The sequence below is a fragment of the Cyphomyrmex costatus genome, unplaced genomic scaffold (genome assembly GCF_001594065.2).
Source record: "Cyphomyrmex costatus isolate MS0001 unplaced genomic scaffold, Ccosl1.0 scaffold1034, whole genome shotgun sequence".
Taxonomy (NCBI): domain Eukaryota; kingdom Metazoa; phylum Arthropoda; class Insecta; order Hymenoptera; family Formicidae; genus Cyphomyrmex; species Cyphomyrmex costatus.
The window spans coordinates 177,150-249,238 of NW_017274991.1; positions in this window are offsets into that span (position 1 = coordinate 177,150).

A 72,089-nucleotide genomic window follows, 5' to 3' on the forward strand; every position below is an offset into this window, starting at 1 on the left:
TTAGGTATGCATAATCCATCTTATTTTATCTTAAGCAGGTCCTGAAAAATATAACGAATCAAAGTGTATATTATCTAATCTCTTATCTTAAGGATTTCTATAGAGTAAATTTCAGTTTGAATATCCTATAGAAACGCCATTACGCGGAACAGTCAGGCGATTGGTAAATGTCTATCAAGAGGACTATGGAAATTGCCCGGTTCGCCCTGTCTGATATGTGGTCACGTGATAGGATGTTTCGGTGTCTGGTACCAGAGCGATCGGAGGAATTGATGTTCACGCGTGTTTCGGGCTCGACTTACATAGCCGGCAAGATGAATGTTCTTGCTGTTGTGTATAGGTAAGTATTCGTGGTATTCTGACACGAGTATCAAGATTCCCACACGCTCCTGGAAGGTGTTTTTATGCCGCGTCGGCACGTTGAGGGCGTAAATACGAGACGCCGATAACGAACACTGCCAATAATGCCAGGTTGTCGCGCGGTATTAAAGCGATCGTTAATTCTGATAATCCATTGGTACAAGAGAAAATTTTCTCCACGAAACTGACGAGTCTAACCCAGCTCGACATCTTCAAATTAAATGATATAATCAATAATAATGGTGCAGTTGCTATAACGTAGTATGAATCACAAATATAGCTCTTTATAATACAAATCGTAATATTAAAACAAAATTAAAAGAAAATTAGGAAAACTAAGATTAAATCCAAGTATCCACAATTACATGAAAAAAAAAAACAACGTTAAAGCATTTAAAAATTTGGCTAGATACTGAAATTAATTTTGTTGGATCGTCAAAATAATTACATAGAAATTTCAACCATGTTGAACAATGCTACAAAAAGTTTGATTCTAGCAAGTAGTAGTTTGAATGTGTTCTACATGATTATTTTAATAGTCCAATAAAATTATTTTCAGATCTGTATATCTTGTAACTAAATTTTTAAATATATATTTCAAAAGTTTAGATATGCATATAATGTGTCTGACTTAATATTTTTTTTTTTTTCAGATTTTAAAAGGTTATTATGCGTTTTAATTGTGGAATGTTCTAACTAATTCTCCACCTATTTATTATCTGCTTTACAACAAATGTCTCCAATAATTCATTAAGCAAAGATAAAATATGTGATGTCTTCTTCCAAGCTATATAGAAATTACAAAGCTCTTCGAATGTACAATCGGCCTTTCATTCGCTCCGGACATTGATCAAGCGCAATAATGTACGAGGACCGCGTAATAGTTCTCACAATGCCGGTGGACCATAATGCATCGCATTGTTAACTCTCGCAGAGGTCACCGTTGGTCCGTTTCAAATCCATGGTACTCTAGGGACGTTTACTTACTACGCAAACGAAAACGAACGTTTCCACAGAGATTACGGTACAACTTATGAATTTTAGAAAATCACTACTTAAAGCGCATTTGTGCCAAGGTGCTTTGCAAAGTGAACAATTTCATTCTTACGTCATACGCCGATGTGTTAAATTGACAAACTTCGAAGCGCTCCTTAAGTGCATTAAGTAATTAAATATAACACATTTTTGGAACTCACGTACTAATTAAACTATTTTATTAAACAAAACTAAAGGACAAGCTAATGAGGATATGGTGGAGAAAGCACGATGCAATCAATTTGAAACAAACAAACGTAAAATTGATACGTAAATTAAATGTTCGGTAATACATAAAATTCAAACATTTCGGCTTCACTTTGAAGTGATTATCAGCGATACGTGATCTTTCAAATAAATGATCACGTTTCCCAAAAAGTTAAACGATTAGTCACTCCTGGATTCAATGATCTAAAGTGGGAGATAACTGTTTGAAGGATGTGGTAATTTATTTGAAAGATCACGTGTCGCTGATGATGACTCCAAAGTAAATTGAAACGTTCAAAACTTTTATGTATTACTGAACATTTAATTTAATCTAAATTTTTTGACGTAGAATCTCATTCTACAGAATAAAAATTGAACGTCTTAAAAGGAATAACTCAATTTCTCATCTTTAATAATGAGATTTCATTCTTCAGAGTGAAATTTATTCTAAAAATTTTAGAAATGCATTGATTTCACGTTTATTAAATTGATTGCGCCATACTTTTTACGCTATACTTTCATATTGTTTAACTTTGTCACTTCGAAAAGAATATTAATTAATTTAATTTATTTTATTTTTTAGCTATAATTTTATCTTCTTAATCAAATCTTTATCATTAATATTTATATAATTTTGATAACACTACTGTTTACATTTGAATTAACTGAATAATGCACACGTACTACCAATCGTTATTCTCCCGTCTATACTCAAGTAGCTTTTTCATTACGACTGAAATTATTCTGATCCAATACCGATACGCTATTCCAGCAACGTTTGCATAAATATACGAAAAGTATTAACAACGATTTCTAGTTCTACCAAAATATTGCCAATAGCAATTTCCATTGCATATGTTACCTAACAATCATGTTCAACCCTGGGGCTAATATCGTGATAACTTGTTAAAAGTGCCTCAAAATTCGACCTAGCATATAAAAGTTTTTTATGAAATGTGAATACTTTTAGTAAATAAGATATAAATATTCCTAACGTTTGACATATAAATTACATACATATATATGTATATATATATGATCATAAAAGTGTTTAATTTTAAAAGATATTAAAATTTATTTTCTATTTCCGTTTTTTAAAGACATAAAGATGTTTAATTTTTTAAAGTATAATATTTGGAAACGTTCAAAGATGTTTAGTTTTGAAAAGTGTTTTAAATAGAAAAATCGCAAAAAGCTGTTTTACTTTGGAATATTTAGTTCCTAAACTTTTTTACATTTACATGACAACGCCAGAAACTGTTTTATTTTAAATTATTAATTCTTATAAAAATCAATTAATATATGATGGACATCGAATTTTCTTTACGAGACATATTTCAACATGACACTATCGTGTTATAATATACTAAAATACTTTTAGCATTGTAAGTATAATGTTTCATCATCATAAACGTTTAATATAGATAAGGAGTTTTGTTTTTCATGCGAAGGACGTGAAGAACTTTTTACCTCTTTGTCATAATAAAATATTTTTTTCATTTAGAAAGAAAAGATAAATATTCTTTTAGCGTTTTAAACAGTAAAAACATTATGGTGTTTAGCTTTAAAACTAAAATGTTTAAAGCTAAAATATCTTTTATTATTTTGAAAAATATATTTTAAATGTAACCATTTTAAACACCGCACAGTATATACTGCATATATTTTTATGTATGTATGTATATACATATGTAACGTGTAACTCGTTATACGTTTCTCATAAACATAAGCATTCTCTTCGATTGCTCGAAAGATATAATTACACATAACTTTCGAATTTCAGGCAAACAGTTTGCATGGAAAATGCAACGCAGAACGTAAATTCGCAATAACAGCACGAAAGACAGCGGTAACCTCTGCTGCATTATGGGTCCGAGTACTGTCAGTCGCACCTTCCGGCTGCACGCGATTCGACGACGTCTACAATTTCCGGCAGACGTCGCGCTCCTTGGCGCCAACGCCTCCGTTTCCCATCCCATGCTTCGCGACACGTCGTACGCAAACGGTTGTACGCAATTGTGCTGCAATAATCCGTAAAGCCGAATTGACAGGAGATACTGGCGGTCTAGTTAGCGTATTCTGGTAACGTTGAATAACAGGGAGGAAGAGGCAAGAAGAGGGGAGGGAGAGAGAGAGAAGAGAGCAGCGTAGAGAATGGATAAAGGAGAACGATATGCTTTAAGTCCGCCATAGTCATAAGCTGTTGTGCTTTGTCTGTTCAACCTAAAAGATGGCTACATCTGCGACAATCAAAAGTAAAATAGAAAATCATTTCATTTATATATACAATAAACGGCGTGATATAATTTCAAAATTAATTAATTAACAAAAAAAAGGACTTACAAAAGAGAAAATTCGACATCTTGATCTTATATATTGAAGAAAAGCATAAATAGGTATATAAACGAGATGTGACATAAAACGACGTGTATCGTTGTTTACAGCTGACTAATGCAGTCAGGAAATAAACGCATGATTAGTTACAGGCTCAAATCGACAGAAGACGACGTCTGCTAAGAGCAGACTCTGTCGACGTTGCAATGTACCAGTAACGATCGATGAATCATTAACGCACCGACACATGTCACGTGGTTGCAGAAACCTTTGTCCGTTGGTTAATTGAAAGTCATCATTAACTAATGGAGAAATCGATCAACATAAGATTGAAACAGTAAGCTTATGATAAGCATTCCGGCAATAATTTTGAGTAAATGATGTATCTAACAATATCATACACTTATGCATAATTTATCCATAATTTATCCATTACCTATATAATTGTTATCAGTAGTGGTTTTTTTTTTGTACAATAAAATAAATAGAAATTTACTTAAAACCAACAATATACGACTGACATACATTAATTTTAATTCCAAGTGCAACTATTAAATTAATACATATCTAATCTGTTAATTACGTATTAAAGGCACAAGTTTAGACTAATTCCTTGAATTTAATAACATTTGGTCATTTTTAACTTCTATGTGTATTTTGAAATTTATTATTTAACACAAAACATGTAATTAAATCAGTATTCATATTTAATTAATCCATTTCTGTTATAGTTAAATTGATTAGTTTCAAAATAAACAGATATCTATATTCGAATGCATACACTTAGTATTAATAAATCAAATGAATCAATTTTAATACATTTTTTAAATTAAATTGTTTACCTTTATTGTTGTAGTTAATGATATAGAAGTGATAACTTATAAAAATAATTAAAAATAATTCAAGTTATATATAGGTATAATTTATCATTACAATAGGATATATGCAATAAGTTGACGTATCATTGCATACAAACCGAAAGCACGTGATTATTATTTTTATTATTATCAATGAATTATTGATTATTTTAATAGATATATTTTATTTACTTACATTGTATATTAAGGAAATGCTTGCAATTTTCTCGCATCTTATGAAAAGTTAAGTGTTTCGGTGAAAAAAACGTACAGAAATTTTCAAAGATATAAGAGCAGAGACAAAACTATAAATTTATTTTTTGTTTTGTTTTTACAATATTTTATCAATATATTTCTAAATTACATAAAATTAAAAATTGTTAATTTTTCAATTTGTTTTACTTTGAAGCATAGTAACTTGATAAAATATTGTCAAACAAAAATTAATTAAAAAGTGTTTTAAATTTAACTTTCTAAGTTTCAAAAAGATCGATGCATGATTTTTTAAAAACTGTTTTTAAATATCTTTCTGACTTTTCGTGAGATACAAGAAAATCGCAAATATTTTTGAATTTATGAATACAATAATGCATATAATATTATGTGTGAAACACACGGTATTTCAAGCTTAATATTTCAAAATTTTATCATACCGGTAAAAATCTAAGCGGATAAATAAATGAGCAAATGGTAAGATTGCCCGTTGCACAATAGAAGACTTCAAAGGCGGGGAAACAATCAATTCTACAAATGCATCACATTCCCGTAAGAGAAAGTTCGTGTTTTTCGCGCGAAGCGAAAAGCACGGGCGCTGTTCTCGATGCGCGTTGCTACTTTTACTGCGATGCAACTTAAAAAGCACGTACGAAGGGAATCTAGCCCGTTTCGACGTGCTTGAATTACGAGACGTTGCTTGCTCCGAGTCTCACTCGAGTCGTTGAACTTGCCAGGAGTGGAAACTGAGATCGCAATAAGTCGATTGGCAATGTACATTATCAGCGTCAACTCATTATCAACTTGAATCCGTATCGATTCGTACCGTTCTGCATCTATTCCTATAAGGATCTCTTTCGAGAGACGACGATTGAGTTTTGCAATAAACGTGGACGACGCTCCTTGCTTCTAACGACACTTTATAAAAAGACGCTCAACTTATGTATACGAAAAGAATGATTTTGCTAAAGTATTTAAAAATTTAATTAGATCTGAATATAATTTTGTCTGGATTATCAAAATAATTATGTAAGATGCTTAATTTTGCTTAATTTAAAAAATTATTAATTGATGTGATAAAATTTTTTACAGATATGTATCTAATTAAATATTTAGGTATTTCATAGCATCGTTGTTCCGTGTCCTTTCCGTGCGCGCATTATACTTTTTGAAACACAAACTTTAATTATGAAATTGAACACCTAATCAATCCCACCAAATTTTATTTCGTTTTCATCGCTTTGATAAAACTTTTTTAAAAAAATATGATATTATGATAGCTAAAATTAGATTTACAACCGTGATCTTCTTGATGCAATAAATAATATAACGTCTTTGATATCCTCGTCGTCATACCTCGCGGGTAATAATATTAATTATCAAGTCACTTCACTTTATTCAACGTCTGAATGCGGACTGAGCATAATTGTTTTCCTCTGCTCTCGCGGATGAAACACGGGGAATGCGTGACGCCGCGACATTCCGCCGTTCCGTTTTCCCCTTTCCATCTCATTGCAGGAGAAGCAATCCTCTCGAAGAGGAGACGCTCCGGCGCCAGGCTCAAGGCAGATATAGTTATATACGGCCGTACGCGCGGGCGCTGGTTGTCCTTCCATAAACTCGCGGGATGCTGAGCAATCGCGTCGAAGACAAACGGCGAGGAATTTTAACCTCGCGATTACACTACATCTATCTCGTCGCTGTCCCGTGTTCCAGGCATAGGAATGTCTATAACTTGCAAAATGCAAACGCCGTCTCTTGAAAGAGATTCCGTTTGCACTGGCAAACACGGTCGTCATTGTAAACGACAGCATTCGAAGATAGAAGCATTATAGCGCGCTGTTATGTTTTTCATCGCGAAGAGAGCGATAATTTCATTTTCACAAATCCAATCATCGCTATTTAAATCGCGAGATTCGATGACGAATTGTCGTGTACACCTAATTATTCTAAATTCTAATTAATTTCTGCTCGAGTGAGTGCAGAAGATGTCAGATATAAAGGATCTACTATATACTACGAAATGACGATACAAACTGATTTTAACACGTGCCGCAGGATAAAAGATAATGAAATTCAATATCGAATTCATATATCAATGGTTTACGGTGATAAATAGAGAATTTTTCCAATAATGTCGTATTTATTTGCTTTTCAGCACAGCCTGACATCAAATCACATTATAGAATAGTAAAATAATACCGCCGGATTAGTGTAGATTTCGTGATAACCAATGCAACGTCCGATAAATTCGCTTTTACTTCTATCAATCAACCAAACTAATGCAAGTAATATAATCACAACAATTATATGTACATATATATATATATATATATGTTAATTTATATTATGTAGAAATACGTTTCATCAAGACCACACACACATACACACACAAGAAATTATTATCTGCTCTTATCAGCTTTTTATGTTACCAAGCACTTCTTATTATACATTACTTTCTAAATCTCGTGGAGTGAAATCTCACTCGAAGAGACTGAAAATTGAACCAGTCTTGAAAAAAGAGTAAAAATACTATCACTCTTGTTCAAGAGTAACAGATTTTCACTCTTTTTAGAGTGAGATTTACACACTCTTTCGGAATAAAATTTACTCCAAAGGAATGAAATCTCAATCCTTTTTTTGGAATAATATTAGGGTAGATAAAACTTCATTTCAAAAAAAGCATTGAGATTGAAATGTGAGATTCACTCCACAAAGGATGCTCCACCATATTTAAAGTCAAAATTGATGATAGATAGTACGATATAACTATTCTCTTGTATATAATACTTCTCAAAAGAAAGCTCGGGCAATTTATGCGCATCCGTGAATATATAGATATTCTGATCGTCATAATTCCAGGAACAAGATTTACCAAATTTTTTCAAGGAGCCAATCACGCTATTCAACCAATGTCGTAATAATTGTCGCGACCTACATCGTTGCCAAGGAAGCGGCCATCGCGTCGTGTCGCGACAGTGCACCAGGTCGGTGCGCAGTGCAAAAAAAAAAAAAGGACGGCGAGAATTATACCGCGTGATTAATGGAGCAGGTCACGATTTTCGTGGTGTATAATATGCACTATGCGGATTCTTCGGGGCACGGCGCCGGGCGTTGCAAACGGTGGCGGAAGAATGAGAGACGCGAGCGGCGTTTCGAAACGACAACGAGGCGGACAGGCAATCGAGATCGTCGTGCGAGAGGCGCGCCTTCGTCTCCTCATTTGAATAAGACGGCAGTTAGTTGTGTTTACCGTGTACAGAGAGAAAGAGAGAGAGAACGGGGCTGACAAACGATTACAAATCGTCCCGGTGACAAATCGCCGGGCATTACTACTCGCGTACTTTTGGCGCGGCTGGCTGGCTGGCTGGTTGGCTGACTACCTAGCGCCTCATCTACTTCGCCCGTTGTGTCGCCCACGTGAGCCGTGACGAGGCACGTCGACGACGACGGTGTTCGATCGAACGAGACGGATACGCGAACAACGTGCTAGCACCTTATCCATGTCATTTTTACGTAGATAAGAGACAACAACGAAAGATAGATGTAGCATATCTCAGGATACGATTTTATTTTACGTTATAATGTTATTACAATATGTATTCGAAATTATATAATTGAAAGACCTATTCTTAACTCTCAACGATTATAATGATATCGTTAAGAAATACAGATCTCTAAGTTACGTTAGTATAGAAATGTTGAATTTCGCACTGTGATCAAAAGAGATTTCGAAATCATATAATTTAAATTATAAACTTCAATTAATTGTAAATTTACTTTTTTGTAAATTACTGTAAAGGAGAATAATTGTATCTGTAAATGGTAATTTTACTTATGCGTGTAAATATAAATTTTTGTAGTGGTTAGTTACTAATTATAATAATTATATTATGTTAATTATATCAATAATTATATATTATTTACGATCTCACAGCGTAATATCGTAAATAACTAAGACGCTTAGTGTGTAATCCACGTAAAAATCTCATGTAGACTCTGACGCAACGTAAAACCGTAAAAGTTAAACGAGCGATTCAACAAAAATATTGGATTGTGGAGAATGACAAGTCAATATGAAGAAAGTATATTTTTATATTCAATGGTAGCCTCCTATCATATCGCGACTGAGAATCGCTTACAATTTCTCAGGCGCAATTCGTCAGCGTGAAAGCGCTTTTTGTGCCGGCAGATAGCCTGATAGATGCGCCACGATATGCAAACGCGAATATTCACGTCCCGTATAGCGCGCGAACATTTTTCGCGATGTCCGCTGATGCTCGTTTCGTTACATTGACATGTACCACCCACGTAATCCATCGCTCACGATACGTTTAACAGAACGATTGAATGCACGGTGCCCGTATATGTATATATATGAGCGCGTTTTTTATATGCAAAGTGTAGTAAAACTACTGATAGCACATGCTGTGCTGTGTCTACACTAATAATTTTATTGCTATCCGTTCCGCAATTATCATAATTGCCAGAAATCACTATGCTGCTATCGTTGTTAATATCGAAACGTGAATCAATAAATAATAATGCAATCACAATAGTATGTATATGCGCTATCATTATTTATATACCTTGCACACCATGCGTTATTAATATTATACATTACGATATCATTGCATATATATCGCTTTGTACATAAATTATTATCGAGAGATCTACATAGATTTCTATTTGACAAATTTTCACTGTTAATTATTAATCATTGATGTTGATCTTTAAAAAAATGTGCGTTCCTTATTCATTGGCAATATAAAGCACTGTGAAACGAGAGATATCGACTTCTTGCGAGGTCGTGTAACCCCAGAGTAGCCATCGTGGCGCCTAAAAGAGCTTCCCGACGCCAACGGAGTCTAGGATGAAGACTGAGGTCGATTACATCATCGGACATATATCGGTGACGTCTCCGATTCCTTCCTTAAAACGATTATCGCAAAGTATAGCTTCTACATTTCACTCAATAACGTCGAATATTAAAAGTATCTTTAAAAAAAGAAAATATTTCTATATATTTGTTAAAAGTATCATCAGTTCCAAATTAAAAGAAGTTTTTTAAATATCAAATCAGTAAAATTAAGATTGTGTTTACTCATCACTACCATCTTAAATCATAATATCAGAAACAAAAAAACAAATAAAAATTTTTAATACAACATATAATATATTAATACGGAAATATGTTTCAATAAAACAACACTAATCGGAATCGACTTGTAAAATATACCGAAAACTCTTCTCCTGTTTTGTTAAAAATAAATAACTGTATATCTAGAAATAAATTATGTACAACCAAAATAAAATAAGCTATATTCACAGTAACGTAATAACCGTCCAATTCACAACGTAGAAATAAATACAATTTAATTTTTCCTGGAACAAAAAGATAGTTTCCGATATAGATAGATCTTGTAAGTCTTTTTAGACATGTTTTAGTTTCCGATATTTTATAAATCTTTTTATTAATTGTAAATTGTTTTATTGAAAAATATTTCTATTTAAATATAAATTGTAAGAATCGTATGTTTTCTAGCTTCTGATATGTCACAATAGTAGATATGTTACGATAGTAGTGGTGAATGGATAAGAGTTTTAAGATTCATAATAAGCAATATCTAAAGTTCTATGTTTGATAACAGTAATTTGTTAATATTATGTGTGACAATACTGTTTTATATGGAACATACAAAAATTTTTCATACAATCACGTTCATATAATCACTCAATATCGTGCGTCATGGGACCATTTTCCCTAAAAAGCGAAGTTTCTTGTAAACTTTGTAATCTCAAATGCACAGTCCATCTTATCTCATGTTCTTCCCGACAACGAAGTACGACCCGCGAGGACAATCGTGATTTACGTTTTGATTTAGGTGGGTACTGGATTAAGGTAGCGCGTTTGAAGCGATCGTTCTGTCAGATTTATTGGAATATTCTCTTTTTCCCTCTTCTCTCTCTCTCTCTCTCCCCTCCGGATGGAAAAAGAAAATAGAGACAGAGAAAAAAAAAGATCTCTTAGGATGCACATGCTAAAACTCAGTAAATTCTGTTTACACGTATTATAAACTGGAACAGAAAAGTCGAAAACAGTAAATTTAACGTTAAGAATATCGACATTTATTGATTATTAGTAAATTAAGAGCAAGTTTTTGAATAAGTATCTATATATATATAATGCAAGTTTTTTTCTATTTTCTATTCCAGAAATAATTTATAATAGATTAAATACACACATACACACACACACACACACACACACACATATATATATAATAGCCATTATATTAATAACCCATATAGTTAATCCGGCGTAAAAAGCATTGCTATGAAATTCAATTCGTTTTTAGCGCACGACAGAAACTCTCAATCAATATGATTACATATAATATATATCAAATTTATCATTATCCATTATTATGGCAGGGTAGATAGAATAGGTCAATTGGTCAACAGATATCGATGTATTCTTATTATAATCGATACATTTTTCTATGCGCGCCAGATTTAATTCAAATTTTAATACCGTCTGGTATATCATTATTTTCCCTGTACCCGACCGCACTCATAATTTTTGAAGAAAATTCTGCATCCGTACCGTAGAGACGAGAAACTAGTGAAGTTTGTAAATAAATTGCTAAACAAAATTATAGGAAACAGTTCGAGAACTCGCGGTTGCAATATACAAAACTCGCGGGTAGCCCGAAGCCGAACAGCATAAACCAGATATCGTGAAAATTTTCCAGTTTCAACTCCCTATTTCTATTTCTGCCTCCCGCCTTCTCTCCCTCTCACACACCCCTCTTCCCCTTCCTCACCCTTACATACTACATTTAATTCATTTGAGTTTACGGGAAATCACTCGACTGATGTCCAGTACTGTTCGTTCGACGCTCCCTTGTTAATGGACTTTTCTCTTAGAATTTTAATATTAGTACAATCGCCAAATTACATTTAATTTATGTTTAACAGTTTACTTTACTTGCACTCCGCTTCTGCGATATTTTATCAAATAACGAGAAACTTATCAACGTGAAATTATATGGAAACTCTTCATGTAGGTAATAGGGATCAGAAGGTATATGGCACACACAGTTGACATTAGAAGGTATACACGTGCGAATGCGCTGAAAAGCTTAATTAATCAATAACAAGCTGTTAATTATTTAGTGGAGAGTGTGCATGTAAGCGAATGAGTTGTGGCGGAAATGTGGAACTACGTGCGTGCGATGAAATCGATTGTCACGCTTACCGTTGTGACGTCAACCGCATAACAACAGCATGCATTTACAACATTTAATCTCCGCAATGAATAAAAAGTGAAAAATATTAGTTCTACATCTCTATCGAGTACGAGGACAATTTTAAACAGACCAAATAAATCATTTTGATCATCATCGATAATCTGTCTCTCGGTTTTCACGATAAAATCTTTTATTGGCTCTTTATTTCTAAGGACTGCTATTATTTTCTGTATTTTTCAGCTTCAAGAGGAATATCGATCTTACTCGAGTACTCTTTAAGAAATACCTGTCAAAAGAGCTATAGTATTTGTTTTAATACAGAATCGTTCACTCAATTATTTTTATACAAACTTATTTTTATACAAAGCTCGATGATAGTTTGCGATAACAAAATTGTTTTAATCCAACTGCTCACATTCCCTCTTTCTTTCTTACGCTATCTGTAGGCAGGCCGAGAGAAACGGCATCTACAAAGACGACATTTCCGCAATGGGGTAGCAGATGTTGTGCCTGGCTTAAGAAAGCACGGCTGACACGTAAATCGAATTCGCTCGGGTCATGATAATTTATCGCTTCCTTTTCACCTTGCTTCCGACGTTTCGGTAAACGCGATGAGAAAGAAGGAAACGCCTCTGCGGTATTTGTTCTTTGACACATTTAATTAGCGGTTACATGATGTGCTTATCATCACGCAGATTGAGGCGAACGAAGCATAAGAGGATGATATCACCAATTCCTTTTCATTTGATTTAATTCGCGTTTAAAATACAAATCGTGGAATGTATCTTAAAATCAGCTAAAAACAGAATATACATAAACAGTGTAGTAAAAAAAATATTAATTTTAATTAAAAAATATTTAAATACATAGATTGTCGTTTTCCTTCTTATTTAATTTTAGTAATTATAGCTTTTTATTCTTTATAGAAATTTGTAGCGGATCAGAGAAATAGAAATAAAAATAAAAACAAAAATTGAAAATCTCAGATAACAAGATGATAGTACTTATAGAGTTTTGCGATCGGTATATGCCACGTATTGACTGCAATTCTTATTTCAATTGCCAATATAGTCTTCATCGTGTTTTTCGTATACTTGCATGCACGTGCGTGCGTGTATTTGTATCTATGTACATATGTATGAAAGCGTGCAATTATTGTTACGTATTATATGCATTTATCTTTATTACTATTATTATTATAAGTTCTTTCTCTTTCTCTCTCCTTTTCTATTCCACACATTTATACAAGATATTTGATATAAAGTGTTATAACTTATAATAGTCATGCTGATGTCTCACCATTTGCATATTTATATTCTCTTATCTTCATATAACTTTCATGTATGATAAAAGCACCTGCTCGTACATAATAAATTAAATTAAATTAATAAATTAATAAATAAATGAATAATATCACAAGAGTGTTGTAATAATTAAATGGAAAATTTTCTTGTTACATTATTAGAAGTTATACAAGGGAAATGTATGTCAGAGTTTTTTATTTCTGATACCTGATATCGTGTGGTAATAAAACTTTCATTAAAATTCTCTCTAAATTTCCAAATATAACGAAATACAATTTATAATTTTGATACGTCTATTAAATATATTAGTAGATTTTGCGGTTAAAAGATTAATTCGATAGAGAGGTTTACATATCGCGACGGTTTTAATTACATCACCGGCACAACCGCAATAAAATAAATCCGTAAGGAAAACATGAAGTTTAGCGTGAATCGTAGCATGAATAGCGCTAGTTAGCGACACGACTGCTACTTCGGTATTATATTTGCGTGAAAATTACGGGGGCATTGTAGAAACGGTCGATGCATCGCTTGCATCGTCAATCGAATGGAGTTATAAACGTTTTCTTTCTCATTGAACTGAGCAAGTTTCCCACGTCATACACGCGACTGTACGAACTAATAAGCGAGTTAAATGCCAATTGCGATAAAAGCATGACGTCAAGTAGGTAGGAGGAGCTTTCGTAGCTGTGTATTCGCGAAAAGTTGGTTAATTAACGCCAGCCGCTTGTATCGCCAGACGTACATTGGAGTTTTATGCTCTCGGCACGGAATAAACTGTATGAATACAACTGCACAATATGCACGTGCAGTATATTGTATACATCAGATGTCTAAATTTATTATTATACAAGAAATGCAAATGTATGTGCTGCTGTTGTGCGCTGTCATTAATAGCACAAATTTCCAATTTGCAATACCTATTGTTCACATCTAATTAAAACATAGCGCTATATATATAAGGCGCGCCAGAGACGATAATTTCTCCCTCTTTTAATTACGCGCGCCAGAAACGACGATGGCTTCGCTCTTTCCAAGATTCGCGAAGAAAACATTTGATCTCTCTTCATGATAACAGCCGTTGGCAGTATATCAGAGGTACGAACTGTCGCGGTGAAATTTTCATCATAGAGACATTTCATATGTTATATATACGCCAACATTTTTCGCATCGTTGTTGTATAACGACACATCGATCAAATCAGCCCGCGTTACACGAGTAATTTTCACAATGGGATCTATATCCATTACCTAATTGATAGATTGCAAGAAGCGCGAGTAACATGATGTTATGCATTTTCCCTCGATTCTATCACCGTTCCGTCCGCTAGCACCGATAATGACGCGCAATGCGCGCGTCGAGAGGAGCAAATCCAATACGTTGCCATTACACGAGAGCGCACGCTAACTCCCTTTAATGCGGCGCACTCTGGGTTGGAAGCCGTCGAATAATGACTTCGATTACAAAATTGCGATAATATGGATCAACGATTCCTACACGTATCTAATTTTGAAAATATCTTAATAAAGGAAACACGGTTTTCGCGCCGGTAATTTATATCGTGCATTTTGCAGTAACAAACTGAAGCACGGATCACAATATCGTACAATAAACAGGGTAATTAAATAAATTTAATTGTGAATAAAGCAATTGTCGCGAAATGTATTCCTGCAAAATGATTTCTCTCGAAAAAGTGTGTCGCACGAATAATTTCCTACTTCGAAAAATTTCTCCAATTTTTATACCTAATTTGTTTTATATCCAAAGAATTCACATCTAATTTTAAATCGAGTTTAAACTAATGAAAAGATTTAAAAATAATTGATATTAATAAGAAAGAGAGAAAGAGAGAGAAGACTATTTTCATGCTACAGTATATATATCACGAATAGCAATGTAACAGAAAAGACATAATTAATAAAATAATAGATGCATGACATAGAAATGACAAATGAGAGAAAAAAAATCTGAAGCAAAAACAATATTCAATTCTATTTCTTCCTCATACAATGAGCAAATACTGTTTTACTCGAAATTCCCAAGAACAGAGTTCATACCTTTCATTATCCAATTAGCGGTCAGTAAATCGCCGAACTATGCAAGCGTATTAAGCATTCTGTACGAATGTAACATAATTACAAATATGGCTTCATTACCGTGTGTGTTGATAATCGATACCAACGCAGTGGTTTTCAAAAGCATTCAATGTATTTACAAATACAGTAAAACGCCTTTCTGTATAATGATTAATCGAACAAGATAATCGTGTGCTTTCTGCTATATAAAATCACCAAATAATATATATAAAAAGGAACAATAATTAAATTAACTGTTGAATAACTTTAATTATTACTTGATAATTTAATCAACTTGCGAAAATAAACAAATTAACGCAACAAAAACAGCAAAAAATATCAAGTAAAAAATTCGTGTATTTATACAATAATTACTGTTCCAGTAAAACGAGCTACTGCAAACTTATAATGTTTTACTTGTATAAAAGTGAATAAAGATACAAACTTCTAGCTTCATGATTTACCTTAGTTATCATGGGCAATCTTAAAAGTTTTATTAAGTGGCTATAAAGAATATTCATTAAGAGAACATTTAGCTATGCGATAACTAAGCTCGTCACATTGGACATAAAAAGACTTAAATAGGTATTTTAACACTGAGAGTCTATTCAATAAAAAAAGTACGTTGCTTTAACGATTTAAGTGCTTCATAAAAATAGCCGTTCCATAAAAAGTATATGGTTTAATTTGATACGATATTAAACGCCTCTTTCGCATCGATGACGTGTTCAAAAAATGTGAATAATGTTCTTAACGAAATTACTTGCTCATAATAAGCTGAGTATAGAGTTTAATTTAAAGTATCCGCATAAGTATTAACATTTCGAAGTTAAAGTATCAATCCTCTCCTCATTTAATCGTTTAAATTATATATTTAAAAGTATTAAAAAATTATAATTATTAAATTCTTAAGTTAGTCGATGAAATAATTGAAGCTTAATTAATTATCGAAAATATCAATTTAGATATTCTTAAATTAATATTCTAAAATTTGAAGGAACTGTACAATTTCTACGATATATATAATAAAGCTACATTTATAACTTACACTAAAGTTTATGACACTTTGCGGTGACTTCTCAATTAAGACAAAATTACAAGAGCTACGATGCCGACGTTATTGCAAAGTTGAAAGAATAGCGATGCCACATGTTACCAGAGATCTGCGAATGCCAGAGAAAAACGAGACGAAAGAGAGATAGGGACAATAACCGCGGAAAATAACAGCCGCTCATATTCGCGTGGCTAACCGTACCAGCACGAAGTTTCGAAGATTTCGACTGAGATTGTCGTAAAGTAGTAGAAAAGATCTGGAACGACAAAATGAGAATATAGAATAGAAGCCAACGTTGGGGCGATGAGCTTACCAAAGTTGGGTTACAGAGAAAAATATATCCTATGAAATTTGGCAAACGTATGTTTCAAATTGCCTGTCTCTCCCTGCCTTCCCCCCCTCCTCTCTCTCTCTCTCTCTTTGCAATTATTTTTTTGTATAGCAAAATAATTAAATTCAATCCGTCGTTCGTAATTATAATATTAATTTTTTAATGACATCTATCAATCAATGTTTATTATTTAACAATGTAATCAAATATATTGCCAAACACGTAACGCTTAAAATTTATTATTATTAATATTAACGATACTTATTATTATTAAATACAGTAACGTAACCATCGCATCTATTGAAATACATATATGTATAATAATATGTTTGTGAAAATAGTGTACTATTAACGGTAAATTGTAAATATCCAAATACATGTTGGTAAAAAGGGTCATTCATTGTCCCTGAAAACGTAATTAGTGAATAAATGGCGAGTAATAGTTTCGTAATTTAATAAACGTAATTTTAATAAAAGTTAAACGCATAAATTTATACGTACATATATAAACTCTTTCTCTTTCTCTCCAATAAAATTATTTTAAATAATTTTGAACATACATAAAACACGTATTCAACATTCATGTTATACGTACATACACGTTTAAAATGCGTCACTAATGTTAACATAATGAAACTTAAACGAGACAATTTGATAAAACTTCGTTAATTATGCGATGCTTATATTGTACTTAAAATTTCCTCTTGTTGTTTTCTCAGTATTTTACGTTTCCATGTGAAATTTTTAAAATTATTTCAAAGATCGGAAACACAAAGAGGAAAACGTATGAAAAAACGTGAAACAGATTACAGGAGAAAAGTGTGCGGTGTAACACGCAAAAGTTGGTAATGGATGAGAAAGATATCGGAAAAAATCAACTTGAAACTTTCCGCGGGGCTGTCGAGATCCTGACTTTTAATAAAGACTTTACGGTGAACAAATCCCAAAGAATAATATCGCGAAAGTAACCAGGAAGATCGGCCGTTCTCAACGACGCGTTCACTATCGTGCTGAGTGGATATCCCTGATTTTTCTGCTTCAGAATTATCGATCAGCCGACGGAGGAGCCGCGCCGCGAGGTACAATCGTGTTACTGCAGATTATCGAATTGCGGGACAGAAGGTATTCCGATCGTATTTAGTAAGTGTTTCAGAGAGCTGCCTTCGTCCGAAGGACCACCGTGGTTCAAGTGGCTCTCGGAAAGAGTCGCGACGGGATCATAAAGCCGTGTTTCAAGTTGTTCCGCGTCGAATGACACGGACACTTACGCGCTAAGAACGTGGAACGGTGGAAACTCTGTGGACTCGCCAATCCTACATGCGTGGTTCTCACACAAGGACAATGGGAAATGGGTATTGGAGCATAAAGGCTAATTGTAAGCTCGTGTACTGTATAAGATATTTAGATACAAGCGTGGAAACTCACGCAGCCCGTACAAAGAGCGCGCGTGTTGCTATAATGGGATTAGTTATCGACAAATGACGACATTCTTCGCATGTCGAAACGCACTTAAGAATAAAAAAAAAAAGATAAACAAACATCATTAATGAGATACGGTCGAATACGTAATTAATTGTGTCAATGCATTTCTATTCTCTACTCATATATTTATAATTTAATAAAGTTTAATTGCCTAACATTTTTAACTATAAGTATATTTTATTAAATGTACCTAATATGTGTTTCCGAGAAAATATTTTTTTTTTTAGAATAATTTTCTGCAAATTGCGCTTAATAATCATTAATTTGAGACAACGCAAATTAAAAAATTGTAATTGTTTTCATTGTTATGCATCGATATAGATTATATCAATTTAAACGCGTTAGAAAAATATAAATATAAGTTTATTCAATTTATCTATTGTATATACTGTCAAAAATTCAAAGTTCGCTTATTATCATTTACCTAAATGCAAAAGCAAGCAAACGTAAATTCAATTTAAATTAAAAACTGTGTAAAAATAAAATGCGGAAGAAAAACGTGAGACAGCACTGCCGATACGAAACTGGCACGAACAAATTCCGAAAAGACGCGAAATCAATACCGAGAAGGCGGCCGATCCTCTTGGAGATTTGCAGTGCAAATAAAATATTCGAGCCGAGAGACAAAAACAGAAAAAGCGCGAAAGGAAAGAGGTGGACTAAAAGAGGTACACATGAAGTAAAGAAAACTTGGATGCATTCGCAGTCGGCGTGCCAAATGATGACGCTTAGTATTCCGCGGGACGGTCTGACTTTGCAAGTAGCGGCGGTCGTCGTCGACTGTAACGGAAGTACCAAGTACCTAACGGAGTGGCGTCGCGAGGTGAGCAAGGAAGGACTAAATGACCCGGGAATAGTTAAAGAAACCGAATGAGATCCGTGTAGAATAAATTAATTAACCTTCCGACCTCAATTCGTGGACTATGCTTAAATAAAAAATTAACGATACAGCTGCACTTCATTATTATGATCATAATTCAAAAAGTTTCATTTCAACTTGTTATAATATTCAGTATATTCTAAATTGTTCTGTTAATTTATAAATGTCATATTCTAAAGATAATAAAATTATCGCAAAATTATGATTGCACAGAAATTGTTAGCATAATTGTATGTTATACTGTTATCAATCTATTATAAATCTTATTTATCTATATTTGCGATCGTTTAGCTTACTAATTTAATCTATTCTTTTAATTTATAACTTTTTTTTATTTATAATATTCAATTTATATTTCAAGGTAAATCGAGGAAAAGTTTATGTATGAATCACTGTGGAATCCGCTATTGTCGATGAAGAACAAACCTCACTTGTGTGTGTGAAGGTGCAAAATACAGTCTTACTTCTCAACTGCCACTATTGAGTAATGTACTTGCAACTTTGAAACAAATAGTGCGAAACTCAATGAGCACTCTGCTATGTACCAACTGTAGAGTTACGTCATCATGACCTACTTAATATCAAGTGATAATTTGCGATGTATTTAATTAATTTTAATTTAGTTAAAAATGTATGTTATCAAATGATTTTTTTATACTAAATGATCTGAGAGAAGCTCGTTTTGACGTTTAAGTCAAGTTGTACATAATTGAATTATACAAAAGCAAATTTACTTAGTTTCAAATCACGATCGAAATCAGATAGCCATAAATAACCTATTAGCTAAATTGAAGTATGTTGGTGAATTAAATAATTTTTCGAAAAAGTAAAACAAAAATTATTAGTTTATTCAAAATTATTATTACCCCGATCATTTTAAAAAAGAAAGAAGTTCAAAACAGAAGAGCGAATATCGGAGCTCGTTAGAAATGAAATAATGACCCGGAGCTGAGGCAAGTTTTAGCACGGATAAGAGGTTGCAGGATGAATAAAGAGACATGAATCCAGGAGAGAAGCGTAAGAGGGGATTAGGAACAGAACTGAGCAAAGTTCCAGGCATGAGTAAAGACGCGAGCAGCACGTCCCTCAGGAGATATTCAGTCTTGCTTGAACTTACGACGGTCGATTCGCGGGTTCGCCAGCAACTTCCAGAACGTATCTACCTAGTTTTAGCTGCCTCTCGGCGCTGATTGCTTGCAAATTGCATTTCTTTATTGATGCCGTGTCGCTTTCTTTCGTTCGCGTTAGGTAATCGCGCTAGTGCCGTCTTACGATCAAAGTCCCAACTTCGGCATGCTCGCGTGTCCTGGTAACTTCCGCGTGGGAGAGAAGAGATCGCTCTCGCCGACAAGAAACGTTCTCAAACTTCAAAAGAGTCCTCTCTTTGATGTACAACCGGAGAGTAGAAGTAAGAAAGAAACTCGCGAAAGTTTATTTATGTATACGTTGTGGTATGAGAAGATCTTGTTTCCGAAATGTTCTTCCGGTGACGTGGAAGAAATTAGTTTTATTAAAGATGATAAAAGTTTGTCCAAGTAAATTTTACATTATAGAATATTTTTTAATTTTCTTTTTTCCTCCTACTCATTTTTCTTTTTTTTCTTCTCATTTTTGCTTTGTAGAATTGTCTCTACAAATTAGCTGTATTCAATTTATTATTTGCAAATTTAAAGCATTACTTTTGTGTGTGCTATCAAAAATCTATATATAAATATAATAAAAAATTAAATAATAACACAGACAAGATCGAGGGAAGCTAAAATAAACCGTAAATGTATACAATTAAAACTGTCAGTAGTCTTTTTTATCCAAAACTATAATTTCCGCTTCTTATTACCAACAGTTTTTGTCACACAGCCATAAAAATACTTAATTCATTTGATTTTTAATTCGTGCAGACTGACCTGCAATCGAGTTATTGTATTTTTGCGACATAAACTTCGAAATGGGAAATTCGACTTCCATTTCTCTTTCTGAACTTTGTGATGGTGAATTTAATAATTATAATTTCCATTTCCCCTCTTCCGCCTTTCTCTTTCTCTCTTACGGAATGGCGTATTCTTCGGCAAGTTGTAATTAAACGGTGGTTGTCCGCGAACTACCGCAATTGCAGTGACAATCTGCGGGTGGAAACGTTTTGAATGCAATTAACGTCGTGCTTTAACGAAGTTTCGCTACTAGTCGGGAGACCAATTTGACGATGAAAAAAGCCCATGTTACCAAGTAATAGATCAATGAACCAATTTGCAAGAAAAAATTTTATGTGCCTAAATATAGCAAATGTTCCCAGAAAATTGAAAAATATATAAGACTTGTAGAACATGAAATTTATCTTGAGATTAAGATATTTGTAAAAAATACTTTTTCTCTATAAAAAAAAATTGTATCTACATATTTTATAGACACAACCGTTTGGGAATATTAATAAAATAAACATAATCAGTTTAAGCACAAATGTGAAATTTGCCTAACAAAGTATCTAAATCTACACATAATAATTATTTGTAATATAATAAAATTCAAATATTGTTATAATAAAAGTGACAATATCTTTTAATCACTTCAGAAAGATCTTGTATAAGGCAAACTAATCGTATTAATTTATTAAGTAGTGCAATGTAACAAACTCCTTCATAATTTCAGTGTTGGTCTGTCCGTTCGTCCTTCAGTCTGTTTAACTGCCTGTTAAGATTTCTCAAAAATAACTTAACTTTTCTAAATTCTCTTTTTGGCAATAAATACCTAAGGACTTTAGCTCCATCGAAATAAAGAATAAATCAAATTAGAGAGTCAAAGATCAAGATCAATGAGATTTTTAGTAATACAGCGCAAATTAAAGAGTTAAAATTAAAGAGTTAAAATGCTAACTTAAAGAATTTGCAATGTATCATATGTTGATATTTTTAAAACGAAGTTCATTCAATGTTTACAGATTTTTCGCTACGCTACTTAGTTAAATTCTTTGCAAAGGGTTTATTCTGAATGCATTCACTAATGAAGATTATAGTTAATCGTTACATGGCTCTCGGGGGATTCGCGGATGTCTTAGAATTCTTCCAGGATGAGGGCGAAGACAAAGTTGGTAGAAGAACCCAAGGTGGAACTTGGTCCTTGACGTAGTTCACTGCATCGAAGTTAGCTGTCGGTAGGAAAGTTGGAGTTTACTGGAGCCCTCTGGCTTCTCTCTGTATGGCTGTTTGGCGATCGTCCTCCCTGGCTAATGCGGGTGGCGCAAGAACGGAAAACGAGAACACGACGCTAAAAAAGGAAGTTAGCGCGACCAGCGAACTATTAAAAGAGTTAGTCTCGGTTACAGAATTTGTGTCGTGGGAGCCGCGAACCCTTCCCCGCTCGGACTGTCCCGGCCTCTCAAGCTTCCAACGCTTCTTTCGTTTCCGTTCTCTTTACCTCCGCCCGCGCAGTTGTCCTTTTATTCCACGACTTATTGAAAGGCTTCTTTCGGTCGATTAAGAAACTATCCTCGCGGCGGTATCATGGATCTTTCAGAGCTCCGACTTTCCGGAGAAGTTCTTTTTCGGAAGTTTTGGATTGCGCACACAAGTCCGCCTAAGCTATATTTGACCGTTTCCAGTTCTCGTGATCAAAAGAATTTGTCTTAAACAGCAGCTTTCCAGCCAGCGCGAAATTCGAAATAAAAAGAGGAAAAAGAGAGCGTAAAAATAATTCCGCTTTTAAAATTTTATTCGACTTTCGTAGGTAAATCTTACTTAATTCTTGCCTTCTGTTTTGCTGTTTCAGCAGCGCTGATCATTAAGGACAAACGTGTAGCTGAAAAACTTCTTAGAAACTTCAATTTTTGATTGTTCAAAATACAGAAAGCTCACAATTTCTTTCCGTTACAGGAGAAAAGACAACATATAAATCAAAGTTTCCAACAGCAGCACATTGTAGAGTTTCCAAAGATTATTGATGTGTACGAGTTAGAGAAATAATATTTAGTTATTGGTATTCAGGTATCTCGGATAATTCTCAGATGGGACGTTCTTCGCCCACACACGTCCCAGGACAGTCACGTCGGCGGAGAAAGAACCATCAAGATTCCAAACGAAACTGGGACTCGCACGCAGACCACAAACTGCGAAGCGCCGTCCCGCCGAGGCTCGTGAAACACTTCTACGACGAGTGGTTAGGTACCAACGGGGTGAGCCATTCGTGGCCATTCGAGCGTTAAGATCGTCTGCTCAATTACAATCTGAGGAGGAAAAGCCGGCAAAAAAAGCGGAAGAAAAGAAAAAAAGAAGGGAAGGAGTCATCTCCTTTCGACGTTGCGCGCAATCCCAGAGGACAAGGACACGAATATCTCTCTTCGTCCTGAGACATTATCAGAGTTCTCATGTCCTGCACCTCGGTACTTTCCTTCTACTACGCATGCGCGTGAACGATAATTAAGTAGAAAACTGCCTAAAAGATAATAGCTACGACATTTTTCTCACTCCTAGATTTCTGCCTAGGGGAACAGAGATTCATAGGAGGAGATGGATAGATGGCATTGTGATCCGAACTGAAGAAGAAAAACAAAAGTTTTATTCTGCACACGTAACTAAATCATGTGAGCAAATTCTAGGATCTATTTTTAATTATTTCGACATTGGCGAATATGATTGAATATGATTGAACAATTATATTATTTAATTGTTTTTTTTTTACCTTTCAATTACTCTAATTAGACTAATTAGACATTTTTCATCACTTATTCTTCTCTTCAAATATTTTTATTAATCCATTATTCCATTCAAAAAATTTACTTATAATAATTAAATAAAAAAATAAAAGTGTTTGTTTCAGATTTAGCAATGAAGTAAATTGACGATTAATTCGATATGATGTAAGTAACCGCGGCTACAAATATTCTACTACTCTGCAGCTTCGTTAAATTCAATCGCTAGAGATTAAACCCATACCAACATCATTGTAATCTGTGCAACTAAGGCACAATAAGCTACGTTAGAATAATCCTAATATACTCACGCAAGTTCGAAACTGAGGTGATTAATCTATACAGGATAATCTCTCATATGTTACATATAGTAAACACTAGAGCTTATAACAATTAATTATAATATGACATGTTTATTATAATATTTCAATAAAAATGTTTTACAAAACGCGCAAGGAAAGATAATGTCTTTATTCGTGCAAGATGTTTATAAAATTCCATTTTAATACAAACGATTCACTGCACGATTATAACAATATTAAATTGGAAAGATAAATGAAATCTTGCCAATACACAGGAAAAACTTTCGCCAACTCCGAATTTCACTTGAAACGGTTATATAACTCAAGGAAAGTTTAACCGGAAGCCGCAGTGTTCGCAATATGAAACAACGTTCTGACAATGAGTATAACGTGATTAAACAGACACGTGTAAATCTATGTCATATAAGAAAAACAAGGAATTCTCATTCCAATCTAAGTTAGCAAATTTTTATTCTTGCTTTACACGATGCTTTATTAACTAGCATACTAATAATTCTCTAATAAAATCAAAAGAGATAACCAAAAAAATATTATTCTATAAATTATTTCTTGTTTTAGAAAACTAACAGCTAAAGATATAATAATTTTTAAAATTATTCTTATTAGTTAATAATTTTCTGTTGGCTGGAAGAAGTTACTGATACGTTAGACGCTAGTAGCAAAACTAAATCAGACTGACTCGAATTTCTTTTCAGTAACTAAATACGTAAGTCTCTTTTCTGTAGAAATCGTAAAAGACAAAATTTTTAATCTTTTTTATCTACGTAAAACACGAAGGAGGTAAATTTCAAAAACGTATTGAGCGCAGTAAATGACATAATAAAATTATATTCATAATTATATGAAAATAACTGTAGTATGACATATGCATAAATATTATTTGAATATATTGAGCGCTTTGATCATTTGCTCGTACGTAATTTTTAAAGAGACATTTGCATGCTCCTTTTATACTTGATAACATAATAATCATTTCAACTATCATTTTCATTTTGTTAGTCAGCACAAATTGGAGAAACAAATTTGGTGAGTCTGATTCATGAAATAGAGTTATTTGGAAGGATAAAAGTTAATCTCAGCATATTTTTATAGCAACCAAGAATAGCTTTTACGTTCCTAATATGCCTCGCAAAGGCAGAAAAGTACACAGCGGTAGCTCGAGGAAAAGATATCACGTAGCCCGTGACACGATATGGTGTCTTGGCGGCAAATATATCCGGTCGCATAAAAATCCGCTGCAAATTCTGAGAGAATATCTTCGGAAATTTAAGACGCCTCCGGGGCGGCGCGCGAATCAAAGTACGTATGTAGGGCATCAGGTCAAATAGACTTACTACGAAGGCGTGACATGTACAGAAAAAAGACCATCTGCTTGGTTAAAACCTTCGTTCATGTTAAATTAATATTATGGAATAATATTGAAACGCTAGAACAGAGATATAACCATCCTATGCAAATAATCAAAGACTGACTGCCAGGCCAATTAACGTGAATGAAGCAGCTACCTCCTAGTTATCAGAGTAAACATTATCGTATGAAGAATTAATTGAATTACTCTAATATACGCAGTACTATCGGATTTATCAAATGGAAGATATAACGTTAATGCTTAGCAATAATTGAGAAATTTTTTATACATACCACATTGAATAATCATAAAATCAGACAAAAATATTTTTCCGTGAATTTATTTCCTATAATAATGCAAAAAACAGTGTTTATGTTATAAAATTGTTCGAGAAAAAAAATGTCGTACCACTTGTATCAATACGTATAAATATTGGTAATTGGTAAGTATGTTCTGTAGCATGAAGTGCGAATCAATGTTTAACATCTCTTCTGTAGATCAATAAAAAATTTCCGAAGGTTACGATGCTGGCTGTTGCAGTTTTATTTTAGCAACGGGATTGATCACGCATATGTTCATGCTGTCTAACCCCGTCGTGACCGTGGAAAGAAACGAGGACGGACGGATGGACGGTGCTTCCGTCAAGGGTTGAGCCTAGATGCAAGGACCGGTAGGGTCCTTGGGAACAGCCGGCGCGTCAGGCGGAAAATATAAATAACAGCGAGATCGGAAAGTCATCCGGAAGAAAGTAGGTCGAAGTGAATAGATGCCAAGAAAAACGAAAATAGTCCTCCTCCGTATCCCGACGCGCGTATTTTTTACCTTCTTAGGATAGTTTTTATTACATTATAAATATCCCTTCAGGGTAACGACGTAGCAAGGTAAGACCCTGCGTCATATGATGGGAGAGGTCATCCATTTTGCGATGGCCATTTTTATTAAGATTTATCCGCAACGCCGGCTGCAGCGTAAGCTACATAATTCGAGCATTGAAATAATTAAATAGTTTAAAAATAGCAAAGTAATTGAAGAAGCTGACCTATTTTTACACATTTATTAAAAAATAATTTTACACGAAAAGAATGATTTTGCTAAAGCATTTAAAAAAAATTAGTTAGCTATAGATTTAAAAATAATTTTGTTGCACTATCAAAATAATTATGCATTGGTTATTTAAGTATGAAATGTTGCAAAAACTTTTAATATTTTAGCAATCAATGTAAGCATTCTACATAATTATTTGGATGGTCCAACAAATTTATTTTCATGATCTGTTTCTAGCTAAATATTTTCAGATATTTTAGAAAAATTAATTTTTCCGCTATTAAATTTTACTAATAACAGTAAAGATAGATTTAAGTTTATCCAAATTTATTAATTATAAATTATCCTGACGAGACATATCCTGACATTCCTGACCGCAATTAACTCTTCCATATTGCAAATACTGCCAAGAGTCGTTGCTTCTCAGCATAATTTCTCATTTCTGTGTTTTTCTTCATTTTTCATGTCTGCATTTCTACGTTTAAGTGCACGTTCGGTAAAACAATTTTTAGAAAGCGAATAACAACCGCGAGCAGTAAACACGAATGGACGGTATACATTTGTACAGATCGCGCATTCGCCCAGCTTCATCTTCTATGTCTCGGTGAGTACACGCGCCACTAATCCCAAACTTACGTCAGAACGCATTAGAATTGCGAGCTTAATTATGATATGTACATCTGTAATTGTAAACCACGACGCGTTGCAGCGCAATCAGCGCTGTGGACGCAATCGATTTTATTTAGCGCTGGATGACATTAACGCGTAAATATAGGCATGTGTGTGTGTGTGTGTGTGTGTGTGTGTGTATGAGAGAGAGAGAGAGAGAGTCAAATAACCATATAAATATAAATCTCACGACTGTACAGCCATGCGACAAATTCAATATCTGTTGTTTATCTATGATGAAAAAATAAACTTGTTACATTCGTCGTTTTATCAAATCAATCCATAATGGTACACGCACGTATATTTATTAACTAATATTTTTATACTATTTGTCTTCAGTGTTGAAAGTAATTGAAAGTAGTGAATTGTAAAAACGTGTAGCGTTTGAATATCAAAGTTATTTTATGTGTTCATCACGACAAACTTCTCATACAGAATAAAAAATATTTGGCAGTGAAAAAGTGGCATAAAATTATTAAATACATAAATTTTATCATTCTTTTTTTCGAATTTTCCTAATACCGGCAAAACTTACGAATAAACATCGTATGCAGACTCTTCTTATATTATTGTTTATCAATTCCGACATGAATTTAATTGAGATTAGATGGAATTATGCAAACAACATTTTTTCGATAATATCAATTGGATAATACCAATCAGACATTTTATATTAATCATTGTACAAGTAATTTGCTTATGCTAATATTATCAAATAATAATAAATTCTCTTAATTTGCATATGCCACAAGACGATTTTAGCTGGTCCATATGTTCGCATTTGTTACCTCAGAATTAAATTATAATAGCGAATTACAAGTCACTTTGTCGTGGTATTGTATTAAATTTTACTATTAATATAGTGCCATAATTGTCCAGCGAATTATAACATTAAATTATGTATTACATTACCATTATATTAAGGTACATTGTTGCAATTCAATCGTATATGCTACCACAGTTACATTATTCAGAATCATAATATAAAATTGCAATCACCCTACATCTTACCACAATATAGTTGTATTCGAACGTTTGCACTTGTAAACATTTTTATACAAATAAATTTTTTACTTAACAAAAAACGTTGCTTTTTGTAATATTAAATCTAGTTATATTTTTATTTAAGAGTTACCTATTAGTTAAAACAATGTTATATAATTATAAAATGTATTATAATACGTGTTATATATAAACAACATTAAAATATTCTCATCTAATGTACATTATTAATTAAATATGTAAAATATATAACACGATATAATTATAAAATAATTAGAAACGCAACTCCCACTTTTAGTTACCAAAATAACAGCTGTACCGTTCGAAAAGCGTGCAAATTATAAATTATTACTGGACGTGTAAATCAATGAAATATAGGTCATTCGAGTATTAATGTCTCTACCACAACTTGCCGTCGTAATAAGTATAATCAAAGCCATCTCACGCGCATTCCCTGCAAATCTCGACCTTTTTTTACAAACTACGTAGTGTTTAATTGGCGAGTACCGTCCTATCTGCGCATACGTCAAAATATGTTAGAATTCGGCTAATAGATGCAAGAAAAAATATATACGATTATGACAGTTGGAAATAACGAGTATAAAGAGAAAAAGAATGCGGATAATGCACGCATAATAATATCGACTGCCCCATATAGAGTCTGTACTTGAATTAGGTACTGTAGAATAATCCACCACGTTGAATCTTGGCAGACTTTATCGCGAACGCTTGTTAAACTAAAGCATCTCCATGGTCGAGAGCACTTCCTTTTCCCACTTTGTACCTGTTCTTTTTACACGGCCACTACGTGAGCTGCTACATCAGAACACCTAGTCTAACTTGCAACAAAAACGAATCATATTCTATACAAGCTGCATCAGCTTGAGATTGACCTTAATTAAATATCACGTCTATTAAGCTGGCACAGCCACTTCAGCACAATCAAACGCGACCAATAACACATTTTTTTGTTATTTTTTTGCTAATTTTTTGCTCTATTCCCGATTTTTTTGCTCCAGCCGATTCATTAAAACCCATGGCTGTGCTCTAGCTTTATAATTAATAATAAAATTATCATACTCATAATTAATATAAAATGTCAATATATGAGATATTTTATTAAAAAAATAATAGTTTAATAATGATCAGTATAAGTTCTAATTTAAGATTATATTGACGTAACTTATTATTAAATCTAAATAATTAAATGTAAGATATTATAAAAACAGTATGATTGCGCGACTTTATAAATTTTAATTTGCGAATATATACGCTGAAGAATCTGTACTAATAAGCACATAAAGTTCAATTTCAAGATTTATATGATATTTTATCGTAAATAATTTCGAATCCTTGTCTGTATAATTAAATTAATAATCCGATGACATAATCCGCCTAAAATAGAGTAACATGGTTTATTTTGGAGAAAGAGAGTTAACGATAACCGATAGTCGACAAGTCTCTGCGATACTGCAGCATTTAAATATAGTGCTGTCATACGTATGGATAGTAGAAAAAGTACATTTCTATATTTTATATCATATATTCATTAAACTAATGATAATATTTTCTTTGTATACCGTGAATATTTAATTTTAAATATTATAAATTAGAATATTTATATTTAATCAAATCTTTATAAAGTATAAATACATAATTCTTGTTTATTGTTTATTTGTTTTTGCATTAAGGTATATTAAAAAAATATATATATATTCATAAATGTATAAATGACAAAAATAATAAATGTGTACAAAATTAAAACATCGTAAACCTTCAAAATTTGACTATCTATTAATATATCTATAATTATAGAATATTTATTTAAATGTGATCTTTCGACTGACGACTTTTTTTTTAATATCGCTTTTGTAATTTAGAATTTCCTTGTTAGACCACTTCATCCTATGAATGATCACAATTTCTCTACTTTTGTCATTACATTTACAAAATTCATATCAATTATTTTTAATCAATTCTATTATAGCAGAATTAAACTAAATATAATATAAATCTACAAATACAGTTCAATAAAAAGTCTTAAGGACATATATATGTAAATTAAACATGGTATTACCGTTTATAAATTTCACCATTTGAACTTTAAGAATGGGTTGATAGGTTTGAACTTTGCAAGAATTACTAAGCAATTCATTCTACCATCGTTTATGGCTTCAATATTGTACTATGATATTTTCAAATGTCATAAACCGTACATATATGTAGCATAAGTATAATTTATATTGTACAAAAAATTTTCTCAAAAACTTATTCATTTTTAAAAATATTCATGTAAACAGTTAAATATCGATAATAGCACAAGTTACTTTGAAAGTAAAAAAAAAATTTATAATATGCAAGTTTACAAAGACAAAATTGAATTACTTTATCTTTTACGATTTTCTAAATATTCATAATTTTAATAAAATAAGAAATTCAAGACAATGAAAAACGAGAAATTCAAGACGTCTGAGAGATGGATTCTAATATTTTAATTATTATAAAATAAATTTACTGCATTATTTTTTGTGTATAAAAAATACAATTATAGTATCTTTCTTTGTGTACATTTTTTAATTATTACATTTTATTAGAAAGAGAGAGAATAAAATGATTGATGAGACACGCGATTGTATATACTGCAGTGATTGATCGTACGCGCGTTCGTATCTACATTCACATGTAGGCACAGATCAAAGAATATTTCTGGAATAAGATGAGATAAAAATTTAATCGCTCATGGACACGATATCCGTTTGACATATCGAGTTACACGTGTCGTATACAAAAATATAAAGTAAGAAACTAGCTGAAAATATCACAAATATAATATAGTAGCTAGTCATTTAGATCCACAACGTGAAGACAGATTTAATAATAGTATAGTATCTTCACCGTCAAGTAAATGTTATAAGTCATATAAAGTCAGTTTTTATTAGACTATAATTTTAAAATATCAATAAAATAAATAATGCAATAGAAATGAAAACTTTATGTGCGTATGTTGAAAAAATAAGAATTGTTTAAAAAATAAGAAATAATTTTGAAGCGCCGAATAAAATTATTTCTTTTTCTTCCAATGAAATGTATATCAAAGAGCATTTAATTGAGTTCACTAAATTTATCCTAAAATATGATATGCACAACATATTGCAGAATTTCTGAATAATACCTATTATATAAGAATGTTTTCTTCTTCCCTCATTAATTATGAAAATAGGCTACTGCAAATTAATGTAGGTATAATATAATAACGTATTGCGTTTATTTGCGATAGTAAAGTATAGAAAAAAATGTTCGGAGCTTTAACGAGGCCAAATCCAATTTGCGATAAAGCTTGTAGTTAACGAGTAGCGAAATTGCGGCAAATTAAGGACCGATCCGTGATGCGACAATGCAGACGCTTTATCGTATTGGCGAGGGCTGAGTAAAAACCGAAATAGCATCTAGAAATTAAACGCAAATCAAATGGTCGTCGAGACGGTCGAGTTGGGTTGTCTCCCCGCAACATAGTGTTATCGGTAAAGTTCTCAACGGCCACCGGAAGTGGAAGCTCGACTGCGGAGTTTCTGGAATTACAACGTATCAGACATTCAAAGTGGTATTAGCGTACCATCGTAAATCTACAACGGGCTTTAGCCCGTTGGGATGAAAAAAAATCCAACGGGGAATTGTTGATGTACGGTGCCAAACCTCGCTGTGACACGGATATATGATAAAAGGCGTTTAATAATGGATCGAAATTCTCCGACTCGTATCTGGATGAAATAATAGAAATTTAACAGATTGATAATTGAAATTATTCAACCGTACATGCAGAATATGACGTAACTTCGTAATAAAGTTTATCTAGTACATCGGCGCATAGTTTGAAAATTCCAGCCGCGATATCTGAAGGATATTAAAATCGATCTCGGGTAAGCTTTCTCGGCAACGACCCGATTTTCCATGATGTCTATTTAACTTTAATAATTACTTTATGTGATATATTTCACAGTAAAGTTAATAAATATATAGGAACGGCAGGTGAATAGAATTGGATGATAAATGGGATTGAAGTTAAGAGCTCACGTTGCAGGAAAAGTAAATTGATGAGGCATAGGAATAGCCACTTTATAGCGAACTAAGATACAGTCAGTAGAGTGAATTAAAATGGGAAAAGTGGGTAAATAAGGAAGTTTCTAATTTTTAATTCAATTCGTCCGTAATTGTGCGTATATGAAACAAATTAAGTCTACATGATTTATTATGATGACAAAACGTAATTTTGCAATAAATTTTTTAGTTTTAATTACGCAGGGTCGTTTCACAATAGCCGCGCCCTCGAGGGACAATTCTAATTTAACTGTTTTTCGTCATAGAGAAATAACGTTAGCGCGGTTCCTTCGGTATCATAATTAAATTGTAAGTAACGCTGACGAGAGAAAACAGGCGGAATAAATTTAAAGCCACAGAGAAGTCCCGGTGTCTTTAGGAGCCATTAAAATTCAGCGGCAATCCACGACGGGTGGGAAAGAAGGCTGAAATTCCGGGCACACTGATTCAACTTCTATCATCACGTGTACGAGAAGCTCGAAAGCGTCTCAGTAATTTTGAATCTGTATGCAGCCGAAGAGAAATCCACGGACCAATAACGCCCGCGCATTATTATGCAGATTACATCGTAACCCGTATTAGTTCGTTATCACACCTACATCTTGAACAGTTCTGCTCGACAGCGATGCTAGTACAGATTACCCAGAAAAAAAACCGAAATGAGGATGAAGACACCAACCGCAACTCGCTTCCGGCATTTCAAATTGCCTCTCGAAATTAAATAGATAACAGAAACATTTGTGTAGTACGAAAAATAATTTCATTTTCCTATCTGATCACGTGAAGTTACTTTGAATGAAAAAAAATAATCGCCAGTTATATGCACGATGTACTACGTGCGTGTAAATTGCAGTTATTTAAGACAAAAATTTAAAGATGACAAATAAAATTTTCATAATAAATAATTTTTATTGGCTAAGAATATAGGTAAATATACAAAAATTGGTGTGATATTTTTCTTTCATTTCATCAAACATTTTAAATGCTTTCAGATTTTACATCTCTCGATTAACGAGAATTTAAATGTGAACGACGATTCTTATGAGAATTTTTGTTTTATATATATAGCAATGAACACGCAATAGCGAGAATTTACGCAATTTGTTAATTACCTTTAAATTGAAAATACCGCAATGGCCATTTTTACATCAAATTAAACTGCCAGAAACATTCTTCCATTCATACCTTCTAATGATAAACAGTTTTAAATTAGTTTGGCATTTCTGACTGGAAATAATCGTGCGCGGCGCACCCGAACAAGAAGCTTAATCGAGTTTGGTGTTTCGAAAAAGGCTGAGTAGTTGAGTTTGTAGCGTAGTGAATAAAAAAATGGCTCAAGGCTACCAAAGAACCTTCCCTTCGCAAATTATGGATCATGCGAATTAATTAAGGTCAGGACGTGTTATCGACACAGTCTTTCACGTTCATTTTGCGGAGACTGATCTGATCTTTAATGTTACGGAAATTTTTCAAAACGGAAAAACTGATGCAATGACAAACAAAGCATTGAATATTATTGGTGCTTATCATATTATTGTTATTAAAAATTATTAACAGAACATGAATAACGTACCCCTTAATTTAAAAGTGACGCAACTTAAAACACGATTTTCGAGTTATTGCATTGAATTACAAATTACGTATATATAAACAAAAAGTACACCAAACTTTATAAAAATTGTTAAAATTATCATAACTTAATAAAGATGATTGTTTTAAGAATAATAAAAAAAAGACAAAAATAACACTTGTTTGCGTTAAAAATACGTACATTGCTTTATTAGTCAATAATTTTCTGTAATTTTCTGTAATTTTTCAAATGAAAAAATAGTTAACCCTTTTTTGGAAAATTTTTAATTTGTTTAGTTGTATCATTTTTAAAATAAGACAGCATTATTTTCTAAAATTAGTCTTTGAAAAATCATATATTATATTTTTAAAAAGTTCCATAATTAATAGATCTAATAAAATACAGTTACGTTACACAATAAATCCATCATAGCAATTTTCTGATCGGGAACATTTTTTGACCGGAAAGAATATTACGTCAGTTATTATTCCACTCTGACGATTGACAGACTCGCGGATCAGTTATGTCGATATTGAACATGAAACAAAGCCCAATTTTCATTTCGCTAGTTTTCGAACGCTGTTATCTTGGCAGGATGTAAGGTACGTGTACATCGCGGAGCATACGTTCGGGAATAAAAAAAAACCGAATAAAAGCCGCCAATATCCTACGCTCGGCACTATCGAAACGGTCATCTTCGATGGTGTTATCTGCGCGGATGAGCAGGCTATAACGAGGAAAATATTCGACGTGTCGATAACGAGAAATAAATTCCAGTCGCTTGAGGTCTCTGTATTCGAACATCGCTAACCGCAGATACAAAAGATTTTTATTGAAAAAATACTATAATAAAGAGAGCGATATTTAGACTATCATTTAAACCTTTCAATGAACGATGCAATAAGAGAGAAACCTTTCAACGAACCAACATTTAAACCTTGCGATAAAAACTATTCGTAAATCGAGCTTACACTAAAAAAAAAATCTAATAATAACTATCAAACGTTAAATAAAATAATTTCACAATCAAATGTTCACAATTAATAAAACAAAAAAATAACTTTATTTTTCTAAATATTTGGTAATTATTATCAAACAATTATATTATTATGTTTGGTAATATTTATCTATTAAATACTTAGAGAAGCAAAATTAATTTAAATAAAGCGTATACTTAATCAATTGCAGAGGTACTTATCGTAAGACGGTAAAATATTGTATCATCGTAGATAAGCGTGTAGTCAGAAACTGAGAGGAACAAAGATTAAGATGCATGCGCACGGGTGATTACTTGGTGGTGAACCATATGTGCATAAGGAAATATTTACGGTTGGCTTTGTACTCAGACGTGACAAATTGTGTTAGATGAATTCTGTGATTCCTGTATATGTGGTCTCGTACGTATATATACGTCCTTAACTATTCCTCATTGTTAAAACAAAGATATATCGCGTAGGATATTTACAGCCAATTTGTCTTTTCAGCAAAATCTTCTAGCAGTTCTTAAAATACTTTTTAGCAATAGATTTATAGTATCTTAGGCTAGAATTCATAGTCGTGTAAATAATCTTCAATCTTTAATTGAAGATTACAGTCTTATATTTAACTGTCACGTCGCGTTTGCTTCATATAAAAACTGTGCAATCTGCACTTACGAAATAATAATCCATGGACTAGTATTATACTTCGCATGAATAAACAGCGTGGAGTTCTAAAATTGGACTTACATATCCAATTAAAACGTAATTGTTATACAAAACTTTAAGTGTATGTGTGGCATGCGTGAATGAGATATTGATGTAGTGATGTGTCAATGACACGTAATCGCCTGTGTGTAAGTACTGTTTCCAATATGACTAATCGTCTTTAGTGATCCCTTAAAACTCCAAGTACGATCGTCTACAATTTCTATGGGTGCATTCAGTACTACAACCGCTCACAGCGCTCAGTGAGCTCTTGTATCTGATTAGCGTATACCGTTAGATCTAAAAATAAAGACCAAACAGGTACAAGAGCTCACTGAGCACTAAATGAGCTGTCGTAGTATTGAATGCATCTTATAAAGTCTACCCTAACAGATAGACATTAGATTAGATTCTGTGTAATTTTCTATTGCTAATAATTGGTGTAGCAGACTAGCAGCAATCACAACAAACCGATTTGTTATCATATATTTCTAAACCATTTGTTAAAGGTACTAATTTGTTAAATTAACAAAATCCTTTCTCTCAGTGGTGAACATCAGTCTTAAAATAATTATAAGAGTACAGCATCAATAACCAAATCATCGAAGTTGCGATTGATTTCTATCCTTGAGTATCATCGATATGAATGTACTTGATATGTACAAATATAAAGAATTAGAAACAATCAAAAACGCGATGCGAATAATAGTTTTTGGCTATTATCGTTTTTTGCAGTTTGCGATAACTCCCGATTCTCGTAGCGCACTTCTACCGTATCCTGCTCGGTAGGACGAAGTCGTGCCATCACTCTTGGGACTCGTAGATTCGACGACGCTTTGTATTCCATGTGCACGCGAGAAAACGTTGTTATGATGGTGGTCTGTCCCTGGAGAAACCTCGGGAAGGAAGGAAGGAAGGGAAAAGCGGTCAGAGGTGGATCTGCGGGGAGATGAATTAAAGGATCGCTTTGAAGCACTGCCACAAGCAGAGAGAGAGAGGAGGGAGGAGAGGAGCGGGAAGGAAAAGGGAGAAGAAACGGAGACAACTAGTGTTTCTTCATTTTTATTAGCGCTTTCCGCTGGAAATAAAAACCGAAGACACGAGAGACTTACCAATGCCATTAGCGAAGCGATTAGATCACGCGGAATTCAATTACATCGAATTTGTCGCGATAAGTAAGAGCGACAAATTACGCAGTATTACAACAGTGAAATTGGAAAAATATTTTCATGATTAAAACTTCAGACTCGCAATTACTTATGTCATGTAATTCTGATAAAGTAACCGTCTACAGCAGTTTCGGTCGTTATATTTATGAGCGAAAGAGACGATAATTGTAAAGTGTCTTGTAAATCCGTACAAAATTGTAACTCGTTCTTCGTACTCTCTCTTCGAGAAAAGAGAAACTAGAAGCAATATCGTGCTGTGCTTACTGACAATATTCCACTAGAACTGTCGAAGGTGCCAATTTTGTAATTTCCTATCCTTGTTTTTCCGTTAATAAAGATTTATTTTAATTTTATTTTCTCGTATCTTCAGAATCATTTATATCAATATTCACATATATTTTTAATAATCTGTACTTTGTATATATAGTGCAAAAGTGAAAAAAAAATTTTATTTCGTAAAATAATAGCGTTTTAATTAAATATCTAAGATTAATTCTAAGAACTCCACGTTGTTTGTCGCGTAAACTATTGTGATCCGTGGACCACAATTTCATAAGTATAAATTACAAAGCTTTTATATGAAATAAATGTTGTTTTATAATACATAGACAGTTTTGACGCCAAAAAAATTGTTTAAATTAAAATCTTTATTGTTTCTTAGTCCAATCCATAAACAATTTTTTTTTTGTTCTCGACTTAAATTCCATCTCACAGACACGTATCATCACATACACTTTAATCCTGAAAAAGGATTTTGAATCTGTAAAAGAACCGAAAAGTAATGGTTATATAAAAATTATTGCATTTAGTTGATAATACAGACGACTTTAAGATCTCTTTATAACTGTTTATAAATTATTAATATATAGTTAACTATTTTAATCGCAAATCAGCAACGACGAACTTAGGAAAAATACCTGTAGTCAAATCAAAGAAAACTGCAAATTGGAGAATCGTGAGATATGCATTATATAATGGCTGTAGTCTCTGAAACACGCACACACGTCAAAAGCAAATGTCTGCATTGAGAGAATAGGTAATAAGGGAGGTAGAAATATACAGTAACATAGAGGGATGAAATGGAAAAGAGAGATGACATCGATATTGCCATATTTGATCTAGAAACGAGGACGACGTTGAGGAAACGGGCTGCGACTGTGGCATCGAATACAAATCACGGTCAAAGGAAGGCCAACAATAAAGAATCTTGCAATAACTCTATTAAATTCTATGAAGCAAAAAGCTCAAATACTGATATCGAAAACTAGCTGCAATATAATCATATTTTTCAATGAAAGTTAATAAATTATTATAAAAAAAAAACGCCTTATTAAAATATATTTTTTAAAGTAGAAAAATATTTCTTGAAATATTCATTGTTATTATGAAATATTTATTATGAAATGTTTATTGTTAGTTGTTGTTAAATATTTTTTCCACAAAGTTATTTTTACAGAATTTAAAATGTTTGATTTATGAAATGTGGAAGAGAAACGAAAATGTCAAGTTATTTTCACAATATTATTTTAGAAATATAATATTAAAATTAAACCGTTAGAGAGTATTTAAACTAAACATTTGAAAATATGGCTTACTTGTTATGGAGTCTTTTCCCTAATATTATTAAAAATACCTATATATCTCTGAATATGTAAGAAGTTTTAAATTTCTCCAGTACTTTTCTTCATTTAATAACAAACAATTATTTCGTGGTAATCAAATAAGATGCAGCTGAATCTACAGGAATAGATCACATGCTATAAACAATACTGTGATTGGATATCGGTATTCCTGCGATCCTTTGAGTGACTAGAAACACGCTTCGTCCCTTGTGTCTAGTTTCCGCTGGCATCCGGAAGTGATGGACATCTGCCCTCCCATCTGTCTGGATGCCTGCCTACCTCCTATCCCATCTTCTCCACCATCGTCTTCACCAAGTATAAGGACATCGAAGTAATACAAATTCGGTGTTCGATTTTCGACAAGATAAATCACAAACAAAATAAAGGGAACAAATTTCCTAAAATTATCATTTCATAATTCTTTACAATAATAAACATACATAATAATTATATTTTTATAAAATTAAAATATACGTATATAACATTTTTATTTTATGCATATAGACATGTTTTTACGTGACAGTCTTTCTCTAAAAAATACCGCATTTTATAATTAATTTCAACGATTCTGCAAAATTTTTCGTGTATTATTAAAGCAATGCTTGAGATAATATTGGATTGGGAAAAAAGTTCTTTTACATATTGAATATGTAAAAGGATTCTTCTCTAATCTATGATTTATTACGAAATTTTCGTTACAATTAGATATATCACGATAGATCAAAGTTTCAGCTTTAAGAATCTATTTTTTTCATTGCGGTATGATGATTTTTAACGGAGTTATAAGCAATCAAAATCATAATATTTGTTTACTTAATTCGCGAATAATTCAGTAACAAAAATCGTAGAAACATTAAAAAAAAAAACGATTTTGTAGGGAAAAAGCTTCAAGCTTTTACGATAGGCAGTCGAAAATTTTCGTAAATTTTTTTGGGCACGTAAAAGACCCACAAAGTGAAGAGAAAATTTTTTATCTTTTTTAACTCGTAGTTTTTCATATATAAAAATTATCAAACATAAAAACTAAAAAATATAGTAACCTTTCGAAGTAGAGGTGGTTTCAAGCTTTAAAATCTTTTTTTAAATTTAAATTTCGTTTATTTCTAATGAAGATATTGTAAAATAAATGTTTTTTTACATATATATATGCATATGTATAAACTTGACTTTCCCCAATAACACACACTTGTATAATTCTTGACAAATTTTTTTTAATTCCATCGAAATTAAGAGACGAAAGAATTTATTATAACTCGACAATCAAAATTCCTGTAAAGCGCCATGCAGAATTACTGGTAAACGGGACTGCGAGCAATTCATGGCCACACAAATGCTCGAAGCCATGTTACGCGAATGTGACGATCGGGGATGACTAGGTCTACAAAAGCTTCAGCCGCGGCTTTCAGATCGCGTTGCATAGTTCTGATGTCAATTTAGTCCGTTACAATGACTCAATCGGAACGCAAACAATAACGACTCGGTTCGAAACCAAGTCGAATCGAACTAGGTACATTTTGTATCGTTATCACCGAAACTCGCTTTATCACCATTGCCGCTTTTCCCTTCGATGATGTTCATCGTTAAGATTAATAGTTAACTCTTAATTATAAAAGTATCTTCTACATCTAATGCTTTCTTTTCTATATTCTTTTTTATAGAATTTTTTTCTATATATTACTAATTATTTTCTATATTACTTTTTCTATATAATTATAAGAATTTCTTCTCTATCTAATTCTTTTTCTATATAATACTGTTTCTCAAATGATTTATAGAGTTGTCGATAGTATACGAGCCTACAATGTTAAATGTGCCGTGCTACATCTTGCAGACACCTATAATCGTATCTTCAACCGAAACAGCAATCCAACGCGGTAAAGATAAATGTGCATACACCACGTCAGCAACGGTATGAAATCGGGTAGCCCAGGAATTCGCAGTAATATCGAGGCGCTTGCAATCTACCGGCCGGTTATTCACCAATCGATCTTCTTCCTTTAATCGGCTTCCTCAAGAACGTTAATTTCGCCGCTTGACACGAATTCCATATAACTTATTCGTATATCTAGATACGTCCGGACTTTGACGGAGGCCCTTTTTTTACGTCTCGATTGAGTAACTTGTTAAACGAAATTAAATAGAAGTAACGCAGCGAGATCATTAAAGGGCTTTAAAAGAAACTGGTTACAAGATTATCTCATAGCATATAACGATCACATTTGCGATTTGTGCGCAACATTGAATTAAACGCTACTGTAATAAAAGTCAAGATAATTATATCCGTATATTATAAGAACGTTATCGGAAAATAAGAAAGAAAGATGCTGTAACATCCATATTATTACTACTTAAAGAGTAAAAAATAACTGTAGACAGAATAAAGAATAGAATCTATGAATAAAGTTTGGAACGAGAACGCAATAAAATACTCGTATAATAACGTTTTTACCAGAGGTAAAATAAAAATTAAATTCAATTTTGGTTTTCTGATGATTAAATTTGCGAAGAAACTTGCTCTCACATCATGGAAATCACTGTTTAAATTTGCTTCCAATCTAACCGTTATCAATCTTGAACTTCATCAACACTTCATCTCCACTCCCTTAATTATTTCAAACTTCCTTAACCGCGTTTACCTCATTTTTGCAAGTAAGTAATGTGCACCCGCGAAGATACCTTAGCTGTAAAAAATATCTTCGCCCTCCGCGGCTCGTTTATCACCGGTAACTATCCATTTATCGCGGTGCATTTACTTCAATCACGCGGACACGTAAAGCTATTAGCGCTGAAAAACGAAACCGTGACGCTGCCACTAACCACCTGAAACTTGGCCCTCGCTCGGTCGAACGTTTACGAAAGGCCTCTCATGAGGCGTCCCTCTGGCGCAACCGGAATTAAGATGAACCACCCCCAATTAGACGGATCCGTACAACCGCGCAACCGCGTACTATTTTAAGCTTGTTATTTGCTTCTCATCAATTACCGGCGACCAGACCCTGGCGGAAATGGAGTACTTTCTCGAGAGCTTTCCACGCGATGAATGCAGAATTAAAAGCTGTCTGTGTCGCTCGACATCACGATAGATAAACTAGCTGGTAATGGTAATCATTTTCTCTCTCTCCCTCCCCCTCCCTTCCTCTCTCCTTCTCTGGGTGACTTTTTTCTCTCTCCATCTTTCTCGGTTGAAACCTATAAAATGTAAAACTCGGTGGGTTTGGTTGTCTGCATCCATCGTTACCCATTACCTTAATCGGTAACGATTTACCTCCGAGTCTAATAAAAGCAACGCAGTGGGACGGAAACACTAGTATATACGTCTTCCACCCCGATACAACATTGCCGCCACCCCCGTCGACGCCATCGCTCCTTCAACAAGCCATGCTTTTCCCGTTGGGTTTCGCGAAACAATGATCGGGGCTTCCCGTTAACGCGCCATCGATTTAACCGCTTTATCGCTTTTCTCGACTTTATTGGGTTTGATCCAGCAGGTTTCTTCTGACAAAAGCGCACAAATTGTGTGCAAGCTTTTTAACCACGCTTTAAAGACAATGAGAATTCGTTTGAAAGAGGTAAATTTGTGTGGCAAGATAAAAGCTGGTGCCAGGCGAATAATAAGATTCCTCCAGCGCAAAGCATGTCCAACAAATTATTAAATATTTCATACACGGGAGAGAAGAGCGGTTTTGCTCAAGTATTTAAAAATTAACTAGATGCACAGATCTATAAAAATAATTTTATTAGACTATCAAAATTACGTAGAATATATGCTTAAGCTCATTGCTATTATAGAATATCCAAATTTTCTGCAGCATTGTTCATCATGCTTGAATTGAAAATAATTTTATTCGACTATCCTAATATAATTATGTGTAGAAAGCTCAATCTGATTGTTAAATATCAAATTTTTTTGCAATATTTCTCATCATATTCGTATTTCTCACATAATTATTTTGATCAAATCAAACAAAGCTATTTTCAGATCTATATCTATAAGCTAATTTTTTTAATATTTCAACAAAATTGTTCTTACGTCAAATTATATATAAAATTATATATAAAAATCTGTAAAAATGTTTCTCGTTTGATAATTTTATAATATTTAGCAGTAGAAAATTGCAGAAATAATTACGAAAAAGCGTAAAAAGAGAAATCTAATAAATCATACAATATACGCACGTGGCGTTTATACATTGAAATTGTAATACTCTATCATCTCCCTTTTTTTAACAGTTTCACAATTTTTATCTACCGGCATTTTGGATCGATACGTTACGCTGTATTTTTTTGCGTGCTTTTTTTAAATGCATTATGGCGGAACATCTGGTCGAAAGCACCCAATCACGGATATCTCGGCAGCTAGACGGCGAATGTATTCAGCGACGAACATCGGATTGCGTCTGCAGGGAGTAGAAACGCGGGAGATAATTCGATAATCAAGGTACAGGTAGCTTCGCGTATATATCGGCGCAAATATACGACGCTGTCGTGTTTAAGTGAGTTTCAGGCGCAGGACGCGATGGAAGGAATACATTATAGATGGAAAGTATCTGATCCAATTCGCATGAGACACGTGTCGTATATCGACAATTTCATCCGCAACAATTTAGCGACGGAGATCCAATCTGACCATTAATTTACGTAACAAAAAAAGGAACTAAACGTATGGACAATGACAGTATAAAAAAATGATCTCCAATTTATAGATTAGATAGATTTTCAGCTGTAATTACGTTTGTCGAAAATGCATTCGATTCGAATAAAATGTGAAACGATTCTAAAGTTTTCCCGACTTTAACTAGATTCTGGATCTTTTCCAGATAAGTTTCCTGTTTCCATAAAGGCGCACAAGTGTCTCAAGAATTACGCCGAATTCTTAATTACGCAGTACGTATGTATTGGTAAAGGAAAAGTTAGCTCGGTTCGTCATATTCTTCGATTTACTCCGATCTTTTAACGGGTTCAATTTCTCTCGTAAAATAAATCAGCGTTCTTATATATATTGCTACGTAATCATACTCAAGGAAATCAATAGACCTCGTAGGTTGGAGAGAGAGAGAGAGAGAGAGAGAGAGAGAGAGAGAGAGAGAGAGAGAGAGAGAGAGAGAAAGAGCCTCTTAACTGTCGAGAAAACAGTTAACGGACGATATTTCTTGGAGCGAGGTTACCTCTTCGGATTCGATCGGCCATCGGAGAGTCCTTAATGCTGATCCTAATGCCAGTCTCTTTGGAGATATTATAATGTAAAATTTACATTTTTTGTTTAATTCTTATTAATAAGGCTAACTAACAACAAAGCTTATTTAAACTGGGAAAGAAATGACAAAAAGAAAAAAAAGTTATGTTGGATGAAAATATGTAATCGATGCGTAACTGCCGCTGTTAATGACTTATATTTCTCACTAAGCAACCGTAAACTTACAAGCTAAACGAAGACGTGTAAAGCGCGCATGCAAAAGACAATCGTTTACATATCAATGTAAAAAAAGTATGTAAAATTACATAAATAATATGTGTAAAAATTACACAGTTTATAGTAGAGAGAGAAATACATAAAACTGCGTTATGTATGGAATTTATTCAACTTTAGTCAAAAATATAAAACATTTCTCCACAAATTGACATAAATTTTGCATATGTCAAAAAATAGTTCAATCCTCCAATAATAAGATCGAGGTCAGATGTAATCTCCACGGCTTCCGCTGCATTCGAGAAATGTGATATCAACACTATTACGTCATTCCATCCTTGTTTTACGTCTAATAAACGATAAAAATAGAATGACACAATAGCATCGATAATGCGTTCCCTGAAGCCGTGGTCACATTTAACTTCATCGACCCTACCATTACAAGGTTAATCATTCATTCTTTAGCTATAAATAAACAGAGGAAAATGTTTCATATTACTTTTACTTCTTCTACTTATCTTGTACGTAAATGAAAAATGAACAAATCATTGGATCGAATATGATCCTACTTTCTTGGATACATTTTGAAAATTATCTTAATCCGTTTTTTGGACCACTGTTTGTTAAAACTTTTTGACTTATTTTTTGTTACGTAATAAAAGTAATTTAACAAGAGAGAAACAAAATTTACAATATATTAAGATCATAATGGATGTTTAAAAGGGGGAAGTGTTAACGCGAACACCGTTTTAAATTTTTTTTTATTTTATTCTATTAATTAGATATGTTTAAAAATATATAACGTTTGGTCCGGACAAAACTTCTGAAAACCGGACAGTTCATGGTTATCCTATATTAGATCGAACACTTCTTGTATCAGGCGACGAGCATACAGATTGACCGCCAGATACGCGCCTGGTTCATCAGAGACTGCAACGCGACGTTCGAAACTGCCGTTACCTCCCCGAAGAAGTTGCAGCTTGCAGCGAGAGAGAACGTGACACGAACTGGTAAGTGCTTCGTCAACATCCGCGAATTCCGATTACCCATACTGTGCGATGCATTCCGAAATTAAGCCCCCCCCCCTCTCCTCTTTCGGCATTTCGAGCAAAGCGTATCGAAAATGTGCACGTGGAATTCACGAAGACGGATAGCGGCGCCTTTGATGTCTCGGCGTATCTTTCGAAGTGAAGCTCTTACCTAGGCTAGGTCCTTCGACACCTCTTTCATCATCTTTAGATTGAATTACGCTACATGGTGCTACGTCGACTACCGATACTGAAAATCTCGTAATCTTACTTGCCGAGTCATAGAAATTTTCACAAGTAGTTGAAGAAGGTAATGGTACGGAATTTAATGTTTAAATTAACATCTCGGTTATAATAGAAAGTTTTCGCAAGAAAGTAAATGTTATGTTTATGAGTGAATGGTGATTCATTTAAGAAGGTATTTCAACTGTGTGAAGATGAATTATTCATTTGTAAAGTGTATACTATCAGAATAAATATTTCTTCAGGTATTGAGAAAAAATTGCGTTGAAGTGTTTCTCTTGAGATAAAATAAAATATAAATCTCTTTTTTTTTTTTTTTTTAAATTGATAGTACAAATATACAAGGTGTTTGCGAACTAATGATTACAATTGGGAAGGAGACGATTCTGCATGAAAGAATAAATCGAAAACGTAGAATAAATTTGTTTCATTCGAGACTTTGTTTTCGAGAAAATTTATTTTATGTATTCGTTGAGTACATGTGCACTCAAACTAGCTATGTCTCGACTTAATGGCTCTCGCTATAGCTATTATGTCTGCTTATATTTGTGTTTATTATTGTACTAATCGAGAATACACAATAAAAACAGGATATTCACGCGCAATGAATTTTAGTACTTTATGAAAACGTTGCTCATTCTATAGCAAATATATAATTCTGCTCTTCAAAATAAATTTTTATGAGCGCTTTTTATTGTATTTTTGCGCATTAATTAAATCCAGCAAATATTTAACATTGATTTTCTCGAAAAAAATCATATAAACAAATTTTATTTACTTTTTTAACTTTTCATACAGAATCACTTTTCCTTTTCCGGTCGTATCACCAATTCATGAAACATGAACATTCTATATAATATTAGTACATATAATCTTTAGTTTTTTGACAATCTCTTAGAAGAATTCAACGATCTATGAAATATTTTAAAATACATTATATTCCTCTATATAGATTCTGTCCATAAATTGGTAGTTTCATTTCATGATAAATCTTCATCGATCATAAAATAAATCCGATTAAAATACAATCGTTAATATTCATTGTTGGAAGTAATAAACTACACGTCGATTGAATGCAACCTACGATGGTTAACGTAAATGAAATCGACACAAAATGTGGGTCAAAGGGCATACATTATAGGGGAACAATTTTTGATGTACGAATTATGCAAGCGTCGAGATAGTTTAACGAAATCGATTAAAAACTTTTCAGGCAATATATCTCGGAGAAAGCGATATGCTTTTTTTAATATATTTTATAGAACATTTTTTCTCGGTAGTTTTCTATTATCCTATATTATCAGCTTCGCGGTTACGTAAAAGTACTGCGAACGGCCTGAATGTTCTGAAAAAAGTTCGCACCGATGTGATGCGATGCGATGCAATGCAATGCTATGCTATGCAATGTCATGCGATGTGTTGCGTTAACAACGGTCTCCCGCGTTTTCAAATAACGAATAGAGCAAACGCGGCAATTTGATGAAACGAATGGAACGCATGCGGCAACCGAAAGATGAATACGCAATGTCTCCTGACATTTCAATTCAACTACCATTCGCATTGGAATAAAGATGAAACGATGTTAACTATAGATTTTTACCGGATTGATAATATGTCGTATTCTGATTTTAAAATATCGCTAGATATATCAATAATTTTAACTAATTGTAAGAAGATTTCCAGTACATAAAATGCATACGTATACATACAATAATAATTACTTTAAATTAAAAAAAATAAGTTATAGATTCCTCTAATTAATATAATAATAAACCAATGAATATAATACACAAAGACCATAGGAGTCAACGTTGTGTATAGGTATTGCGAACAAGTTTAAAAACAACAATAAGGTAAAAAGTTGAGCAGGTTTTTATTTTATTGTTATTTTATCGCAATATACAACCAGCGTTGTATGGCCTTTATGTATTATATTTATTGTTTATTATTGTATTTATACGTACTACATGTATCTATAAGATAGCTCTCTTTTGAAAATTTGATCAATTAGTTATTTTAATTTTTAATATGTATTAACTCTTAAAGAGAGCTTTCTAACAAAGTATAACTAATCTCGTTTCCTAAGAGTTTTCGGGGTGAATTCAATTCTGGCCTCTAAAATTTCAAAATTCATAAAGAAATTATCTGATTATCGTAAATTCTTTATGTATGAAGTTCTTAATCATTGAATGTCTCTCGAGGTCCAAAAAAGTAACAACTTCTATGTGAAGGAGGATTTCCAGAAAGGAGTGTCACAGTGCTCGTAATCAAAGAGAAAGTCAATTTGGAAATCATTAACTGTTCAGTTACCGACTATTTACGGAGCACTGATGAGCTTCAAATAAAGCGAAATTGAAAACTGGATATTACTGCGCAATTAAAAGTTCCTATATCGAATTAGATATATATGATAACCAAATTATTTATAATATAAGATATCGAATTATGATAACCAAATTATTTAAAAAATTCTGTCCGTTATTGAATCTGCCATTTGAATTTTTTATTTTTAATCTCAGATTTAAATAAAGCACTATTATATTACTTCATATATGCCAAACTTTATATGCCAAAAATAAATTATTAAAAAATGTTTGGAAACTAAAATTAAAAAGTTATTAGAAAAATGTACTAAAATTCTAAAACTAAAAAATAAGATCATTATTTATCCGATTTAATTATTCCTAAGACTCTTCATGAAAAAATATTTTCTTTTAAATAGTCTATATTTTACAGATCACGTTTATTTTGCATTTTCACAGTATAATTAACGTACTCTCAAAAAAGTCAACTATTAAATTAAAAAAATTTGCATTTAAGATTCGATACGACATATGTTCCGTTTGCATTCGGATTATATTTATTTCAGATAGCATGCATATTTGTATTCCATTCATTTTAAAGTACGGATACGGTACGTGGTTGAGTCACCAGACAATTTCTCGCAAATTATATTTAGCGTTTCTCACCCCTGGTTTAAACTACTCGGCAGAATTGCGTGCATTAAAGTGAATTTCTAGTCTCGGACGTTGCCTCTACGCGCGATCGAATTTGCAACGAAATTAGATTTATCAGGACGATAAAAAGAATATGATGTCCTGGAAAAAGAATGGAAACCTCAGAACCGATGTCAGATAAAGTCTTTGCTCAATACGATCGTATACGATAGATGAAATTTTCTGGAAAAAATTAGGCTCACATTCGCGCACGTCTTGCCTTATTTCCGAACCCTTTAAGCAGGTCACGCCCCGAAAAACTGTTGTCCGTTCCTTCGAAACAATAAAGATGGATGCACAGATCACGATAGCAAATCTTTTTTTAGACGATCGACATCAATAAAAATAAAACTGTATTGCATTTTTGTATCTATTTAAAAAATATCAAGGTTATAAAATGCTGATATATTTTAGAGCAGTATGCCTATATAAAGAAATTTGTATTACATTTGCATTTTATCTATACTATTGTGTTTCATATTGCCCCTAAAAGATATTTGCCAAGTTGGCTGATAAAATCGCGAATTTCTAATAATAGGATAAATGGATATTCAGGTATATTTTTACAGATGAATATAGTACTGAAGATTAAAACATACATATAAAGAAACTGCACGCACAATCATACCTAATATCACAATATCGAAAAATTATTTGTAGCAATGACGAAAGATAATTATATTAAATAATATTTTTCTTGAGTCGATAAGAAATAATAAATTTACCTTTGGAGAGAATGTTAGAAAATTTCCGTAATAAAGTTTATTCATGTTTATTATTACGATGCATAAAAAATGAAATTATATATAATCTTGATTCACAATAAAAGATATAATCTAATAATAGAAACAAAAATGTCATATAAAACAAACGTATATCATGATAAAACGAAATTTGTAATATAAGCTGAACACAGCCTGTCTCCCCGAAGAAGTTATTTCGCCTGTGTGATAAGCGCGATATAAGAAAGGTTGCGTAGAAAAAAAAAGAAAGAAACGGAGAAAAAAAGGAAAAAAAAGAGGACACGTAAGAAATCATATGACGCGAGGCGGAGAGACATTCTGCGAAGAAATTCCGCCAAAAAACTTCCATTGTTAGAAGCCGTCCTCGATGCGACGGAAAAACCGACATTACGGCAGCTCGTACCTCCAGCCTCGCACCTGATAGAAGACCACCCGACACTCATACGCCGTCGAAAGGCGTCACGGTGGTAAATTCTAACATCCGAAAAGTCCTGTCCCTGGGAAAGCCACGACCGATTTCGCAGCGCGCCGACAAAACTTTCGCCGCGGTATACGCCGCCGGCGGCACGTTTCGCCGCATTTATCTAGATGTATCTTCCAGTTCGGCGCAAGCCAGAAATATGGGAGTGAGAATTGAGTTTGGTGTGTGGGTGCCTACACGGCCGCCACCGTCTGCGCCGCCCGCGCCGCCTGCCATCCCCGTCGGCGCTCTCCCTCACTCTCACCTCCCCCTCCCCCCTCCTCTTAGCGTCGTCCTCGCGCATTTAACAGCCTCTCTCTTCCCCCGATCCTTCACGGTTCGGTGATAACACTTACGCAATTCGTGCTGTCGCGACGTGCAATCCCGCGCGTCAATCAACGGCTCCGAAACGTGTTAATTTCCGCGAGTATCTGCCGCGGTATATCCGCAGGCCGTAAATCCAACCTCCTGATGCCTTTGCGCATTCATGGATCGTTACCAATTCATTTCAAGAATCATGTTTTTGGTTTGAGTAATATTTAATCCTGGAACGCTATCGATACGTAAATTTTATATACACAGGAGCGAGGCCATTGGACGCTAAACTACGCCTTTAATTGATATCAGGAATGAAATGATTAGAGTAGCTTATTTCTTTGTACACGCAAAATTAATGAATTGAAACCATTCATATGTATATCATTCAACAGCATTCTATAGTAAAGATCAATTTATGTGACTGTCTTGAGAACGCGTCTCAATTATTTACAAAATTGATTGAAACTAATCGTTACAAGAGTCAATCGATATAGTAGCGAGTTATTTAAAAGTAAGCTACAGTCGGACGCAAACGTCGAATAGTGATGTTAAAAGTAATAAGAATTCCATGTCACGTGTAAATCGCGGTATAATTTTGCATCATTTTCTTTCGCAAATCTATGTACAGAAACGTGGTCATAGAAATTTGTAGAGAGTGACATTAAGGTAACTTCTCGCAGCAAAAGCCAGGGCGAAAAATCAGCGGCACCGCACGACATACCGAAAGAAAGGGAAGAAAAATCGATATTCCACGGTTTATTTGAATTCCGCGGTCTACCGCACGCTCCAGCGTAGAACCAGAATTTGCAAACACGATCAGAATGCGAACGAGCAGCCAAAGACGAAAAAATGCTGGTGCGAAAAAGGAATAAACGCGATTGCTTTAGTCCCTTAAACGAGAGGCTACTCTGAACGAAACAATGGAAGAAACAAAACTGACAATTGTCGTCAGCAATAAAGTCGACTGTAAGAATCGTCATGTACACTTATTTCTTTTTTGTCTTTGTACTTCGACGTTTAAACTTTTTTTTAGCGCGGTGAATAATGAAGTAGTCTTACCGATTTATCCCTGAGAAGAAACGTGCTCGAAAGAGAAAAGGCGAAAGTATCGATCAGTCCAAGACGGTGTGGAGTATCTACGCTCTATTGAATGAATCAACATTCGTTTCCGCTCTACTCGAGCAAATACATGTTGCAAGTGTACGGTTACGCGAATAAATGTGAAGCGAAATCACTGCGTTTTAGTTCAAATTTGCGTAGGTAATGCCGTCAGTTGGCGAATGTTTTGTCTGTCGACAGCTGCGCTAATGTTACACGTTGCATCCACGATTGTTACATCTTTTGATTGCGTGTCCCTTCGTCGCCCAAGTAATATACGAGGAGATTTAGAAAAATACTTAAACGCATCCAAGATAACATATTGATGATTAATGGAATCAATTGTAAAAGCGCAGGAAAATAAAAAATGTTTTAAATTTATGTACTATAAGATTGCCGAATCAAATACACTACAGAAATAAATCATAAATTTGTTTAAAAATTATGAATTATATATTATTGTATCCATCAAGATTAGTATAATCAAATAAATCTGGTTTATCCGATTGATTACTCGTTAGGTGATTGTTAAGAACAAATTTAATTTTAATATACTAAAGTACTTCCACTACAATTACATAAAAGTAATTTCTTCTTTCATCAGAAAAGATATTATTATATATAACTTTGCGTGATACAACTTTTCGTGTCATTTTGAAATATACTCGATTTATAGAAATTCAACTCAACACTTAAATAAAACGTGTAAAGTACAATTGCACAAGCTAGGCGATTTATTCCAACAAGCAAAAAAGCATTAAAATGACGTCAGTCCGTTCGTGTCCCAGTTGCCGTAGCGACGTCAATCAACGAACGAAATTGCATTTGCATCTCGCTACCATAATCTTGCTCCAGACAAATTTATGGGTTAAGACAACTTATCGGATGAAGCAATCCGCAATTACGTTTCAAATATAGCAAATAAACACAGCTAAGAGAAGAACGTCATTATTCCAGTCGTCTCTCTCTCTCTAGAAACTGGAAATGGTCTCGAAGACGTTTCTTGTATCGAAGCAAGCGAAATATCGACATAAAAAGTCAATGACACGGCATCTTTGGATTTATAAAAAGAACGGCTCGTGACGTTAGATTAACATGACGTAAACTATTTTCATGACATAGAGAGAACAAGAGCAGTGACAAATAAAAATCCCGAGTTAGAAACGTGGTCCATGCGAGCTTTTGTTAACTACGGGATAGCCAACTGCGATAGTGAAAAATAAAAAAATTGATTCAGCCGTTATCGGTAACGAGAGCTATGTATTCCTGTCAATTCAACTATCAATACAAATTTAGAATTATATTTTCCTTCATAAATCTAATTCCACATTTATAAATATAATTTCACGTGTTTTTGTTTTTTTGTTGAATCAAAGACAGAAGTTAAACGGATTGACAAAACAATTAAATCCGACAAAAGTTCACCGTTGAATTAATCAAACAGTCGAAATGAGATAAGGAGATGAACATCACGATCGTAATAAATAAAAACAATTAAGAGACGAAGAAGGTTTAAGAGAACTAATTATTGCTATTGTAATACAAAATATGTAGTTAAAAAGCACATCCGATCAACCCATTTGTGTTGAAATGTTTAGTTTCAAAGTAAGCTGCTGCTGCATTAATGCGTGCACTTAGTAAATAATGGACTAAATGTGAGTCGATACATTATTTGAATTAAACTTTTGTTTAACTTCGTCGTTTTTGTTATTTAACGGTGTATTGAGTAAGAACAGTAATGACTTACAGGATTAAAAACAATTCAAATTAGTATAATTTAATATTAAGTATGAATTTAGTCTTTTAGTAACTAAAAAAGGTATAGAAATTTATATTATATTATATACGCAGTTTACATCAGTTTTATAAGTCTCTCTATATGATTTAACAAGCCGTCGAAGGAATTCAAGAAAGTGTCTCGTAGCCGAGCATATAAAATTTAATCGTTCGCGCGAACGTGGATACCTCTCCCAATGAGGAACGTGCTCGACTGTGAAAACATGCTCGTATACATACTCCGGTTATACCGAGTAAATATCAATAATTTAGGAGAACCGCAGCAGTTAATGTACCATTAAAGACGCTCGCGGAGGCGCGCATCGCGTGTAGAAGAAGGCGCTCGCACGTAATTCAAGACGTTGCAGCCCTGGTTTGCGTAATATTCGCGCAAAATTCGCGAAGGATGGAACAGCGAAACTTCGCGATCCGTTTATAATCCTCCGCGGAGAAAGGGAAAGAGAGCATTCGCGCGCTTATAGCGGCTGATCAATAAATCCTGCCCTCACGTCGGGTTAACATCTCGCCAAGCTCGCGGCCGAAATTTAAAACGTCATCAGTATGCATGGATGATTATATTGAGGCAAAATATTTAAATTTAATAAACTATCGATAATTTATATTTACATATTAGCGAGTCATTGATGCATTGAAATTTCTAAAAAAAAATTAACTTTTTTATAGTGTAATACTCAATTTGATCAATGCGATTGCTTGGGACTTGAAACTATTATACATAGATATGCTTGATTAAAAGAAAAAGCTGGTCTGTAATAATACAATATAAAGGACACAGTCTATAAAATATAAAAATATCAAAGCACATTTAAAATTGAATGTATGGTAAGAATGCAAGTCACAGTCGTCGCAGATTTAATCATTGTTTTAACAATAAATTAAATTCGATGGAAATTATAATAAGTTAATTTTGTTCATACCGAAAATATTTATGAGAAATGTTTTAATAATATGCTTATTAGTTGTATTCTTCCTGCGCGTATAATTTCATATGTAATCATTTACATTTACATCCATATATGTATAACTTTAATTATTATTACAATATTTATTACATCTCAATATTTATATCTACATAGAAATTTTCAAATCAAACAATTCCAATAAATAAAAAAGCTTCTAGATAACATATAGTAATAATAAAAACTTTTTTACTTATTGACATTGTTTGAAGACTTCTTATGCTGAAGATTGTCTAAATATGCGACAAAATATGCAGAACTTTTTAATACGTTAATTTCGCACGTTTCAATCTCGCTTAATTACTTCTGCATCGTTTACCGCGTTCAAATTCACCTCTTATATTTTTGAGTCATTGTTTCAATTTTCTAGAAATTCCTTAAATTGTTACATCGAGAAAATTTTACTCCAAGATATTTTAAAATATTTACTTAATAATATGAGATTGTTAATTTTCGACAAGATTGCTGATCTCTTCTCTTCGTACCTCATTATAGTTTCGTCGATTTTCTCATGAATTCTGAGAAAGATTTGCCATAGAAAATTTACTCTTGCCGTATAAGCACGTGCATCGCGGTGCATTTTATTGTATACATATGTAATTATATGTATACACATATATGCATATATACACATGCTTCCGCAAACTTTGCTTACAAATTATGTCAGCGTTACATTTTTTTATTAATTTTTTAACATACATAATATCTGCGTTAGTTTCTAATATTTTATCTTGTGTTAAAATAACACAAAAATTTAAGTTTGGAAGTGATATGTGTTAAACTTAACACAAATTTTCCAACTGTATAAAAAATCAAAAAGAGAAATAAATAAAATTGTAAGACCGCATGTATCACAGAATCTTATAAAAGAAAAATAAGATTTATTCACAATGAGACGTCATGCGTCGCTTGCAATACAGGTGCGAAGCATTCACTTTTAACCGGATCCCACATGAATCTACGTGCGCATTATATAATAACCGAAGACGTAAGCATGCAGTAAAAGGAGAAATGTATGAGATACACCTCGCTTTATCCCATAAATTTGTAAAAAATCTTTCGATTTATTGCGATAAATTTCAACATTGATCGTAAACGATTAATTTTTGAAAAATAGCAAGTATCGATAAACATTCCGCGATACAGTGAGAGTTTAAATATCTCTTTTTGCTCTTTTTTAACAGTTAACAAAATTTGAAAAGAAAATGAAAAATGTATTATATCATAACGCACAACTTCAAATATTATATATATTTAAAGATTTATTAATATGTTTACTATATATAACAAAATTATTTTTTAATTGCGTATGACTATTACAGTAATATTCAGAGTCCCATGTTACATATTAATATATGCTTATCATATTACATCGTCTGTGCATTTGCACATTTGAATTTGTCAAATTCCCTAATTAATGAAAAATCTATTTACTGAAATTATTAGCAATCGCACAACTCGAACGTTAATTCCACATGACCGAATCGGTTTGAATTTCATTGCAAGTCTTTGTGCATACACAATTTTAATTACTTCACGTGCCCTTATGATCATTCAATACGATTGAAATTGGCGAATTCATGCTTTTTTCGAGCATACAAATTTATTTCACTGAGTAATTGTATCAAAAATAATGTCTTCGATCGATTGCTCTCTTCTAATTAATAATCTCTTAATTGTCTCAACTTAATATTAAACTCACACATATTGATACAAGACATGATCAAAAGTAGATATTTAAAAGTGTGTAAATTTATACGAAAAAGGGAAGAAAGAATATTATATGTAGCTAAATTATCAGACTAATTCTAATATTTTAATCGTATTACGAAACATCATCATATAAACATCACTTGCGATAAAAAGTGATGAAAATTGTACGAAATTTTAATAAATAAAAGTTAAACGTAAGAAAAGTTCTAGTTTCTCCGAGCTGTTTTATGCGCCGCAGGAAAAACCGGAAACGATCTTCCGTGGAAAAATAACTGAGGAGCTTCAAGCAAGGGACGCGACCATGTGCCCCATCAAAAAACTTGCGCAAAGTGGCGCAGCGAGTATTCGCGTCAAAGAAAAAACTTCCGCGAGCTCGCTTCCGTCGATTTGTCAAACGTACCGAAACGTATCCGATTCCGCGTTCCGTTCGAGCTATCACGAGCTGTCGCTCGCGCGTGAGAAATTGAATCGACGACCTAGGTCTTGAAGAGCGATTTTCTTAAGGGCGATCTAGAATTGAAAACATACACACAAGAAAGAGTTTAGGTATATATATAGCTTTTGAACAAAAGATGTTTAAACTATTTACTTTCAATTAACCTTGCTAGTTTGTTCGAGTCTATTTGACTCAAAATTTATTTTCTTACTAATATTTTAATTAAAAAAATTTTCTCTAATATATGTATATTTGATTCGTCTGTCAATATATCTTTTTTGTGCAAACGTCTTATTTTTTTAACCATATTGACCTAAACGATGTAATAAATTTGAACAGACCAGTAGCATTAAAAAGAGTAAAATGCTTTTATTTCTTTCATAACGGAAACTCTGATGCCATTATCCACTCACGCATGCAAAATGTCAAGAAAGCTAAATCAAAATCAGTTTTTTATCGGATTTCAATATTACTATTTTATAATACTCTTTTTTTACATCTTATTCACACAGAATATTCACTAACAAAATAGATTTTACTTCGAATTATTTATGTTATGATATACGGACATATTGAAAACAAAACGATAGATCTCATCCGGTTCGGAAATGAAAGGAAAATGGTACTTTCGTATAGGCACTATTAATCGACATTGCCTTTCGGGAAACTACTTTACTCATCTATCCATGCGCTGAAAATAAATTTGACGCTCAAACTTAAACCAGAACTCGTCTTACATCAAGCTAAAAGTCACTCGAAGTTCGCGTCAATTTGTCAAACGTACCGAGACGTGTCCGGATTTCGTGTTCCGTACGAACTAACTTGAACAATGTACGAATGAACTCTATATATTTATAATGGACCTTCAATGTCTCTCAAAATCATTTCGCACACTCATATAAGTAACCACTATATGATGTATAAAATGTGGCTCGAATTATAGTCTTAGGTGGATTCTTTCTCAAAATTAACAGTTTGAAATTGCCAAGCAATTTCAACATTAATAATAAGTTTGATAAATCTAGTAAATTATTCTAATACTTTATTGTTTTTTTTCTAAATTTGTCTTTACTGTTAAATTAATAATATCAAACATTATACCAAACTTAAGTTACTTTTTATCATTTCTGTAGGTTATCATTGCTCCTATTCAATATGTAATTAATTTAATTAAAACCATAAAGTTAAAGAATTTAACTCAAGAAAAATGATTAAATTTGACTCAAATTCAGCTTATTACAATATTTACTAAGTGTATACATTAATATGGACGCGCTGTTTAATTTCAAATTAATCACAGAGCTATTAATCATCAAGTATTACCCAGATATACGTGATATGACAGTTAAATTGTTAAAGCTTGTAAAAATTAACTAACAAGTAACTATTTCTTGGTGAAATTATACACAAGCTACATTCATTATCATTTAATTAATGGATATAAATCATATACGATTAGTTTTTAGCAAATATCTACAGCACGTTTTTGAACACGCGATAATATCGCAGATATACATATTAAAATTATGTTTGTACAACATTTAGCAATTGAAAAAACACAAGCTGCTCAAATGATCAAAGATATCAGAAAAATTTGTGCAAATTGAAATTATATTGGCGATGGCCTCGCAAGAAGGTAATGGAAAATAGGGAATCTTTTCGACACTCGTGTGGAGATTGGCCCGATCAAACGGTCGAAGCCAATCTCGCTCTTTTTCCAGGCAGTTTCAGGTTCCGGTATATCGGATTGGTCATTTCTGTTTCGAGGGATAAAAACGCGATATTGAGTTGGGGATAGTGGAAATTTCTTTCTCACTTGGCTTGCTCGTCACGCGGTGAGAAAATCGACATGACGCCGGACGTCTTTTAGCGCCGTCCTCAAGTCAGTATCGATAAAACAATTATTTGTTTATTGCTTTTCCATCACACGTCACAACGAAAAATCTTCATCCTCAAATAATTACGTAAAAAATTAATCACGTAAAAAAAGGTTCAAATAGATGACCATATTGTCATTTAAATACTGACGATAACTGTGTAATTATTGTTTACGAAGTTCGTTTGTATCTTAAAATAGATATTGTACCAGTATCACAAATTTTAGATAAATGAATTTTTTTTCCTTTCCTATATTTTTCCACAATCACTTAATAATTCATTATTTTCACAATCAATTATTAAATCAATTATCTTTGTGAACGGGCATGCTCGTTTGGACACATCCCCTTTTATTTTGTAATCTACTCGCTCAATTTTCATGAAACTTGGACTATGTGCTAATTTAATAATGCTTTATTTAAATTTGATAATGCTTTGTCTAAAGTCAAAAATAAAATATTTAAAATGGACCCAATTATGGCGAACAGATTTTTCTTTTTAATAATCTGATTATCCGGCACACAGACACGCGCGCGCGCGCACAGCACACACAAAACTTAATTTTAACGAATTTTTAATTACAAAGTAACATCAAGTTTCCAGTTTATTTGATTCTCATTAATACTACGCAAATAGTACTGATTTCCAAATAGACCCTCAAACTGTAATTATGAGTCTATGACACTAGATATCCACTTCATTAGAGGATGCTACTCTTTTAAAATTCGACATTTTCAGACTATGTTCAAATTCAGCGATACCAGTAAGAATCTCTCTAAATCGAGTTTTACAATAATTATTTTTTTAAATTTGTATCATACAAGTTCTAATGTCAGGAACAAATCTAATGGTTCTAAAAATTCTTAGAAAATGATTTCTTCTTTAAGTTTTCATTAAAAAATTCCATTCTTAAAGGGTTAAAGTTATATGTATGTCAGTTTTATTTAATTCTATTTCTTTTAAAGACGGAAATAGTATAGATATATAAGCTATTTAAAATCAATTCAACTTCAGTTTAACAACCGTAATAAAAAAACAAATAATAATTTTAAAAGAATAAAAAAATTGCTAAATTATGATATAAATAATAATATAAATAATAGGCTGATTTGAATCTAAATTGCTGCAGATGCGCAAGGCTCTTAAGCGATCGAATAACGCGAAGATTAGATTGTTACAGAGGCGGATAGAGTAACTCAACGTCGAATTTCGCTCGCTGTCTGCGGTGGATTATGCAAATCGATCTCTCGTCGCGTTAAATCGCGAGATTACCCAGAGGATTTTAATCGCGATAATCGCTCGCTCTTTCTAATTACTTTCTACTACTGTCTTCTGTGGAATAGATTTCAATTTTTTGTAATTTAATGTCGAAAAATCATTAGGATGTTTTCACACCGTTCAGTTGAATATCAGCGTTACTCCTATAATTAAGCGCCTCATGTCATTAAATAGTATTTCGGACTATTTTCTAAACGGTCTTTGCAGACCTCCATTGATCCGACTTGTTCTACCTGATTACACAGTACAACACGAACGGAAATATATAGCAAGAACATCAAGTGCCGTGATAGGGTATAAAATTTTTATAGAGAATTTTTGATTGGACATTCGATTTATGATATATTAATGCACTTTTATAGACTAATCCAATATTTTATATTCGCTATACACGTTTATTCTCTTCAGCACTATCTTAAAAGAAAATCTATTTGTTTGTAATCTCCTTAATTCTTACATATCTCATATTTTTTATATATTTACATTTTTATATACATAATGTATAGGTATTTCTAAATAATAAAATATATCCTTCGATTTTTCTTTTGTTTTATAAAAGAATCCAAATTGGTTCTAATATATATATATACGTAATATAAATTTCGATAAATCAATACAAAAATTTGTATTTCGTGTTATATTGAGAGAAAACTTAATCAATTTAATTATCTATACTTCTTTCATGTATATATTTATGTACAAGTATAATATTATTTATTTAAATACATACATATTTTATCGAAAGAAATAAAGACGAACTAAATTAATTTACTCAAATAAACAAGTTTTTCTTAGTTTAGATTCCATTTCACAAAATAGAGAGAAATTTATTCTGTACTCGAAGTAAGAACAACGTTCGAAAATCTAACAAAGATTTTACGCAACATTGTCGCAAATGAATAGACGTAATTCCACGGTGTTTTTCATGTTATTTCAAGAAAAATGTTTTCTCTTGAGAGCGCGTTCAGCTTTCTCATCTTTCCGATGATATTATTTAACTGTGGGTCGGAAATAGTTTCATGTTTCCTATCATACGACAGACACGCTACGACAGTGTCCACGATTCTCTGCAACATAGCTTCCGTGGTTTTCTGATGACATGTAAGATATTGCCGCAGTCCGTGCGGTTAGGTACCAGTTGCAAACCTTCATCGCGAATATAACAGAACATTTTGATACGTGACGTAATGCGGTACACAAAAAAAGAGTCAAAATATAAAAATGTTCTATCAAAGGCGTTGATGCATATAGCATACATTTAATTTCATTTTTTACATTGTTTTCCGTCTATTATCGAATACACTTTATAATCTCTTCATGTAATGTTACACAGCTTAGAATTTTGTATTATACATTATATATATTTTACGTCAAAATAGAAAATTATACATGTTATAGTTTCCAAAAGTAATAAAATTATTTTTGGTTGCGACAAAATTAATCTGATCATCGATTAAAAAAAAAATATGTATAGTCGGAAATTATATTTCAAAACCGATTAAAAAACAAAATTGATTCCAATTTTTGTTGCTTTTACTCATAAATGTAAACAAGTTACTGTCGAACACAATGCAAGATTAAATCACGTATAGAATAAATAACCACTGTATATGTGGCAGTACCTTGGCTTGTAATGCCGCGTTCACGTTGTGTAATTCTAAAGATAATCCTCACAATTAATTCATGGAAGACTAAAACCAACACACAGATGAAAGCTTTGGCGTCGTGTAATGATGTCGCAGTAATAATGACCATAGTATGCTTGAGCACAACCCGATGAGTGTGATTTGTATAAATACATATATACAGATTGTAAATAATTTATAATAAGCAGATAATATAAGAAAATATATTATACTACGATAAATATATATGTATAAATAGATACACACATCTGCACATGCATTATATCAATTATATGCTCCTTTCAACAGCATTACTTAAAAATATCAATGTTTATAAAAATTAATACATTATATTTTTTACTGTTCAAGAAAAACACGTTTCTGATTTATTATTATTAAAGATGTGCTAATTTTGTAATATTTCTTTCTTATTTTTCGTTTAATTGTTGACTGTAATGATAAGAATTTTACTCACACACATATTAACCTATATGTCCTCCCTATTTTTCTCCTTTTGTTGCAGAGAAAACATCATTAATAACTAAGTAAATAAACACGCGAGAGCGTGTGTGCACGTCAACCTGCGCGCACAAACGATATTTACAGCCTCCGACGAGAACCGCGACGAAAAAGACTATTGCGTCTCCCAAGTATAGAGAAAACAGCGTACGCGTAGGCACGTCAATGAGTTTGCGTGTTTCCCATATAATTGCGTACGCGGCGTTGCATTTTAGCACACGAGCATGCTGCACCTGCATACGCACATACATTCGTCCCACGATATACGAGAGAGACGTGACTGCACGATGCGCTTTGCGCGGTGTTTCGTTTCTTCGCCAGGTTCACGGGCCAGGTACACGAACTAATTGCGACCCGGGTCGTCGCACTCTCCCGTGGCGAGCGTTAATGACGGCGCGTTGAATGTCGCCCTTCCCCCCTCGATATATATGTCACAAACACAGTCGACAGCCACGCCGGAGAAATGGCTTTCCGATTCAATATGAGCGCGCGTAACAAGCGAAACGACGTTTCTTTTAACTGGCCAAGGAAATAACCGTATCGATCGACAGTTTGAAAACGACATGAAAATGAAGCAAGGATTAAAATGGTTAAATTTCCAACGACAAGAACGATATTTTTGATATTTATAAATTTCTATCAGTTGAAGTCAGGCTGACTCAATATTTTGCATTTTCTGTCAGAATACCTATATAGATCATTGTAATTTTTTTTACAAACGGAATTAATTTCAATTAATTTTTTATTTAGCAATAATTGTGTCTGTTACACGAATCGTTAATGTCATTATAATATAGGTGAGTTCATGTGTCTCATGCAGAAACAATTCTGTTAAAACATGAATGAGGAGAGAGTACACCCCAGAGTTCCGCGTACGCGTTGTCCTATCACTTGTGTCGATACCCCGAGGAATGCTCGAAATTAGCTCGCGTAATGAAAGTCGATTTTAACGGTTTCCGTTAATTTCCAGGTCATCGAAAACGTTTCATGAACATGCACCTGCACCGTTTCACGACTAACTATTCTCCTTCTATTTCTCACTGAGATTCATTATTGATCCACTGTTTCATTTTGTCCGTCAATTTGACGCAGATTCTGTCTAAGCTGTTTATTACATCGCATTTGCATTATATATGCATTATAACCTGGTTAAACATGTGATATTTTTCAAATACTAAAGTATTATATATTGTATAAGTGAACAATTTTATTTTCACATTCTATTAAAATCAAACCATTTATTCATTTGCGATTACTTATAACCTTTCTGTATTCATTTTTCTAATATTAATTGACTGAGGAAGACTACGTTATGTTGAAATGTTCCTTTATATTAATTATTCGTTAAAAGATTAGTCTTTGTTTCTTGATCTAATTACTTTGGCTCTCCTGACCTATCTAACATTTTATATTGTAGTACAATATATGAAACCAAAATTTTCTTCGTTTTCGTATGAGACTCTTTCTCTCTCTTTGCCATTTCAAAAAATAAAATATCTATTTTTAATACAAATATTTATAAAGAAATAATTTTTAGTTCGATTAATAAGATTAATTATCACACACACTTGTTCAACGAATCCTTCAAAGTTCAGTGTTTAAATATCATAAGTATGATTGTCATTTTTATATCTGCTATTATTCATAAAGATTTTATATATGTTCTATAAACTCTATAAATATTTATAATTCAATATACTATAATTTGATATTGTTTCATGAGAATATTACAATGATAGAACTTTTCTGGACTAAAAAGTAGCATATTTTAAAATTTGATATCCAACAGAAAATTACCATATCGTTCCTTGAATTCCGTTTCTGCCGAGAATTGCTCATCGATTCGACGAAAAATCGTTTCTCCTCATAACGCGTGACGCGAGCGTAATCGATATCTAATCTCGTCATTCTCGTTACCAGCCGTGTGAGATGGAATTCCCAATTCCGATCATCCCAAAATCGATCATCGACAAACGAATGTAGCGTAAAGATCTGTCGAGACATTTCACTATAGAAAATTTGAAATTTTTATGTGTTATGCAATGACACTTCGCTCTAATAATTTTAATTTAAATTAAAGATGACAGGGACAAAAATTATTTTCATATTAAAATTAATCCTACGTTCGTTAAAAAATATTAATTCCTTTACCCTTTTAAATTAAGTATTCTGAAAATAATTACTAGAATCTTCTTAGAATATTAAGTTTTTATTATTTATTACTTTGATTATTTATCATCTCACACTATAAATTTCCATAAATATATATTCCTTAAAGTCTTTAAAATTTTATAAAATTTATAATCGTACAAAATTCGTAAAGAATTCTATTTGTTGATTTATAATCATTTTTAGACACGCGAGAAGTGAATCTTTTGCAGTGTATTAATGAAATTCCTTATAATTAGATAAGGAACATCCAAACGAAGTGCTTTGAACGAATAACGCAAGCGAACGAGCATCAATCCCATTAGAAGAAGCTCGTAGGAGGGAATACGTCTCTCGTTGCCAATCGATACCTCATCGACGTATAAACGAGTAATTGCTTTTCTGGCACGTTTGTATACCACTATCAAGCAGATAGTTTTCTGAATACTGAGTATGAGAGAATTACCAGAATATCAGGCCTAAACACGCTATATTATTCATAGTCATATCGTGAAAAAAGAACGGTATTATTAACTTTATAAAATAAAAAAAAAAAGAAAATATTTTATAATAGAACATGATTATTAAATATATGCATGCATATAATATTCAAGATTCATGACAAAATTACTTTAAAATAAACTAATTGCAAATAAGGAGCGCCTATAGCGAAACAAAATTAAATTCATCAAACATTCAATTGTCAAGATGTTTGAATGTTTAATTTTTTCGCATTCTCATATACACATAATATAATATAAAGTTCTATTATTTTTATAACTACATTAAAACAAAAATTCAATTTATTTTTCGAATAAGAGAATCGATGTTTACCATTGAATAAAATCAAAACTATGAGCTATTTTACTATCCGAGAAATTACGAATAATTTCCAAGAGAACAGTCTTTTCCATCGACACACCATATTTTTCCGTGCAAATATTTGCCATTACAGTCGGTAGAGCGTATTGTATAGAAATCGGAAAGCCGGTGTATGTGTGTGTGTTTTTTCGTATTTTTCTATTTAAGGCACGCTGATTCGTACATTCGGAAAGTGAAATAATCGATGATGCACTATCTATGCTCTAGAATTTCCCAGCGTAAACCAAGTGCCAAATTATTGCCGACATAGAAAGCCTGTGGGACTGGAAATAGAGTACCACGGATCCCGATGGTATCGGTCCATTACCGCCTCGGGATGATGAAAGGTGCCTGGCACAACTATTATCCCGACTAGCAACTGGTCGTACGCGGTCCAGCAGTCTTCAATTTCTCAAACGTCTTGCCCATATCGATTGGCTGGGGAGAGAAATTCGTAAAAGCAAAGCAACTAGTACCGGCACTACTACCGTCATCAACGTCGTGCCTCTGTAATTTGTCGTTTCGATAGACTACCCGTCTCAGTCGCATTAGCGGACTTATGCTCCAGGCGGTAGACGTTTATCAATCGTTAATTCTTTGTAAATAATCAGATAATTTTGTCTCTAAGTTAAAAATGAACTTTCGATACCATTGAAGCAACGTAAAAGTTATCGGGTACCTAACATAAAATTATCTACATTCACAACGATGCGTGGAAGGATGTCGCGATACTCCCCAATGTGCTCGGAATCGGCGAAGGACGGAAAATCGTAAAACGTGAAACTAACATCGCCATCAGGCAAAGTACTTTTTTTATACGCTCGTCGTAGCGCGCATCCGCATTTTACATATCAATATCCAAGCGAGTCCAAGCTGCGAGGAGATCGAAATACCCCGAACACGTCGCTAAAGAATTTACGAGGAGCGGATGGTATTTGACATCTCGAGCGCGGTCCAATGACGTCGTGACGTCGTCACCTTGCCCGATCGCTCGACATGCGTATATATGTCGTAATCCTCAAATACCCGATCGTTCTGGCGGGCAACACGCGCACCAACTACCAATCGGTCGATTGAAGGGGAGAACGGGGAATCCGTAAAACCTAAGAGCGGCCGTTACGGAGATAAGCGCGAGCGCTTCCACTTTTAAACGTCCTCGCGCGCGTGGTCACACCGGCTCGGTCATAATCCTTTTAGGCTGGCCACAGCCCTTAAGTTCTTAAAACATTTTCTGTACAGCATGGGGCTTAACGGCTTAACTGCTCCGAGGGGCAATCTGTAAAGTGCCTTGCAAGAGCCGGAACGTAGCACCTCTTTTAACCCATTAACGAAGCAACTCGATGCCACGATCGAACGAAGACTGATCGAAATGGGCCGGTCACTGCCTCGAGGACGACTACGGTAATGAGCGCATCTTTTATCGCAAATGTGCACGAGATTCTCTCGTCCAATAACTTCGATTCGTGTCTAAACGCGTTCCATTCCGAACACATCTTGGAGTATTCAGAATCGAAGCAACAAAAAAGTTAGAGGCAATAAGTCGATACGTATGTACATTGGATGTTTCACATATCAAGAAAGATAAAATATTGCAGTGCTGTATGAAACATAAACAATATTTAGTCCTACATTGATAGAAATGGGCGTATAAGAAATACATATAATAACGTTATGGTTCAGACTTTTCCTCTTCGATTATTCTTGTAACAAGATCATTTAGTACGATAGCTAACGACCGAAGTAATTATCCGCGAAATATATTCAAGTTACGTAATGATTTAATCAAAAGGTCCAGACCGGGTAAGGGATGCAGCCGCGGTACATTTGGGATCAAATGCACACGGGAAAACGGCTAGCTCGATAATCCGGCGAGACTCTCGGAAATTCTCGTAACGTTACCAAACTCTCATACCGACCACTCGTGCGAGTATCCATACAACGTTTCCGTATACTTGTATGTAAGTGATCCTGGTGCATACCAGTACGCTCGCTCAGATTTCCCAAGAGCGAACCGGCTTTGCTGTCTTTTAAGAACAAGTTAGCTCGTCAACTTTTATCGTACTTTGACCAACAACATTATACGTCGCTACTGTAATTGTCATTCGGTAGTGATCTGAAAGTCGCTTATACGAGATGATATTTTTTTAGCTAGAGATAAAAGAACAAGCTATCAATGGGGAAAATGTCTTTTACATTTTTATATTTAGAAATACAATTTATATAATAGGATGATCAATAAGGTCGTATCTGTGACCACAATTTCTATTTTGGGGTGCAAACTTTTTAACGAAATTCGAGGTCGCATAGTTCTGATCAGCTTAACAGAACTATTTTGTGAATACCTAGAGTTCTTGATACATAAAAAACATTTTTGAAATATAATAAAGTTTAAAAAAAATAGTGGAAATCTTTGAAAATTTTTTTGAGAGTACCGAGTAGTTCTGAGTAGCGTTTCTTATAGTACTCGACGAGTTCTATCGAAAACTGTAAGGTGAAAAAGCGATTGGACCAACGGTTTGTAAGATACAGCGACATTTGTTAAATTTGTAAGATCATACAATTTTTAAATAAGTATATCTCAGAAACCGTTGGTTCAATCGCTTTGAGCCCTGATACTTTCGACAGAACTCGTTGAGAACTGTCCAGAACTCCGAACAGAACTACTCGATACTCCCAAAAAATTTTTGACCAAAAATATTTTTCTAAGTCCCACGTCGGAAAATTTTTTGGGAGTAGGTACCGAGTAGTTCTGTTCGGAGTTCTGGACAGTTCTCGGCGAGTTCTGTCGAAAAGTATCAGGGCTCAAAGCGATTGGACCAACGGTTTCCGAGATATACTCACTCTAAAAATTGTTGATCTTCCGACAAATGTCGCTGTATTTTTCAAACCGTTGATCTAATCGCTTTTTCACCTTACAGTTTTCGATAGAACTCGTCGAGTACTATAAGAAACGCTACTCAGAACTACTCGGTACTCTCAAAAAAATTTTCAAAGATTTCCACTATTTTTTTTAAACTTTATTATATTTCAAAAATGTTTTTTATGTATCAAGAACTCTAGGTATTCACAAAATAGATCTGTTAAGCTGATCAGAACTATTCCACCTCGAAATTCGATAAAAAGTTAGCACCCCATTTTTAAAAAATGTAAAAAAAGTTTATTGAGCGTTGATTAACGTTGATAATCAAAAAGTTGATTAACTCTTGTTATTAACTATAGGGAACTCTTCGTCTCGTCAAAAGGAAGTGGGAACTCTAATCAGAACTCCTGAGTACTATAGTTGGGGTGCTAACTTAACGTACCCGATTCATAGAGCCATAATTAGTTATAATTAATAATTATTAGTCTAATCCATGAACTATGTGCAATCATCAGAAAATACTTGAAAGTCACAATCATAGTGTTTAAAATGTTTAAAAAAAAATTTAAGATATGTAATTAAAAAATAAAATAAATAGATAATAATTACTAATCACCTATTTATTAGAGGCACCCATATGTCGCAGGAATAAACAAAAATTAATTTTTTCACTATATGAACTGCAGTCTTTGCCTTGTAATTGTAGTCTAAATAATATTAATGTAGTGGCAGAGTATAATGAATGAAAATAATAGTTCACATATTAATTATTAGAGTTTAGGTATCATGTGGTGGTATATCTACATAGTGGTATACATACATATATATAGATTAATAATTAATTATGACTTTATATCGATCGAGTTCTTTTATCATCTATATAGTTATGTTTAACATTCCTAATGTGTGATCGTACAATATACGATAAAAAACTATTTAATGGAAATGAGAAAAAAGCACAAAAATAACCTTATTAATCCTCCTCCTGACGTTTATGAAAGTATTATTTATTTTACCACATATCTTATTAATATCAAAGCTTTTGAAGTTAATAACTAATTTAATAATTAATTTTTTGACGTCATGTATTATTGATGATAAGGTATTTTAGTCTGTCACAAAATAGAACAAGATGAGTAAATGGATTTCGCATGAATAGAGTGGAGATTTTTCGTTGATACAAACGTCAATTTGTCAGTAATATTTTACAACAATACATAATTTAATTTCTCCATTGAACGCGAAAATATCTGATGTGTGTCATAATTTATCATGTGTCATTATTATTAAGCCTTGTAATTGCATTACAACTTACAATCTTATATTCAATTACTTATACATAAAATGTTACGATTAAAAGCGATCAATATATACACAGAAAAAAAAATTTTATCTAAGTATCTGAAAACTTATAGCTACACTTGAAAAAATAACCTAATTACTCTCACTGCGATGTCATTGTGTATATTGTTAGAATATCGCTGCTAAAAATTTTATATGATATATAATAGACAATTTTCCATCAGGTATAAAAAACTGTGACACATTTTAATTTTAATACGTATTAGAATTCTAGCTGGAGTACCAAAACATTACTCACAGTGTATTGATATCCATATACAAATAATTTTGTTGAATTATTAAAATAACTCTCTATGTAGGACTCTGGTATTAGAATAACTAACCGCTTAAGTTTCCTACGTAATTATTTTGATGGTTATTGGATCTATATACACATACTCGATTTATATATCGATATCTAGATAAATTTTTAGATATTTTAGCAAAATTGTTCTTTTCATGTAGTTATAAAAGCACACGATATAATTGAAGTGTTAAGCATTTCGGAACAGTAAAGTCTAAAACAATACTGATCTCAGCGCGCCTTATTATTTACTAACTGACAACTAGGGTCGTCAACTCAACTTGTTTGCGCCTCCGCGTGTAGCGTTAATTTATCACTGGTTAAGGAATGAGTATAACGAGACACAAGTTATTTGATAAAGACTTGGTTGAGAAAGTCATCTAGTAGCGAGTCCCTCAGAGAAAAGCCTCGAAAACATGAATGCATTCACAACGACCAACACCAACATAACTATATAGGATTATAACACGTTATACACTCTGCAACAAGCTGTCTAAAAAGCTACGAATCCGCGCGTAGAACACGCCGGTTTACAATCGCGAACAAACTTCCTCGAGTACATTTGCAGTTTTCTTTTTCATTGCCCGAGGTGCACGGTGTGTAAGAATATTAAAGTTTTACACGTAAATGTACGTTATTCGCTTCATTATCTATATTAATATTCGAACAATCAAATTCTATTTTAAATGAAAATCATCATACTTATAGATTGCATAATATTCATGTTCAATAATACGAGATGCATTTTCATAAAGCATTCAATACCAACTCTGTCAGATTTATTTCAATTACCTCGTATATTTTTCTTATATCTTCGTAAAACTACACAATTGAAAACAATTCATTTAACAGTTGATCCTTCCTAGGCATCAATCACTTTTAAGTCTACAAATAATTAGGGGTAACAAAATTTTAATTAAACTTTCAGATCGTGAAATATAAAATTTTGTTCTTTTTCGTTTGTTTACTTTAGCTTATTTTAGTTAACTTCAATAACTATATTATACTAACTTGTTTAATCTTCATTATAATTTAATTTTGTTACGTTTAAACAGAGATGAGATAGTACTCACGCAAATATATAACACAAAAAAAAAAAAAAACGGTAAGAACCCGTATTTTTAATAAACCACTGCTAAAATGTCTGTTAAATGCCATATTCATATATATTCGAATAGAATTATATCTCGCATGTCACGTTTCAGTATTCTACTAAGCATATCACTAACTTCTGACTTTAAATACATAAAATATACAAACGGTTGCTGACATACATATGCGCATATTATTTCGTGTTAAAAATATGGTTCACTGTATTGTGTAAGAGGAAGTCCGGTCAGAGAAAGAAGATACAATACAATGCGAGGTAGTTACATAAAAGCGTATCCAAAAAAGAAATATGTACGTTAAATAAAGAAGCAGTAAGTGTGCGCGGTAAAGGACAAAATAAAATGCATGTAAAAAAGTTATCTATATCTATTTCTGCATTCAAGTCGATGTAACAGAACAACTATACTATTCCAGATCGTGCAGCCGCAGTAATGTAGATCTAATCTCGCCGTCGATCGGAGATAAATTCTTAAAGGGACAGGGCGATATTAACGAGGTGTTAAGGAATGCCTCCTGTGTTCAGCTTCTAATAAGAGTCTAAAAGTGTTTCCCTCCAGCCACGCATACCCCATCTGAACATGAATTACTTCGGAACTCAATCACGCGACGCGCAGACGTGGCTAACGATTCCTGGGCGTTTTGTAACACGACACGGGGCCTATATCGTGCCAAAGTATTTATCTTGAAAGCGCCAGCACGCTTGACCGCCACTAATATCCCACTAATCCACTTTGCACAATCTTCCCTCATACATAATCGCAGGCACTCCGCCCATAGATCATAAACACTTCCGTGCGGCTTGCACGTTCCCCGCGCCTAACCCGCCAGCCGTTTTGCGGTCTCGTCCGGGAGATCATTTAAAACGTGCTATTATAATCGACCATTTAAAACGTGCTATTATAACCTTCGCGCTCGCGTTGCACGTTTCAAAACGCGAGGGGATTCATTTTCAAGCGCGTTAATATTTACGTGCATGAAACAGAAGCCTCGGAGACAGAAAAACGTCTACGACTGAATTTAAATAATTCCATTCTATAACACAGTGATATAAATTCAATGGAAATATAAATGCGCGTTTAAGACATTTAAAACGTTAAAAAAGGACCTAACTTTTTCGGGAGGTGCAGTAAGTAGCAAAAAGTAAAAGCAAATTTAATGTGAATTAAAATGATAATCTTTATATTATCGTTTCTATCCATTCTAAAACTCTCAAAGCCAACGATTTTATAATATAACGATTCTCTTGGTTAAGTTTACAATATTTTAACAACGTACATTAGTAATTAACTTAAGTTAAAAATTTTAAGCCGATAATGTCTCATAGTCTATTTAAAAGTATTTATAACTTACAAGTAATTTATATAAATTAAAATAAAATGCTCAGATTCATAATTACATATAATAATATTGGGATTTGTCAATTTTTATAATTTCAATACGAGCAAATAATTTCAATATTATTAAGTAATTCTTCAACTAATTTTTTGTTTTTTGGTTTCTTACAAACATTATTATATATAAAATTAAATTATCAATCAATAAATGGATGAATATCAAACATTAAAACTAAATTGCATTTTAAATATAAACACAATAAATAATTATTAGTATCTTTCTTATTAATGAAATTAGTTGAATATGCTGTAATCAATTAATATATGTATATTGATTGTGAAATACATACTCTATTTTTATGCTTGCAAAACACATATAACTTACAAAATCTGAATATTACCTTCTCTCTTCTGTATAAAAGTTACTATATTTAATATTTAATTTAATATTTAATCCTAAAAAAGAGAGAACACATATAAGGTTTGATTTTAAACACACTTAAATATTACCAATTTTTCCTACAGTATTTTATAGATAATTAATTTTTATTTAATATAAATATACAGCATTTGCTTCTTTCTTTGAATTTTATTGTGCCGAGAGTACAAAAAAATTAATAAGAACTGTACATTATATCAAATATGTATCATTTTATTAGTTATAATTTTCTATTTATTTTTCCTTTCTGTTATCTCTTGTTTATTTAATAAATTGAATTTATTGTAATATATAACATCGCTTTGATTGTAATATTCATATTAAGCTCTTCAGATAATATAATATTAATGCAGTTTATTATATGTGATGAATGCTTACTTTCTTCATATACACCATTTTGTTTTTTAGGACAAAATTAAAATTACTTGTATACTGATTCACCTATTATATCTTCACAATATTTTCTCAATTGGGGATCATGAAAATTTTGTTTGGGTATATAATGCTTCATAAAAAGTGTAATAAACGATAATATCTTTACCAAGTTTTTCTGCAGAAATGATTCTACTATTCTTTATTACTAAGCTTCTTCTACATGAAAAG